This window comes from Somniosus microcephalus, chromosome 12 (genome assembly GCF_052327205.1).
Source record: "Somniosus microcephalus isolate GS21.2 chromosome 12, FLI_Smic_1.0, whole genome shotgun sequence".
Taxonomy (NCBI): Eukaryota; Metazoa; Chordata; class Chondrichthyes; order Squaliformes; family Somniosidae; genus Somniosus; species Somniosus microcephalus.
The window spans coordinates 204,775,796-204,847,884 of NC_140998.1; the positions used below are offsets into that span (position 1 = coordinate 204,775,796).

General features: G+C 48.5%; 1 protein-coding gene across 2 annotated transcripts; it reads right to left on the reverse strand.

Annotated features, from left to right (window-relative positions):
- Positions 1-467: 467 nt before the first annotated feature.
- On the reverse strand, positions 468-35,032 carry LOC147109955 (hepatic and glial cell adhesion molecule-like). 2 transcript variants are annotated; one of them, XM_086003951.1, is made up of 6 exons: positions 34,786-35,032; positions 23,176-23,520; positions 15,908-16,165; positions 5,284-5,405; positions 2,144-2,260; positions 468-876 (listed from the first exon to the last, which is right to left on the reverse strand). In XM_086003951.1, the coding sequence occupies exons 1-6, from the start codon at positions 34,835-34,837 to the stop codon at positions 856-858; spliced, it is 915 nt and encodes a 304-aa protein (XP_085860077.1). In that variant the 5' UTR covers positions 34,838-35,032; the 3' UTR covers positions 468-855. The 2 variants fall into 2 exon arrangements, with proteins under 2 accessions (XP_085860077.1, XP_085860076.1); XM_086003950.1 differs by having other exon boundaries at positions 468-2,260.
- Positions 35,033-72,089: the final 37,057 nt, after the last annotated feature.

The window sequence follows — 72,089 nt, forward strand, 5'->3', positions numbered from 1 at the left end:
GGGGTCACGCTCACTTCCTGACGGGGTCACGCTCACTTCCTGTCGCGGTCACGCTCACTTCCTGTCGGGGTCACGCTCTCTTCCTGCCGGGGTCACGCTCACTTCCTGCCGGGGTCACGCTCACTTCCTGTCGCCGTCAAACTCACTTCCCGTCGCAGTCACACTCACTTCCCGTCGCGGTCACACTCACTTCCCGTCGCGGTCACACTCACTTCCCGTCGCAGTCACACTTCCCGTCATGGTCACACTCACTTCCTGTAGCGGTCACACTCACTTCCGGTCATTGTCACACTCACGTCCTGTCATTTTCACACTCACGTCCTGTCATTTTCACACTCACGTCCTGTAGCGGCCGCACTCACTTCCTCTAGCTGTCACCCTCACTTCCTGTTACACGATCCTGGTCACGCTTTGCTGATAACGGCCCGACCATTATGAAATATGCTCTGACTGAGGATGAGCAATGCCACGCTATATTTGGAATTTATTGCTATATATTAAAATTCTGGTATAGATACACATACAATAACAACAATAAATAATCTAGAGGTTGCCATGTTCAGTGCCTGTATACATGAGAGATGCACGTATGCTGGTGCAGTGTTCAATTGCTCTCTCTATCATTTCGCATCTCCCTTCAATATATCCTCTCAAATGTATTCAGTTCCATTGCAGCAGACTCATTTCTCTCTTGTAGGTTCCTGTCGTACCATCGTTCCTTCTGCTGAGTCTGGAGGAGATACTGGACTGGGCGTAATGCTGTTTGATCTACCGAGGCTCATCAGACTTGAAGGTAGAAGCCCTATCCTCCAGCTGGGGCTCGTGCCGCCGCCATCCTTCCTGATGTTAAAGACCTCACGATGGGTCGGCCCGTATCTGCACAAGGGACAATGGAGGTTAGTCCATCTTTCAGTGATAAAATACTGCCCTATTGTAAATTCTGTTCATAAGAACATAAGAAATAGGAGCAGGAGTCAGCCATTCGGCCCCTCGAGCCTGCTCAGCCATTTAATAAGATCATGGCTGATCTGATCTTGGCCTCAACTCCACTTTCCCGCCCGCTCCCCATAACCCTTGACTCCCCTGTTTTTCAAATATCTGTCAATCTCCGCCTTGAATATATTTACTGACTCTGCCTCCACAGCTCTTTGGGGCAGAGAATTCCAAAGATTCACAGCCCTCTGAGAGAAGAAATTCCTCCTCATCTTCGTCTTAAATGGGCGCCCATTTATTCTGAAACTATGCCCCCTAGTTCTAGATTCCCCCACGAGGGGAAACATCCTCTCAGCATCTACCCTGTCGAGCCCCCTCAGAATCTTAATATGTTTCAATAAGATCACTTCTCATTCTTCTAAACTCCAATGAGTATCGGCTCAACCTGCTCAACCTTTCTTCATAAGTCAACCCCCTCATCTCAGGAATCAACCTAGTGAACCTTCTCTGAACAGCCTCCAATGCAAGTATATGCCAAGCGGGAGCCAAGCGCAGGCAGCGCAAGGAGCGCACGTCAACCCAAGCACCCCACCCACCCGCCCCTTCAACCACCGTCTGCCCCACCTGTGACAGAGGCTGTAGGTCCCGCATTGGACTCATCAGTCACCTGAGAACTCATTTTTAATGTGGAAGCAAGTCACCCTCGGCTCCGAGGGACTGCCTAAGAAGAGAAGATCCCTCCTTAGATAAGGAGACCAAAACTGCACGCAGTACTCCAGGTGTGGTCTCACCAACGCCCTGTACAGTTGTAGTAAGACTTCCCTGCTTTTATACTCCATCCCCCTTGCAATAAAAGCCAACATTCCATTTGCCTTCCTAATTACTTGCTGTATCTGCATGCTAACTTTTTGTGTTTCATGTACGAGGACACCCAGATCCCTCTGTACCGCAGTATTCTGTAGTCTCTCTCCAGCAGTTGCTGGTAATAATTCTGCTGTTGCCATTTACACCTCCTCTAGATGCATCTTTTGTTTCTCTACTTGCCCCACTACCATCTCCTTTCGCCTCGCGCCATCAACCCTTTTGTCATTTATTCTCTCCTGCCTTCCACCCCATCACAGACCTTCCCTTATGTTCTTTCCTCCCCTCCCCCCTTTCCCTGCCCCTGCACTTGCTTAAAAGCATCTCCACACCACGTTCCATCTCCAACCTTCTCCAGTTCTGACGAAGGGTCATTGGCCTGAAACGTTAACTCTGTTTCTCTCTCCACGGACACTACGTGACCTGTTGAGCGTTTCCAGCATTTTCCCTTTATCGGTCCAGGGATCTAGAACAAAGAATCATAGTCTTAGGATATGGGGTAGGACATTTAGGACAGAGATGAGGAGAAATTTCTTCACTCACAGGGTGGCGAACCTGTGGAATTCTCTACCACAGAAGGCTGTGGAGGCCAAGTCACTGAATATATTTAAGAAGAAGATAGATAGATTTTGCTAGACTCGAATTTTTGGAGCAAAACCAGACGGAGAGACGGAACTGCTGACAAAGTTAAAGTTTATTAGGAAATGGCCGGGAGGCCTTGTGCACAAAGGGAGAGAGGCTAGCTTCCTCAAACTCGCACCTAAAACTCTCAATGGAAAAGCAGCAATGCAAGCATGTTTATACCTTTCAGTAGGCAACGCCCACCAGTTACAAAATGTGGGCGTACACGTACAAACAGCGTCACTACAGTTACTCTCTTATTGGTTGATGTGGTTAGTCACTCAACTGTCAGGGCCCGCCTTGAGGTGTCTTTGACACTAAACATCTCACACTAGTTGTAGTTACTTCTTATCAGTAAGCGCATAGTTTTCAGGCATTGAGGGCTGGATTTTCATTAAGCTGTCAGGAAGGAGGCGGGACTACAACTTTCAGGTTTTAGTCCCGCCTCCATCAACATCTGGCCAATCGACGCGATTTTCCCTTGATTGACCTTGTTGAGCCCGCCCAGCGGGCTCAGCAGGCCAATTAAGGGCCACCCGGCAACAGGTGATGTCACAGACTGAAATTTCATCTGTCAAGAGTTTTTGACAGATGAAACATCAGTGTTTCACAGCTGTTTGAAGCTGTCAAACACTGACAGTCTGACTTCTAACCTGAGTCCTTCTACACAGACTCAGTTAGAAGTCTCACCGGCAATGAAAGCTGAAGGCTGTCACTTTTGACAGATCGCAGCCGTTCTGCTTTCTGTGCCGGCTGAATGATGGACTCCCAACGCCTAGAGGAAGAAAGGCTGTTAAGGCAAGTACAAGTAAGTAAAAGTTCTTTACACACTTTAGACACACCAAACACACTTACCTTTGCACTCATGCACCCATCACTCACCTGAACACCGACATCTCGACCCCTCCAAGTCTTTCAACCCAATGGCGACTCTTCTAACCTGGCGTGGTTTGGAGCAGTCGGGAATCCCACACGACACCCCTCAAAATAGGGATTAGGCTAAAAACTGCCTGTTAACTACCTGTTAACAGGCAGTTAATTGGCACTAATCCCTTCCCGCCTCGGGTCGACAGGTCCCAGTGCGGGGCGGGTACCCACCTCCCTTGAAACTTACGTGGAGGCGGGTTTTGGGCGGGATGGCGTTGGGACCCCCGAAATCGGGATTTTTGCCTCCCCGCATGCCTGAAAGCCCGTCTCATGGCACACTGAAAATCTGGCCCCGAGACTCCACAAAGTAGCTTTCAGCAAGGCCGCAACCATGCTCATCACCCCCTGCTGCTACTGTGCTAGCCCTGGAGATGCACGGTTACTTCATTAATCTCTCGAGAGAAGCTTGTTGGGATAAACAATGTCAGCTCAAGCTTTGAGCAAACATTCCAAAGGGAGATAAGGTGTTTGAAGCAAGGATTGTCTCAGAAATGGCCGATTCCTTTTAGTGTTTAACTTGATGGCCACAACTTGTTGTGGGGTTTTAGAGACTTCTCTTCTAAATGTTGTATAGCCCAAGTCTACAGCAGGAGCCAGTTGTCAGAAGGTTTGTAACTTCAAAGGGACATGTGTCTCCCCTAACCATCGAGCAAACAAACCACAAAGCCACATACTCTGTGGCTAGTTCTCCTTGTCTCTTAGAAGGGCATGCTATGTTGAACACTGCTTCTGTGAAGCTGATAATAACATTCCAAAATGTTTGGAGATACGTGGGGTGGCGGCCCGCAGTCTGGCGAATCTGCTTCAGTCAGCTATCCTACAGTACTAGTTAAAAAGAGTTAATTCAGGAAACTCTTTGGTATCCGGCACCGACGGGACTGGGATGCTGCTGGTTGATAAAAAATTCCGGATAACGGAGAGGTATATCTACCGAGGCTATTTTTAACAAACAAAAATTAAAAAATCAAGAAATGTGCAATATAATTGAGTACTCACCTACAGAATGTTGTGTTAAATGGATGGTGGAAGATGCTTGATTAAGTACCGTACTGCCAGTTGAGGGTAATCCATAACTCTTTAATTACTTAACAGTAAAACAAAACTTATAAACGACTGTATACTGTAGTTTTCGGAGTGAGAATTGTGCCGGTTATTAGAGCGTTCCAGATATTGAGGTGCCGGTTAAATGGTCAAGCATCCCATCATGCTTTGCAGCTATCTCAGTGCTACATGTAAGCTTTTAATATACATATATCTCAATAATGTGAAGCTAATCATCCTTTAAATATGATTTCTAGTATTACAGCCTAATGGTTTATGTATTAGAGACTGGCGGATTCAGGTTTCGGTTCACAGGCCTAATTTTGCAATCCAACAATTTCTAGACACAAAAGGCATCAAGGGGTATGGGGAGAGATGATGTGGAGATGCCGGTGTTGGACTGGGGTGGACAAATGTGAGAAGTCACACAACACCAGGTTATAGTCCAACAGCTCTATTTGAAATCACAAGCTTTCGGAGCGCTGCTCCTTCGTCAGGTGAAGTGAAGAGATGCATATAGGCACAGCATATATAGTCAGAGAACACTGCCAGATGATTACAGCGAATCTTTCTAACTGCTCTTTGTCCCACCTCGGCAGAGAGATAATCACAGCAATCAAAGGTGTGGATGGTGTCCAAACAGGTCAGTCAGGAAAACATGGGGAGAGAGGGGGAATATGGTATTGAGATAGAGGATCAGCCATGACCATATAGAATGGCGGAGCAGGCTCGAAGGGCCGAATGGCCGACTCCTGCTCCTATTTCTTATGTTCTTTATGTTCTCCCCAGGGCTCGCAAGATCGCGCCCAAAGCCTCAGAGGTTCGCTGACCTCAGAGTGACCCCATCTTTACAAAGATCATGATTTTCCTGTGTGCAATTTTCTGTATATAATTACTCACCTTCAGGAAAATACCGATGGCGAACAGCAAGGCAACAATTATCCCAATCGCTATAAAGCTCGTGTGAAAGGACCTTCGATTTGGATTGTGGTGCTCCTTACAAGGAAGGAGCCCATCGGACTCTGAAAAGATAGGAAGAGTCACACGTTTAGAATGCCTCTCCATGATGGGAATGGGAGTCCAAAACTGCAGGCCATCTATATAACATAGTCACCAATAAATCCAATCGGGAATTCAGAAGAAACTATCTTTAGTGGTTAGAATAAGGCCCCTGCCTTAGCTCGTCTGCCGCTGAAACCCTCATCCATGCCTTTAGTTTACTTCTAGACTTGACTATTCCAACACACTCCTGGCCGGCCTTCCTCGTACAACTCTCCATCAACTTGAGCTCATCCAAAACTCTGCTGCCCCGTGTCCTAACTCACACCAAGTCCCGTTCACCCATCACCCCTGTGCTCACTGCCCAGTGTCCTAACTCGCACCGAGTCCCGTTCACCCATCGCCCCATGTGCTCACTGCCCCGTGTCCTAACTCGCACCGAGTCCCATTCACCCATCGCCCCCTGTGCTCACTGCCCCGTGTCCTAACTCGCACCCGGTCCCCGTTCACCCATCACCCCCTGTGCTCACTGCCCCGTGTCCTAACTCGCACTGAGTCCCGTTCACCCATCGCCCCCTGTGCTCACTGCCCCGTGTCCTAACTCGCACCAAGCCCCGTTCACCCATCACCCCTGTGCTCGCTGACCTACGTTGGCGCCCGGTCCAGCAACGCCTCGATTTCAAAATTCTCATCCTCCTGTTCAAACCCCTCCATGGCCTCCTCGCCCCTCTCCCTATCTCCGTAATCTCCTCCAGCCCTACAAACCCCCCAAGATATCTGCGCTCCTCTAATTCTGCCCTCTTGAGCATCCACGATTATAATCGCTCCACCATTGGCGGCCGTGCCTTCAGCTGCCTGGGCCCCAAGCTCTGGAATTCCCTGCTTAAACCTCTCTCTGTCCTCCTTTAAGACGTTCCTTAAAACCTACCTCTTCGACCAAGATTCTGTCCACCTGTCCTAATATCTCCATGGCCCAGAAATTCGGGTCGAGGGCTTCCCGCGGGTGTAAGCCCCCGACCTGCACTTAGCTTGCGCGCCGGCAGTTGAGCTGTAGGGTCCCGTGGAATTCCGCTCTGGGGCCTGGTCCAGCTGCCGGCGCGCTGTGCTTGCTTGTCCCAGGGGCGTAGTTAGTTCGATGCATCCCCTGGGCCATGGGCAGCCAATCGGAGGAGTGAAAAGCCCATTGATAAGTAGTGACAGGAAGACCTGTCAAAACTTATAAATACTACGGCCCCAAAATAGCAGTAAACCTTCAAATAAATTTTTAAAAATCATCACACATTTTAAATAAACTATAAATTATTTTAAATAACTATTTTAAACAATAATTTAAATTAAAAAAAAAATGATTTTATATTCTAACAGGGCTAAAAATAAACTTAACTTGCTTTAACGTATTTAAAAATAATAAACCTGTGGAAAAAATGTTTTAATTTTAATTAATTCACCACTTACCTTGTAAAAAGCAGGCCTTACGTCTGGTTTTTACATTTTTAAAATCTAAAGACTCACCCTCACGGAAAAACCTGTAAAAAATACGTAAGTTCAAAGCGCACGCGTTCGACCTCTGAACCCCTGCGTTCAGAGGAACGGAAGTGCTGGTTTCCCACGCATGCGCAGTGCATGCAAGAAACTGGCACTTCCATCGGGCCCACGCGTGAGTACCCCGTGCGTACTCACCCGTGGAGACCCGAATTTCTGGGCCCTTATGTGGCTCGGTGTCAAATTTTGTTTGATAATCACTCCTGTGACGCGCCTTGGGACGTTTTACTACGTTAAAGGTGCTATGTGAATGCAGGTTGTTGTTATCATTGACACATTCTGTCTGAATGCATTTACAATACGGCTCTAAAGAGAGAGAGAGAGAGACACCAAGCAAATCTTCACCAATTGGTGGGTGGTACCATTTTCGGGTCCAAATTTCCAGCTTTGGTGCCGAGGATTATTCCTTCACCAAGGGTGAGTCAGTTTGGGCATGATTCCATCTGAGAACCAAATCTCCAACAATTGGGCCCATCTCCAGTTACGAAATGATTAGATAGAGGACTAATCCAAAATTAAAACAAAGTTCTATGGGCTAAAAATTGAGTAGTACCCCATTTTGGGGCACTAACTTCACCAGGGCGCTACTTTTAGCGCCCTGAAAAGTTAGCGCCCCCGCGCCAGAAATTCAGTGGTTACACCCCAAGAGGGCGGATGGTCGCAACTGGAAGCGCCCCGCCTCCTTCTTGGGGCGCTGCGGTGGAATATCGCGGCACGTTGTGCCGCAGTGTTGCAGGCCTTCCTCCCCTTCTTAAAGGTGAGGGGCCTTGTGCAGCACGACCCGGGGCCCAGCTGGGCCCCTGGGGATCGGGCGTGCCAGCAAAAGAGCCCGGCACTTGAGAAATGCCGGGATTGTGGAGCGCAGCCGGTAATCCGCGGGGGGGGGGGGGGGGGCGGGTGCGGGTCAGGAGGCAGGGAGACGGGAGCGCAGGTAACAACAGAATGGCCACCCCGCACTTCACCTTTAAATTGCGCCTCCCCGGCCGCAGGTAGGCCCTCCTGATGCCGTCGGACATAGCGTCCGGTGGCAAGTCAGGGGGCGCTCCCAAAGATCGCGGCCGGAGCACTGTGCACGGCGATGACGTCATCGCCGGTGGCACAGAGCCACGGGGCGCTATCGGTTACCGCCGCCGCTAACCTCCCGCTGAATTTCGTGGCAGGCGTGAGCGGCGCAAAGCACCAGGCGCTAATTGCTTTTGCACCACATTAGCGGGAGGCGCAAACCAACCCAATTTTACCCCTGCAATGTTCCTTGTGTGCTGCTGGTAACTCTTCAAGAAGTGACAGAAAATATCTGTTCCACTGGGAGCGGGAAAGGATCAACTTGGCTGCATCAATATTCAATTTCTGACGTAGGAACAGGAGGAGGCCGTTCAGCCCCTCGAGCCTGTTCCGCCATTCAATTAGATCGTGGCTGATCTGTGCTTCAGCTCCATTTGTCCCCCTTTTCTCCCTATCCCTTGGTACACTTTACCCGACAAAAATCTCTCCTAACTCGCACCAAGGCCCCTTCACCCATTACCAACGTTCCCTCTGAGCAGCATGGCCATGCAGCGCTCTGCCGGGACCGCGCATCCCAAAAAAAGTTAGTGGGAGCATTGTTCATCACCCCCAGCGCTCGCTGACCTACAATGGCTCCTGGGCCGGCAATGCCTCGATTTCAAAATTCTCGTCCTTGTGTTCAAATCCCTCCCCGGCCTCCTCACCCCTCCCTATCTCTGTAACCTCCTCCAGCCCCTACACCCTCCCTATCTCTGAAACCTCCTCCAGCCCCTACAACCCTCCCTATCTCTGTAACCTCCTCCAGCTCCACAACCCTCCCTATCTCTGTAACCCCCTCCAGCCCCTACAACCCTCCCTATCTCTGTAACCTCCTCCAGCACCTACACCCTCCCTATCTTTGTAACCTCCTCCAGCCCCCTACAACCCTCCCTATCTCTGTAACCTCCTCCAGCCCCTACAACTCTCCCTATCTCTGTAACCTCCTCCAGCCCCTACAAACCTCCCTATCTCTGTAACCTCCTCCAGCCCCCTACAACCCTCCCTATCTCTGTAACCTCCTCCAGCCCCTACAACCCTCCCTATCTCTGTAACATCCTCCAGCCCCTACAACCCTCCCTATCTCTGTAACCTCCTCCAGCCCCTACAAACCTCCCTATCTCTGTAACCTCCTCCAGCCCCTACAACCCTCCCTATCTCTGTAACCTCCTCCAGCCCCTACAAACCTCCCTATCTCTGTATCCTCCTCCAGCCCCAACAACCCTCCCTATCTCTCTAACCTCCTCCAGCCCCTACAACCCTCCCTAGCTCTGTAACCTTCTCCAGCCCCTCCAACCCTCCCTATCTCTGTAACCTCCTCCAGCCCCTACAACCCTCCCTATCTCTGTAACCTCCTCCAGCCCCTACAACCCTCCCTATCTCTGTAACCTCCTCCAGCCCCTACAACCCTCCCTATCTCTGTAACCTCCTCCAGCCCCTACAAACCTCCCTATCTCTGTAACCTCCTCCAGCCCCCTACAACCCTCCCTATCTCTGTAACCTCCTCCAGCCCCTACAACCCTCCCTATCTCTGTAACATCCTCCAGCCCCTACAACCCTCCCTATCTCTGTAACCTCCTCCAGCCCCTACAAACCTCCCTATCTCTGTAACCTCCTCCAGCCCCTACATCCCTCCCTATCTCTGTAACCTCCTCCAGCCCCTACAAACCTCCCTATCTCTGTATCCTCCTCCAGCCCCAACAACCCTCCCTATCTCTCTAACCTCCTCCAGCCCCTACAACCCTCCCTAGCTCTGTAACCTTCTCCAGCCCCTACAACCCTCCCTATCTCTGTAACCTCCTCCAGCCCCTACAACCCTCCCTATCTCTGTAACCTCCTCCAGCCCCTACAACCCTCCCTATCTCTGTAACCTCCTCCAGCCCCTACAACCCTCCCTATCTCTGTAACCTCCTCCAGCCCCTACAACCCTCCCTATCTCTGTAACCTCTTCCAGCCCCTACAACCCGCCCTATCTCTGTAACCTCCTCCAGCCACAACAACCCTCCCTATCTCTGTAACCTCCTCCAGCCCCTACAACCCTCCCTATCTCTGTAACCTCCTCCAGTCCCTACAACCCCCCTGAGATCTCTGCGCTCCTCCAATTCTGGCCTCTTGCGCATCCCCCCAATTTCCATCGCTCCACCATTGGTGGCCGTGCCTTCAGCCGCCTGAAGCCCCGAGCTCTGGAATTCCCTCCCTAAACCTCTCCGCCTCTCTCCTCCTTTAAAACCCTGAAAAGTGTGAGGTGATGCATTTTGGGAAGACTAACAAGGCAAGGGAATACACAAAGAATGGTAGGACCCTAGGAAGGACAGAGGATCAGAAGGACCTTGGTGTGCATGTACATAGATCCCTGAAGGCAGCAGGACAGGTAGATAAGGTGGTTAAAGGGCATATGGGATACTTGCCTTCATTAGCCGAGGCATAGAATATAAGAGCAGGGAGGTTATGATGGAGCTGTACAAAACACTGGTTGGACCACAGCTGGAATATTGTGTGCAGTTCTGGTCGCCACACTATAGGAAGGATGTGATTGCATTGGAGAGGGTGCAGAGGAGATTCACCAGGATGTTACCTGGGCTGGAGCGCTTCAGCTATGAAGAGAGACTGGACAGGCTGGGGTTGTTTTCCTTAGAGCAGAGAAGGCTGAGGGGGGACCTAATTGAGGTGTATAAAATTATGAGGGGCATAGATAGGGTAGATAGAAATGAACTTTTCCCCTTAGTAGAGGGGTCAATAACCAGAGGGGATAGTTTCAAGGTAAGGGGCAGGAGGTTTAGAGGGGATTTGAAGAAAAACCTTTTCACCCAGAGGGTGGTTGGAATCTGGAACTCACTGCCTGAAAGGGTGGTAGAGGCAGGAACCCTCACAACATTCAAGAAGCATTTAGATGAGCACTTGAAACGCCATAGCATACAAAGCTACGGACCAAGTGCTGGAAAATGGGATTAGAATAGACAGGGCCTGATGGCCGGCACAGACACGATGGGCCGAAGGGCCTCTTTCTGTGCTGTATAACTCTATGACTCTATGACCTCTTGTCACCTGTCCTAATATCTCCTTATGTGGCTCGGTGTCAATTATTTTTGATAGTACACCTGTGAAGCGACTTGGGACGTTACACTACATTAAAGGCGCTATATAAATACAAGTAGTTGTTGTTGATTCATCTCAGACTTGATAATGTTCCAATGACACTGCCCCCCCCACCCCATGACTCCCCGCATCCACAGCCTTTTAAGGGGGAGAGAGTTCCCGATTTCCACCACCCTTTGTGTGAAGAAGTGCTTCCTGACATCACCCCTGAACGGCCTGGCTCGAATTTGAAGGTTCTGCCCCCTTGTTCTGGACTCCCCCCACCAGAGGAAATAGTTTCTCTCTCTCAACCCTGTCGACTCCTTTAATCATTTTCAACACCTCAATTAGATCACACCTTAATCTTCTAAACTCGAGAGAACATAGGCCTAGTCTGCGCCAACCTGCCCTCGTAATTTAACCCTTTAGGCCCGGATATCATTCTGGTGAATCTACGCTGTGCCCCTTTTCAACCATGTGTCATTTTTGTCAGCATTTATAATCTAGTTAGCGAGACATGAGGACCTGTATTTGTAGTTAGAGGAACAATGGTTTTCCTTCTAATCCGCCACAACTGTCTGTGTGTGCAAGCCCACATTCGCTGCTATTGCAAAGAAAGAACTTGTATTTATATAGCGCCTTTAACTTAAATTAACTTTTATTTATATTGGTGTCAGCTGTGGCTCAGTTGGTAGCACTGCTCGCCTCCTGATTAGTTGTGGGTTCAAGTCCCACTCCAGAGACTTGTGCGCAAAAATCTAGGCTGACACTCCAGGGCACTACTGAGGGAGCGCCGAACTGTCGGAGGGGCACTACTGAGGGAGCGCCGCTCCAACAGTGCGGCGGTACTGAAGGAGCGCCGCACTGTCCGAGGGGCAGTACTGAGGGAACGCCGCACTGTCCGAGGGGCGGTACTGAGGGAGCGCCGCACTGTCGGAGGGGCAGTACTGAGGGAGTGCCGCTCTGTCGGAGGGGCAGTACTGAGGGAGTGCCGCACTGTCGGAGGGGCAGTACTGAGGGAGCACCGCAGTGTCGGAGGGGCAGTACTGAGGGAGCGCCGCTCTGTCGGAGGGGCAGTACTGAGGGAGCGTCACACTGTCGGAGGGGCAGTACTGAGGGAACGCCGCACTGTCGGAGGGGCAGTACTGAGGGAGCGCCGCAGTGTTGGAGGTGCTATCTTTCGGATGAGAGGTTAAACCGAGGCCCCGTCTGCCCTCTCAGCTGGACTTAAAAGATCCCATTGCACTATTTCGAAGAAGAGCAGGGGGAGTCATCCCCGGTGTCCTGGCCAATATTTATCCCTCAATCAACATCACTAACACAGATGATCTGGTCAATATGACATTGCGGTTTGTGGGAGCTTGCTGTGCGCAACTTGGATTCCGCATTTCCTGCAACAGTGACTCCACTTCAAAAGTACTTCATTGGCTGTAAGGCATCCTTGAGATGTTGCTGTATCAATGCAAATCTTTCTTCCTTTTTCAAGCCTCTCGAATGGTTCCAAACTGAAGCCCTTTGCAACTTTTGAAGCTTAGTCACTGTTGTAATATAGAGATCCTTTCATTGCAATGTCCCACCAGATAATCTTCCTCAGGATTCCATTGGACATACGGCCCAGGAAGAGGCCATTCGGCCCAACCAGTCCATGCTGGTGTTTGTGCTCCACTCGAGCCTCCTCTCGTCTTTCCTCATCTCAATCTATCAGCGTAACCCTCTATTCCCTTCTCCCTCATATACTTGTCCAGACTCCCCTTAAATGCATCTATATTATTCGCCTCGACCTCTCCCTGTGGTAGCGAGTTCCACATTCTCACCACTCTCTGGGTAAAGAAGTTTCTCCTGAATTCCCTATTGGATTTCTTGCTGACTATCTTCTATTGATGGCCTCTAGTTATGCTCTTCCCTACAAGTGGAAACATTCTCTCTGTATCCACTCTATCTAAACCTCTCATCATTTTAAAGACCTCTATTAGGTCACCCCTCAGCCTTCTCTTTTCAAGAGAAAAGAGACCCAGCCTGTTCATCCTTTCCTGATAGGTATAATTCCGCATTTCTGGGATCATCCTTGTAAATCTTCTCTGCACCCTCTCCAGTGTCTCTATATCCTTTTTATAATATGGCGACCAGAACTGTGCACAGTGCTCCAAGTGTGGTCTAACCAAGGTTCGATACAGGTTCAGCATAACTTCCCTACTTTTCAATTCTATCCCTCCAGAAATAAACCCTAGTGCTTGGTTTGCTTTTTTTATGGCCTTGCTACCCTGTGTCGCAACTTTTAGTGATTTGTGTATTTGTACTCCAATCTGTTTGCCTGATATTGGTTGAGGGATAAATATTGTCCGAGGACACTGGGGAGCGCGCCCCTGCTTTGAATGGTGGTCATGGGATCTTTTACATCCACCATGAGAGGGCGGATAGGACCTTCGGTTTAACATCCGAAAGACGGCACCTCCAACAGTGCAGCACTCCCCTCAGTTCTGGGCCTGGGAAGGCCAGCCTGGATTGTGTACACGAGTAGAGTGGGGCTTAGAGCCAACAGTCACATCGACATTGAGTGTGAGAGGTTGCACCCCCTGTTCCATTTTTTGAAGGGGCTGCTCCTCGATTTTTGGCTGCACTTCAGTCCCACGCTCCTGATCTACGGCTACCCGGTGCGGAGGGGAGAGGGCAGACCGGAGGACCTCCTCGTAGAACTGCTCCTGGGCCTGGCCAAAGTGGCCATTAATAGGTCCAGGCAGCGGGCAGTCGAGGGGGTCGTTCGGCCCGACTGCCTGCCTCTCTTCCGCGGCTATGTTCGCGCTCGGGTGGCCCTGGAGATGGAGCCGCAGTGTCCGTCGGCATACTTGAGGCCTTCCGAGACCGGTGGGCGCCGCGGGGACTGGAGTGCATCTTCACCCCAGCTGGGGTGATTTTAATTTAAATTGATAAGTCTTAAATATTAATCTAGGGTTTTCTAAGCTTTTTTTTTTTTACAGTCCACTTGTTCGGTCGGGAGAGCTAGAGGCTCCGCTCGGCAATGCAGAGAGCCCTGCAGCTGGAGAAGAATGTCAACCAGAGTCTGCCGGATCTGCACAAACCCTCCACTGGGAGCGCCGACCCTCATCTGTGTGAATTCCTGGAGGCCTGCTATCTGGATGAACAAGTGAAGATGACCAAGAAGCTTGTAGAGACTGGGACCCCTGCCGTGTAGGCATGAGGGCTTGTGACTTTGTACAAAGAGCTGAGACTTGAGCTCTGTAAATGTCATTTACTGTAAAATGTTCAATTTTAAAATTAAAAACAAAAAAAAGTCTCCTGATGCCAGATGCAAGTATCGCTAACCACTGAACCACAGCTGACAACTAGTAACATCCCGCAGCACTTTTGCTCGCCAGATAACATTGCGTGAGGCAGCATCGAAACTCAATTTTCTCCACCTTTCTTCTTCTTAGGCAGTCCCTTGGAACCGAGGATGACTTGCTTCCACATTAAACATGAGTTCTCAGGTGACTGATGAGTCCAATGCGGGACCTACAGTCTCTGTCACAGGTGGGGCAGACGGTGGTTGAAGGGGCGGGTGGGTGGGGTGCTTGGGTTGACGTGCGCTCCTTGCGCTGCCTGCGCTTGGCTTCCGCTTGCTCCTGGCGAAGAGACCCGAGGTGTTCGGCGTCTTCCCGGATGCTTCTCCTCCACTTTGTGCGGTCTTGGGCCAGGGATTCCCAGGTGTCGGTGGGGATGTTGCACTTTTTCAAGGAGGCTTTGAGGGTGTCCTTGAAGCGTTTCCTCTGCCCACCTGGGGCTCTCTTGCCGTGTAGGAGCTCCGAGTAGAGCGCTTGTTTTGGGAGTCGTGTATCGGGCATGCGGACGATGTGGCCCGTCCATCGGAGCTGATCGAGCGTGGTCAGAGCTTCGATGCTGGGGATGTTGGCCTGAGCGAGAACACTGACGTTGGTGCACCTATCCTGCCAATGGATTTGCAGGATCTTGCGGAGGCAGCATTGGTGGTACCTCTCCAGTGCTTTGAGGTGCCTGCTGTACATGGTCCATGTCTCTGATGCATACAGCAGGGCGGGTATCACTGCTGCTCTGTAGACCATGAGCTTGGTGCTGCGTTTGAGGTCCTGGTCTTCAAACACTCTTTTCCTGAGGCGAGCAAAAAGTTTGTCACCATCCTCCGCCTGCTTCACGACAACAAGCAATGATCCTGACCAACGGTTCCACCACCGCCCCAATTCTCCTAATTTATCTCTTATTCCTCCACCTGACTCAGGTCATTCTATAATCAGCCAGGCCTGACATTGGGATGGCAGGAATGACGTATGAGGAGAGATTGGGTCGATTGGGCTTATACTCGCTGGAGTTTAGAAGAATGAGAGGGGATCTCAATGAAACTTATAAAATTCTAACAGGACTGGACAGACTAGATGCAGGAAGGATGTTCCCAATGGTCGGGGAGTCCAGAACCAGGGGTCACAGTCTAAGGATAAAGGGTAAGCCATTTAGGACAGAAATGAGGAGGAATTTCTTCACCCAGAGAGTGGTGAACCTGTGGAATTCTCTACCACAGAAGGCAGTAGAGGCCAATTCATTAACTATATTCAAGAAGGAGTTAGATATATTTCTTAAGGCTAAAGGGATCAAGGGATATGGGGAGAAAGCAGGGACAGGGTACTGAATTTGGATGATCAGCCATGATCTCATTGAATGGCGGAGCAGGCTCGAGGGGCCGAATGGCCTACTCCTGCTCCTATCTTCTATGTTTCTATGTTTTAAACCCTCTCGATAGATCACTCCTACAGATTTCAGTAGGGACAGTCTACAATAATGGAAAACACTGTTAAAAGATTGTGACCATTCACGATAATCAACACTAGGAAAGAACGCTCCTCACCCGATATCGACTGGTTCACGGAGTCTTGGTTGAGTTGGTTTTTCACTAAACAAGTATAATCTCCACACAATGCTGTTCCCTGTGACAGAAGGGTGAGATCCCGACCGTCCTTCGACACCACGGTCTGATTTGTTCCAACGAGCTTCACCCCGTCCTTTAACCAGTGATAACTTGGCTCAGTCCCATTCCTCGCTGAGCAGCGCAAAGTTACATTGACGGGGCTTTGAAATACTGCGATAACAGGCCTCGAGATCTGCTCTGGCGAATAAAAAAGGGGGTGAAAATTTACAGCTGTTACTGCCTATTGGGAAAACAGGGCGCAGCAGTACTGAAACATCCCCCAAAACTCTGCTGCCCCGTGTCCTAACTCGCACCAAGTCCCGTTCGCCCATCGCCCCCTGTTGCTCGCTGACGTACATTGGCTCCCGGTCCGGCAACGCCTCGATTTCAAAATTCTCATCCTCGTGTTCAAATCCCACCATGGCCTCCTCGCCCCCTCACCCCCGCCCTGTCCCTATCTCTGTGATCTCCTCCAGCCCCGCAACCCTCCGAGATCTCAGCGCGCCTCCAATTCTGGCCTCTTGCATCCAGTTCTGGTCACATAGAAACATGTAAGATAGGAGCAGGAGTAGGCCATTCGGTCCATCGAGCCTGCTCCGCCATTCAGTGCGATCATGGCTGATCATCAAATTCAGTACCCGGTCCCTGCCTTCTCCCCATACCCCTTGATCCCTTAAGCCTTAAGAAATATATCTAACTCCTTCTTGAATATATTTAATGTATTGGCCTCTACTGCCTTCTGTGGTAGAGAATTCCACAGGTTCACCACTCTCTGGGTGAAGAAATTCCTCCTCATCTCTGTCCTAAATGGCTTACCCCTTATCCTTAGACTGTGACCCCTGTTTCTGGACTCCCCCGTTATCGGGAACATCCTTTCTGCATCTAGTCTGTCTAGTCCTGTTAGAATTTTATAAGTTTCAATGAGATCCCCTCTCATTCTTCTAAACTCTAGCAATTTCCAAAATTATCATCCTCATGTTCAAATCCCTCAATGGCCTCCTCGCCCCCTCCCCCCCACCCCGTCCCTATCTCTGTGACCTCCTCCAGCCCCGCAACCCTCCAAGATCTCAGCGCTCCTCCAATTCTGGCCTCTTGCATCCAGTTCTGGTCACCACACTTTAGGAAGGATGTGAAGGCCCGTGAGAGGGTGCAGAGGAGATTTACCAGAATGGTTCCGGGGATGGGGAATCTTAGCTTCAAGGACAGGTTGGAGAAGCTGGATTTGTTTTCATTAGAGCAAAGGAGGTTGAGGGGTGATTTGATCGAGGTGTCCAAGATTATGACGGGTTTGGGATAGGTTAGACGGCGAAAGGCTGTTCCCACTAGTTGATGGTACAAGGACTAGGGGACACAGATTTAAGGATTTGGGCAAGAGATACAGGGGGGGTGTGAGGAAAAACTTTTTTACACAGCGAGTGGTGAGGAATTCTCTACTACAGAAGGCAGTTGAGGCCAATTCATTAAATATATTCAAGAAGGAGTTAGATATATTTCTTAAGGCTAAAGGGATCAAGGGATATGGGGAGAAGGCAGGGACAGGGTACTGAATTTGGATGATCAGCCATGATCGCATTGAATGGCGGAACAGGCTCGAGGGGCCGAATGGCCTACTCCTGCTCCTATCTTCTATGTATCTATGACCTGGAACTCGCTGCCGACGGAAGTGTTGGAGGCGGAGACTCACAATGTTTTCATGGGGAGACTGGATAGGCACTAGAGGGAGATAAACTTGCAGGGCTACGGGGATAGAGCGGGGGAATGGGACTGACTGGATTGCTCTACAGAGAGCCGGCACGGACTCAATGGGCCGAATAGCCTTCTTCTGTGCCGCTATGACTCTATGACTCTGCGCTCTTCCAATTCTGGCCTCTTGCGCATCCCCGATTTCCATCGCTCCACCATTGGCGGCCATGCCTTCAGCTGCCTGGGCCCCGAGCTCTGGAATTCCCTCCCTAAACCTCTCCGCCTCTCTCTCCTAAATGGGGTAGAAGAGCAAAGGAATCTAGGGCAACAGATCAATAAAAGTAGCGACGTAGGTTAATAAGACCATAATAAAAACGCACCAAGCACGGGGGTTCATTTCTAGAGGGATGGAGTTGAAAAGTAGTGAAGTTATGCTAAACATGTATCAAACCTTGGTTAGACCACACTTGGAGCACTGTGCACAGTTCTGGTCTCCATATACCTTGGTTAGACCACACTTGGAGCACTGCGTACAGTTCTGGTCTCCATATACCTTGGTTAGACCACACTTGGAGCACTGTGAGCAGTTCTGGTCTCCATATACCTTGGTTAGACCACACTTGGAGCACTGTACACAGTTCTGGTCTCCATATACCTTGGTTAGACCACACTTGGAGCACGGTGCACAGTCCTGGTCTCCATATACCTTGGTCAGACCACACTTGGAGCACTGTGAACAGTTCTGGTCTCCATATTCCTTGGTTAGACCACACTTGGAGCACTGTGCACAGTTCTGGTCTCCATATACCTTGGTTAGACCACACTTGGAGCACGATGAACAGTTCTGGTCTCCATATACCTTGGTTGGACCACACTTGGAACACTGTGCACAGTTCTGGTCTCCATATACCTTGGTTGGACCACATTTGGAGCACTGTGCACAGTTCTGGTCTCCATATACCTTGGTTAGACCATACTTGGAGCACTGCGAACAGTTCTGGTCTCCATATACCTTGGTTAGACCGCACTTGGAGCACTGTGCACAGTTCTGGTCTCCATATACCTTGGTTAGACCACACTTGGAGCACTGTGCACAGTCTGGTCTCCATATACCTTGGTTAGACCACACTTGGAGCACTGTGCACAGTCTGGTCTCCATATACCTTGGTTAGACCACACTTGGAGCACTGTGCACAGTCTGGTCTCTGTATTATAAAAAGGATACAGAGGCACTGGAGAAAGTGCAAAAAATATTTACAATGATGGTACCAGAACGGAGAGGTTATACATTTCAGGGAGGGTTGAACAAACTGGGACTCTTTTCTCTAGAAAAGAGAAGGCTGAGGGGTGACCTGATAGAGGTCTTTAAGATCATGAAAGTGTTTGATAAGGCAGACGTGGAGAAGAATAGCAAGGGAGTTATTCCCAGTATCCTGGGCCAATAGTTACCCCTCAATCAGAAAAATAGAATATTTTTAAATGGTGAGATACTTTCAAATGTTAGTGCTCAGGGAGATTTGGGTGTCCTCGTGCAAGAAACACAGATAGATAGCATGCAGGTACAGCAAGCAATAAGGATGGCAAATGGCATGTTGGCCTTTATTGCCAAGGGGGTTGGAGTATAAGAGTAAAGAAGTCTTGCTACAGTTGTACAGGGTCATGGTGAGACCACACCTGGAGTACTGGGCACAGTTTTGGTCTCCTTATCTAAGGAAGGATATACTTGCCTTGGAGGCGGTGCAACGAAGGTTCACTAGATTGATTCCTGGGATGAGAGAGCTGTCCTATGAGGAGAGATTGTGTAGAATGGGCCGATACTCTCAAGAGTTTAGAAGAATGAGAGGTGATCTCATTGAAACATATAAGATTCTGAGGGGGATTGACAGGGTAGATGCTGGGAGGTTGTTTCCCCTGGCTGGGGAGTCTAGACCTAGGGGGCATAGCCTCAGGATAAGGAGTCGGCCATTTAAGACTGAGATGAGGAGGAATTTCTTCACTCAGAGGGTGGTGAATCTTTGGAATTCTCTGCCCCAGAGGGCTGTGGAGGCTCAGTCGTTGAGTATATTCAAGGCTGAGATCGATAGGTTTTTGGACTCTAGGGGAATCAAGGGATATGGAGATCGGGCGGGAAAGTGGAGTTGAGGTCGATGATCAGCCGTGATTATATTGAATGGCGGAGCAGCCTCGAGGGGCCGAATGGCCGACTCCTGCTCCTACTTCTTACGTTATGTAACCAACATCACCGAAAACGGATGATCTGGTCATTATCCCGTTGCTGTTTGTGGGAGCTTGCTGTGCGCAAATTGGCTGCTGTGCTGCCCACATTACAACAGTGAACACACTCCAAAGTACCTCATTGGCTGTAAAGCTTTGGGACGTCCAGTGGTCGTGAACTGCGCTGTAGAAATGCTTTCTATACAACGACACCGTGTCAAACCAGTATGTAGGAAAGCAGCAACTCAGGATTAAACCACTAGATGGCGAGCAGCACCAGTCAATGAGTCAGTCCTGGCCTGTCGGCAAGGCAGTCAGCTCGCATTACACAGATACCAGAGGAAAATGGCCCAGAACTTCGGGTCTCCACGGGTGAGTACGCATGGGGTACTCACACGTAGGCCCAATGGAAGTGCCGGTTTCCTGCATGCACTGCGCATGCGCGGGAAACCGGCACTTCCATTCCCCTGAAAGCAAGGGTTCAGAGGTCGAACGCGTGCGCGGGGGAGGTAGCGCGTGCGCATCGAACTTACGTTTTTTTTGCAGGTTTTCCCGGGAGGGTAAGACTTTAGAATTTAGACATTTAAAAAGCAGGCATAAGGCCTGCTTTTTACAAGGTAAGTGGTCAATTATTAAAATTTAAACATTTTTTCCAGAGGTTTATTATTTTTAAATACTTTAAAGAAAGGTAAGTTTATTTTTAGCCCCGTTAGAATATAAATTACTTTTTTCAAAAATTTAAATTGTTTAAAATAGTTATTTAATGTAATTTATAGTTTATTTTAAAAATGTGATTTTTTCTTAAATTTATTTGAAAGTTTAGTGCTATTTTGGGGCCGTAGTATTTATAAGTCTTGACAGGTCTTCCTATCAATCTTATGAATGAAGCATTCCCTGCTCCGATTGGCTGCCCATGGCCCACGTGATCCCAGGGGACGCATCGAACTAACTGCGCCCCTGGGATACGCAAGCACTGCGCGCCGGCAGTTGGAGGAGGCCCAGGATCGGAATCCCACGCGGGCCCACAGCTCAACGGCTGGCGGGCTAGGTAAGTGCAGGTCGGGGGCTTGCACCCGTGGGAAGCCCCCGACCCGAATTTCTGGGCCAATATCTTCTTAGGCAGTCCCTCGGAACCGAGGATGACTTGCTTCCACACTAAAAATTAGTTCTCAGGTGACTGATGAGTCCAATGCAGGACCTACAGTCTCTGTCACAGGTGGGGCAGACGGTGGTTGAAGGCGCGGGTGGGTGGGGGACTTGGGTTGACGTGCGCTCCTTGCGCTTGACTTCCGCTTGCTCCCGGCGAAGAGACTCGAGGTGTTCGGTGCCTTCCCGGATGCTTCTCCTCCACTTTGTGCGGTCTGGGGGCCAGGGATTCCCAGGTGTCGGTGAGGATGTTACACTTTTTCAAGGGGACTTTGAGGTTTCCTTGAAGCGTTTCCTCTGCCCACCTGGGGCTCTTTTGCCATGCCGGAGCTCCGAGTAGAGCGCTTGTTTTGGAAGTCTCGTATCTGGCATGCGGACGATGTGACCCGTCCATCGGAGCTGATCGAGTGTGGTCAAAGCTTCGATGCTGGGGATGTTGGCCTGAGCGAGAACACTGACGTTGGTGCGCCTATCCTGCCAATGGATTTGCAGGATCTTGCAGAGGCAGCGTTGGTGGTACCTCTCCAGTGCTTTGAGGTGCCTGCTGTACATGGTCCATGTCTCTGAGGCATACAGCAGGGTGGGTATCACTATTGCTCTGTAGACCATGAGCTTAGTGCCGGGGTTGAGGTCCTGGTCTTCAAACACTCTCTTCCTCAGGCGACCGAAGGCTGCACTGGCACACTGAAGGCGGTGTTGGACTTCGTCATCGACGTCTGCCCTTGTTGACAGTAGACTCCCGAGGTATGGAAAGTGCTTGGAATATACACGCCCCCCTGATAATTTAAATGCCCATTGCCCAATTCTCCATCTTTCGATTAGGCACTTTACAGCCTTCTGGACTCAACACAGAGTTCAGCAATTTCAGATCATAACCTCGGCCCCTATCATATATATATTTTTTTCCACACTTTGTTTGTGTCTTCTGTTCTTCTCTCCCATATGGCAGCTGTCTTTCATTCTGCCAGCGCAATTCACACTTCATCTAGCGCCATCTCTAGAGAGATTGGGTCGATTGAGCATTTACTCGCTGGAGTTTAGAAGAATGAGCTGGGATCTCATTGAAACTTATAAAATTCTAACAGGACTGGACAGACTAGATGCAGGAAGGATGTTCCCGATGGTCGTGGAGTCCAGAACCAGGGGTCACAGTCTAAGGATAAGGGGTAAGCCATTTAGGACAGAGATGAGGGGGAATTTCTTCACCCAGAGAGTGGTGAACCTGTGGAATTCTCTACCACAGAGGGCGGTGGAGGCCAATTCATTAAATATATTCAAGAAGGATTTGGATATATTTCTTGAGGCTAAAGGGATCAAGGGATATGGGGGGAAGGCAGGGACAGGGTACTGAATTTGGATGATCAGCCATGATCTCATTGAATGGCGGAGCAGGCTCGAGGGGCCGAATGGCCTACTCCTGCTCCTATCTTCTATGTCTCTATGTTTCTATCCTTTGTTTCTTAACCTGTCCCATTACCATCTCCTCTTGCCTTGAATATCTCCTAATGTCTCTTAACCTCTCCTGCCTTCTATCCTATCTCACACCTTCCCCTTTGTTCTTTCATCCCCTCCCACCTTTCCCAGCCCCTGTACCTGCTTAAAAATCTGTTCCATTTCCTGCTTTTTCCAGTTCTGACAGAAGGTCATCGACCTGAAACGTTAACTCTGTCTCTCTCTTCACAGATGCTGCCTGACCGGCTGAGTGACATGAATCAGTCATTCATGAAAGAAAGACGTGTGAAATAATACTGAGCGGCCTGCGGGTGGCGCTGTCCAGGGAGAGTATAAATACTCGGGCACGGGCCCAGCTTGCTCAGGACATTCTTAACAGGAACTAGTGAAGGACACAACTAGACCTCCATGTTGTAAAACAGTTGATTAAAGCTTTGTTTAATGCTTAGACCAAGTGCCTAGTAGTTTTCTTACATCACAGAGTATCTCCAGCATTTTCTGTTTTTATTTCAGATTTCCAGCATCTGCAGTATTTTCTTTTTGTATTGTTGCCCAGTTAAGTGATCGCGTGCACAGGCACAGGGCGAAAATGACAGCCAGTGAGAGGCCATGGATCGAGGAGGACACACAAACCGAGAACGGGAAAAAAAGAACAGGGCAACAGACTGTGTGAGGAAAGCACCACAAACAGGCACAGCAAGATCCAAACTCACCATACACCTTGACCTGGGCGGAGGCGGACTGTTCGGCGCCCTCGGTGTCAGTCACGGTGACGCGATACGTCCCCTTATCCCTTGCGGTAAAATTCAACAGGACCAAGGAGCCGCTCTCGCGGTCGAATCGCACCCTTTGCTCGTAAGCGGGCGACAGATACATTTTGCCCATCTCCATCACGTACTGGAACATTCGGAGCGAGGGAGCCCTCTGCCGCTTCCAGGTCACGCTGTGGATGTCACGCCAAGTGCCCTCGGTGTACTGAGCCTCAAACTGTAGCGGCCGCCCAACGATCCCATAGAGCTCCTTCAGTTTCAGTTCGACCTGCACGCCCCTGGCTATACCTGGAGGGACAAGTGGAACAACACGTTGTTCAAGATAGAAACAGTAAGATCTTAACCATCTCTGAGTTGTTGGGCAAGACACCAACAGGCAGCAGCCAGTATGTTTGAGCAATAGATCAAGATTTATTAAGCATACAGCGTAATATACTTAATAATAGGCGATTGTTTTAACGAGTAGCTCGCAGCCCGAGATCTCTGGAACCTCTCAGACACAGATGACGTCGTCTTAAGCCTGTTCGTTTGTTCTCACAGTGCGTCTGTGTGAAGTTGTTCTTTGAGTATCGAGATTATAACCCTTTTCTTATCAACAGTTCATTTGGCCAGTGTCCCTACATGGTCTTTAACAAAATCACCTTTTTTAATTGTTTCTAATGATTAAAATACCATTGTCCCTCAGACTAAGGTAGCATCCCACCTTTATAGTATTTTTCCACCAACTTTGCCATGTTCAGTGTTATCTTGTTTATAATTTTTCACCCCATTGGTATTTACTTCATCTCTTTCATTTCTAACTTCCCTGGTACAAGGCCTTTATACCAAAGGCCCATATCAGCGCTGTTGCACTAGTCTTGAAGTATCCAAGCTATCTCACTTTAATCGACCAGACAAATACTTTATCTCCATGATCTCTCATTTTATGTCCTTATCCTAATTATTTTTAAAATATTGTTGCAATTCGTTTTGGTAAGCGAATTCTAAGTTCTATACAGCATTATACTATATTGGCCCAGAAATTCGGGTCAGGGGCTTCCCGCGGGTGCAAGCCCCCGACCTGCACTTACCCAGCGCGCCGGCCGTTGAGCTGTGGGCCCGTGTGGGATTCCGATCCTGGGCCTCCTCCAACTGCCGGCGCACAGTGCTTGTGTATCCCAGGGGCGCAGTTAGTTCGATGCGTCCCCTGGGATCACGTGGGCCATGGAGAGCCAATGGTAGCAGGGAATGCTTCATTCATAAATTTGACAGGAAGAGCTCTCAAACCTATAAATACTATGAGCACCAAAACATCACTAAATCTTCAAATAAATTTTAAAAAAACATCACATTTTTAAAATAAACTATAAATTACATGAAATAACTATTTTAAACAATAATTTAAATGTTTGAAAAAAATAATTACATTTTCTAACGGGGCTAAAAATAAACTTACCTTTCTTTAAAGTATTTAAAAATAATAAACCTGTGGAAAAAAAGTTTTAATTTTAATTAATTCACCACTTACCTTGTTAAAAGCAGGCCTTGCACCTGCTTTTTAAAAGTGTAACTGCTGGAGACTTACCCTCCCGGAGAAACCTGCAAAAACAAATTAAGTTCGATGCGCACGCGCTGCCTCTCCCGCGCACGCGTTCGAACTCTGAACCCTTTCTTTCAGGGGAACGGAAGTGCCGGTTTCCCGTGCATGCGCAGTGCATGCAAGAAAGCGGCAATTTCGTTGGGCTTATGGGTGAGTACCCCGTGCGTACTCACCCGCGGAGACCCGAATTTCTGGGCGAACGTTATTTAATGATTTAACCTTCACTCGCCGTCTGTGGCTGTTTGTTCGCAAAACTTAGTCAAACTGCTTTTGAATGTCTTTGCAGCTGCATTATGAACAAGTCTTAGCTTTTTAGCTACCCAGGAGTAATTATAGGTAGTACGAAAGCAAAACACCGCGGATGTTGGAAATCTGAAGTAACAACAGAAAACGCTGGAGAAACTCAGCAGGTCAGGCAGCATCCGTGGAGAGAGAAACAGAGTTAACGTTTCAGGTCAAAGACCTTTCATCAGAACTGGGAAAATGCAGGAAATGGAATAGATTTTAAAGCAAATGGGGGCTGGGAAAAGGAGGAGGGGATAAATGAACAAAGGGGAAGGTCAGAGATAGGATAGAAAGCAGGAGAGATTGAGAGACATTGAGAGATATTCAAGGAACAAAGGATGGCGCTAGACGAAGTGTGAATGGCCCTGGCAGAATGAAGGACAGCTGCCACGTGGGAGGGAAGAAAAAAGCCCAGACGGAAGTGTGGTTTAAAAAGAGAAAATATATATATATGTGTGATAGGGGCCGAGGTTATGATCTGAAATTGTTGAATTCTATGTTGAGTCCAGAGGGCTGTAGAGTGCCTAATCGGAAGATGAGGTGCTGTTCCTCGATTATGGGTAACATTATTTGGTCAATGGCTACACTTGAAATTACACATATATGATTCTCGTCTACTAAATAAGAACATAAGAACATAAGAAGTAGGAGCAGGAGTAGGCCATACGGCCCCTCGGGCCTGCTCCACCATTCAATAGGATCATGGCTGATCCGAATCTAGACTCACGTCCACTTCCCTGCCCTCTCCCCGTGACCCCTAATTCCCTTATCTGCTAGGAAACTGTCTATCTCCGATTTAAATTTATTTAATGTTGCAGCTTCCACAGCTCTCTGGGGTAGCAAATTCCATAGATTTACTACCCTCTGAGTGAAGAAGTTTCTCCTCATCTCAGTTTTGAAAGGGCAGCCCCTTATTCTTAGATTATGCCCCCTAGTTCTAGTCTCACCCATCAGTGGAAACATCCTCACCGCATCCACCCGATCAAGCCCCCTCACAATCTTATATGTTTCGATAAGATCGCCTCTCATTCTTCTGAACTCCAATGAGTAGAGTCCCAACCTACTCAACTTTTCCTCATACGTCAACCCCCTCATCTCCGGAATCAACCGAGTGAACCTTCTCTGGACCGCCTCGAGAGCAAGTATATCTTTTCTTAAATATGGAAACCAAAACTGCACGCAGTATTCTGGATGTGGCCTCACCAATACCCTGTATAACTGCAGCAAGACTTCCCTGTTTTTATACTCCATCCCCCTTGCAATAAAAGCCAAGATTCCATTGGCCTTCCTGATCACCTGCTGCACCTGCATACTAACTTTTTGTGTTTCCTGCACCAGGACCCCCAGATCCCTTTGTACTGTAGCACTTTGCAGTTTCTCTCCATTTAGATAATAACTTGCTCTTTGATTTTTTCTGCCAAAGTGCATAACCTCACACTTTCCAATATTATATTCCATCTGCCAAATCTCTGCCCACTCACTTAGCCTGTCTATGTCCTTTTGCAGGTTATTTATGTCCTCCTCACTCACTGCTTTCCCTCCCATCTTTGTATCATCGGCAAACTTGGATATGTTGCACTTGGTCCCCTCCTCCAAATTGTTAATATAGATTGTAAAGAGTTGGGGTCCCAGCACTGACCCCTGCGGAACACCACTAGTTACTGATTGCCAGTCCGAGAACGAACCATTTATCCCAACTCCTAGTTTTCTGTTAGATAGCCAATCTTCCACCCATGCCAGTATATTACCCCCAATCCCGTGATTTTTTATCTTGATCAGTAATCTTTTGTGTGGAACCTTGTCAAATGCCTTTTGGAAGTCCAAATACACTACATCCACTGGTTCCCCTTTATCCACCCTGTATGTTACGTCCTCAAAGAATTCGAGCAAATTTGTCAAACATGACTTCCCCTTCATAAAACCATGCTGACTCTGTCCTATTAAATTATGTTTATCCAAATGCTCTGTTACTGTTTCCTTAATAATGGACTCCAACATTTTGCCAACCACAGATGTTAGGCTAACTGGTCTATAGTTTCCAGCTTTTTGTCTACTTCCCTTCTTAAATAAGGGTGCTACATTAGCAGTTTTCCAATCTGCTGGGACCTTTCCGGAGTCCAGGGAGTTTTGGAAAATAATCACCAATGCATCCACAATCCCTACCGCCACTTCTCTCAAGACCCTAGGATGTAGGCCATCAGGTCCGGGGGATTTATCCGCCTTAAGTCCCATTATTTTACCGAGTACCATCTCCTTAGTGATTTTAATCGTGTTTAGCTCCTCCCCCCCCCCCCCCTCATTGCCCCCTGTTTGTCCAGTGTTGGGATATTTTTAGTGTCCTCTACTGTAAAGACTGATACAAAATATTTGTTCAGCGTCTTTGCCATCTCCATGTTACCCACCACTAGTTTCCCGGTCCCATCCTCTAAGGGACCGACATTCACTTTAGCCACCCTTTTTCTTTTTATATAGCTGTAGAAACTCTTGCTATCTGTTTTTATATTTTTTGCTAGTTTACTTTCATAATCTATCTTCCCTTTCTTAATTAATCTTTTAGTTATTGTTTGCTGGCTTTTAAATGCTTACCAATCTTCTATCCTCCCACTAGATTTGGCTACTTTATATGCCCTTGTTTTCAGTCGGATACTATCTCTAAATAGCAGCCTTTCGTACAAAGCTGATGGAAATAGTCAGCCTCTGTGGAGAGAAAAATATGGTTAATGTTTCAGGTCGCTAGCCTTTCGTCAGGACTGGAAGACATGCATTTATGTAGCGCCTTTCACGACCTCAGGACGTCCCAAAGTGCTTTACAGCCAATGAAGAACTTCTGAAGTGTAGTCACTGTTGTAAGGTAGGAAACTCAGCAGCCTAATTTGCGCACAGCAAGCTCCCACATTCAGCAATGTGATAATGACCAGATAATCTGTTTTTAGAAATGTTGATTGAAGGAGAAATATTGGTGCAGCAAGCAGTTAGGAAGGTAAATGGTATGTTGGCCTTCATTGCAAGAGGATTTGAGTACAGGAGCAAGGATGTCTTACTACAGTTATACAGGACCTTGGTGAGACCACACCTGGAGTACTGTGTGCAGTTTTGGTCTCCTTACCTAAGAAAGAATATACTTACCATAGAGGGAGTGCAGCGAAGGTTCACCAGACTGATTCCTGGGATGGCAGGACCGTCGTATGAGGAGAGATTGGGTCGACTCGGCCTGTATTCACTGGAGTTTAGAAGAATGAGAGGGGATCTCATTGAAATGTATACAATTCTGACAGGGCTAGACAGACTGGATGCAGGGAGGATGTTTCCCCTGGCTGGGGGGTCTAGAACGAGGGGTCACAGTCTCAGGATACGGGGTAGGACATTTAGGACTGAGATGAGGAGAAATTTCTTCACTCAGAGGGTGGTGAACCTGTGGAATTCTCTACCACAGAAGGCTGTGGAGGCCAGTTCATTAAATATATTTAAGAAGGAGATAGATAGATTTCTAGACACAAAAGGCATCAAGGGGTATGGGGAGAGAGCGGGAATATGGTATTGAGATAGAGGATCAGCCATGATCTCATTGAATGGCGGAGCAGGCTCGAAGGGCCGAATGGCCGACTCCTGCTCCTATTTTTCTATGTTTCTATATTGACTAGTCCACCAGAGAGATCTTCACTGTTCTTCTTCGAAATATTGCCATGGGATCTCTTGCGTCCACCTGAGAGGGCAGACGGGGCCTCAGTTTAATGTCTCATCCAAAAGACGGCACCTCTGACAGTGCAGCACTCCCTCAGCACTGCACTGGAGTGTCAGCTAAGATTCCAGTCTCGGGAGTGGGACTTGAACTGACAGCCTTCTTGACTCAGTGTGGAAGAGTGCTACCCACTGAGCCACAGCTGACAGGAACTGAGCAGGAAAAAATTGGAGAAGTAATATATACAGGGCACAATCTCAAAATTTGCAGATGACAAAAAACTCGGAAGTATAGTGAACAGTGAGGAGCAGAGTGATAGACTTCAAGAGGACACAGACAGGCTGGTGGAATGAAATTTAATGCAGAAAAGTGCGAAGTGATACATTTTGGTAGGAAGAACGAGGAGAGGCAATATAAACTAAAGGGTACAATTCTAAAGGGGGTGCAGGAACAGAGAGACCTGGAGGTATATGTGCACAAATCATTGAAGGTGGCAGGGCAGGTTGAGAAAGCGGTTAGAAAAGCACACGGGATCCTGGGCTTCATAAATGGAGGCACAGAGTACAAAAGCAAAGAAGTTATCATGAATCTTTATAAAACACTGGTTCGGCCTCAACTGGAGTACTGTGTCCAACTCTGGGCACCGCACTTTAGGAAGGATGTGGAGGCCTTAGAGAGGGTGCAGAAAAGCTTTACTAGAATGGTACCAGGGATGAGGGACTTCAGTTACGTGGAGAGACTGGAGAAGCTGGGGTTGTTCTCCTTGGAGCAGAGAAGGTTGAGAGGAGATTTGATGGAGGTGTTCACAATCATGAGGGGTCTGGACAGAGTAGAGAGAGAGAAACTGTTCCCATTGGCGGAAGGGTCGAGAACCAGAGGACACAGATTTAAGGTGATTGGCAGAAGAACCAAAGGCGACATGAGGGAAATCTTTTTTACGCAGCGAGTGGTCAGGGTCTGAGTATAAGAGTAAAGACATCTTACTAGTTATACAAGGCCTTGGTGAGACCACACCTGGAGTATTGTGTACAGTTCTGGTCTCCTTACCTAATGAAGGATATACTTGCCATAGAGGGAGTGCAACGAAGGTTCACCAGACTGGTTCCTGGGATGGGGGGATTGTCCTATGAGGAGAGATTGAGTAGACTAGGCCTATATTCTCTAGAGTTTAGAAGAGTGAGAGGCGATCTCATTGAAACATACAAAATTCTTACTTGGCTTGACAGGGTAGATGCAGGGAGGATGTTTCCCCTGGCTGGGGAGTCTAGAACCAGGGGTCACAGTCTCAGAATAAGGGGTCGGCCATTTAGGACTGAGATGAGGAGGAATTTCTTCACTCAGAGGGCGGTGAATCTTTGGAATTCTCTACCCCAGAGGGCTGTGGAGGCTCAGTCGTTGAGTATATTCAAGACAGAGATCGATAGGTTTTTGGATATTAAGGGAATCCAGGGATATGCAGATCGGGCGGGAAAGTGGAGATGAGGTAAAAGATCAGCCATGATCTCATTGAACGGCTCGAGGGGCCGAATGGCCGACTCCTGCTCCTATTTCTTATGTTTTTATCTGGAATGCACTGCCTGATAGGGTGGTGGAGGCAGACTCAATCGTGGCTTTCAAAAGGGAATTGGATAAGTACCGGAAGGAAAAAGAAAATTGCAGGGCTACAGGGAAAGGGCGGGGGAGTGGGACTAGCTGAAGTGCTCTTGCAGAGAGCTGGCACGGGCTCGATGGGCCGAATGGCCTCTTTCTGTGCTTTAATCATTCTATGATTCTATATGATTCTAACGGGTTTTAAGCAAGCACAGGGGCAGGGATAGGAAGGAGGGGAGGAAAGAACGAGAGGGAAGGTCTGTGATAGGGTAGAAGGCAGGAGAGATTAAAGGGGCGATGGTGCGAGGCGAAAGGGGGTGGTAATGGAACAAGGAAAGAGACAAAAGATGGGTCTTAATGAGCTGAAAATGACGAAAGCAGAATCATTACCAGCACCTGTTGTCCAAAAATATAGGGGCCGAGGTTATGATCTGAAATTGTTGAACTCTACGTTGAGTCCGGAAGGCTGTAAAGTGCCTAATTGAAAGATGAGGTGCTGTTCCTCGAGTTTACGCTGAGCTTCATTGGAACAATGCAAGAGGCCGAGGACAGAGAGGTCAGAGTGGGACTGGGGCGGAGAATTAAAGTGACAGGCGACCGGAAGCTCGGGGTCACCCTTACGGACTGAACGGAGGTGTTCCGCAAAGCGGTCACCCAATCTGCGTTTGGCCTCCCCAATGTAGAGGAGACCGCATCGTGAGCAGCGAATACAGTCTACTAGATTGCAAGAAGAACATGTTCTTTCCTCCCCTCCTCTTTCCCTCCCACTGCACTTGCTGAAAACCTGTTACATCTCCAACATTTTTCCAGTTCTGACGAAGGGTCATCGACCTGAAACGTTAACTCTGTTTCTATCTCCACGGATGCTGCCTGACCTGCTGAGTATTTCCAGCATTTTCTGTTTTTATTTCAGATTTCCAGCATCCGCAGTTTTTATTCATTCCTGGGATGTGGGCGTCGCTGGCAAGGCCCGGCATTTATTGCCCATCTCTAGTTGCCCCTTGAGAAGATGGAGGTGAACCGCCTTCTTGAACCGCTGCAGTCCGTATGGTGAAGGTGCTCCCACAGTGCTGTTAGGGAGGGAGTTCCAGGATTCTGACCCAGCAACGATGAAGGAACAGCCGATATATTTCCAAGTCAGGATGGTGTGTGACTTGGAGGGGAATTTGGAGGTGGTGGTGTTCCCATGCGCCTGCTGCCCTTGTCTTTCAAGGTGGAAGAGGTCGCGGGTTTGTGAGGTGCTGCCGAAGAAGCCTTGGTGAGTTGCTGCAGTGCATCTTGTAGATGGTACACACTGCAGCCACGGTGCGCCGGTGGTGGAGGGAGTGAATGTTTAAGGTGGTGGTTGGGGTGCCGATCAAGCGGGCTGCTTTGTCCTGGATGGTGTCGAGCTTAATGATTGCGTTGCTTTTGACGTAATTAAAGAGACAGCTGGGTCGTTGAAACTTTTTTTTATTTTAAAATATGTTTTTTGGGATGAGCGGGAAAGCAGCAAGTAATCATTGATGCCCATCCCTGGTCTCCCTGAGAGCATTAACCGATGACCAGCACTGACAAGTTGGGCCGAATGGCCTGTTTCCGTGCTGTATATGTTCTAAATAAAAATTCCTTTCGGGTTACAGCATAGAAAGGACGATGGCGAATCGAACGCTCATTTTACACTCCGCCTGGCATTCCACTCAATTGACTTCAAACAGGTAGGTTCTACGATGCCTCCATAGTCAAATTTCACCCCAGTAATGTCACCCACAGTGAGAGGGGCTGGTGTTGGAGGGGGGAAAATTCACCTCGATGTGGGTGTAATAGGGCCGTAGGGGATCAGCCTCCTCCATAAACTCCATCTACTGATCTATGCCGTGGCACAGTGTGTAGCACTCTCTCTCGCCTCTAGGTCAGAAGGTTGTGGGTTCGAGTCCCACTCCAGGGACTTGAGCACAAAATGCGGGCCGACACTCCAGCGCAGTTCTGAGGGAGTGCCGCAATGTCGGAGGGGCAGTACTGAGGGAGCGATGCACTGTTGGAGGGGCTGTTCTTCAGGAGGGCCGCACTGTTGGAGGGGTAGGACTGAGGGAGCGCTGCATTGTCGGAGGGGTGGTACTGAGGGAGCACCGCACTGTCAGAGGAACAGTACTGAGGGAGTGCAGCACTGTTGGAGGGGCAGTACTGAGGGAGTGCCGCACTGTCGGAGGGACAGTACTGAGGGAGCGCCGCACTGTCGGAGGGGCAGTACTGAGGGAGCGCCGCACTGTCGGAGGGGCAGTACTGAGGGAGCGCCGCACTGTTGGAGGGGCAGTACTGAGGGAGCATTGCACTGTCGGAGGGGCAGTACTGAGGGAGCATTGCACTGTCGGAGGGGCAGTACTGAGGGAGCGTCACACTGTCGGAGTGGGCCTTGAAACCACAACCTTCAGACTCAGAGGCGAGGGTGCGACCCACTGAGTCACAGCTGATACTGACGGTTGGCTGCTGCCGCATTTCCTGCATTACAACAGTGACTACACTTCAAAAGTATTTTGTTGGCTGTTAAGTGCTTTGGGATATCCTGAGGTTGTGACCGGCAGTACAGAAAGGCCAATTCTTTCTTTCTATGTCAGACATGTGGCATCAAGTTACTGTCTCCAGGGGGTAAGTCGTTCCTGCACAACCTCCCTTTGATTTGACAAATAAAATCAGCAACAACATCTTGTGTTTATACCGCGCCTTTAACACAGTAAAACACCCCAAGGGGCTGCACATGAAAACCGAGCCACATCAGGAGACATCAGGACAGCTGACCAAAAACTTGAGCTCATCCAAAACTCTGCTGCCCCCTGTCCCAACTCGCACCAAGTCCCGTTCACCCATCACCCCCTGTGCCCACTGCCCCGTGTCCTAACTCGCACCGAGTCCCGTTCACCCATCACCCCCTGTGCTCACTGCCCCGTGTCCCAACTCGCAGAGAGTCCCGTTCACCCATCGCCCCCTGTGCTCACTGCCCCGTGTCCCAACTCGCAGAGAGTCCCGTTCACCCATCGCCCCCTGTGCTCACTGCCCCGTGTCCCAACTCGCACCAAGTCCCGTTCACCCATCGCCCCCTGTGCTCACTGCCCCGTGTCCCAACTCGCACCAAGTCCCGTTCACCCATCGCCCCCCTGTGCTCACTGCCCCGTGTCCTAACTCACACCGAGTCCCGTTCACCCATCGCCCCCTGTGCTCACTGCCCCGTGTCCTAACTCACACCGAGTCCCATTCACCCATCGCCCCCTGTGCTCACTGCCCCGTGTCCTAACTCGCACCGAGTCCCGTTCACCCATCGCCCCCTGTGCTCACTGCCCCGTGTCCTAACTCGCACCGAGTCCCGTTCACCCATCGCCCCCTGTGCTCACTGCCCCGTGTCCCAACTCGCACCGAGTCCCGTTCACCCATCGCCCCCTGTGCTCACTGACCTACATTGGCTTCCGGTCCGGCAATGCCTCGATTTCAAAATTCTCATCCTTGTGTTCAAATCCCTCCATGGTCTCGCCCCTCTCCCTATCTCTATAATCTCCTCCAGCCCCACAACCCTCCCAGATCTCTGCGCTCCTCCAATTCTGGCCTCTTGCACATCCCCCGATTTCCATCGCTCCACCATTGGCGGCCGTGCCTTCAGCCGCCTAGGCCCCGAGCTCTGGAATTCCCTCCCTAAACCTCTCCACCTCTCTCTCCTCCTTTAAGACACTCCTTAAAAACGACTTCTTTGACCGAGCTTTTGGTCACCCGTCCTAATATCCCTTATGTGGCTCAGTGTCAAATTTTGTTTGATAATCGCTCCTGTGAAGCACCTTGGGACGTTTTACTACATTAAAAGGTGCTATATAAATGCAAATTGTTGTTGTTGAAGTTGTCTTTGTGTCCCATCACCAGATCCATCTCCGCAGATATATTATCCCTAATCTAAACGACCACTAAATACACCCCCACACTCACTCACTCACACACACTCTCACACACACACACACACTCTCACACACTCTCACACACACTCTCACACACACACACACTCTCACACACACACTCTCTCACACACTCTCACACACACACTCTCACACACTCTCTCACACACACACACTTTCACACACACACACTTTCACACACAAACACACTCATTCACACTCACTCACATACACACTCACACTGACACGCACACACACTCTCACTCACTCACTCACTAACAGACGCACACTCACACACACACACACTCTCTCTCACACACACACTCACTCTCACACAAACACTCTCACATACATAAAGTTGTCGAATTAAACAGGGGAAAAGAAATTAAATTAAATTACAACTTTGCAGCCCAGGTCGATCTGACAGAAGCACGAGCCAGAGCATGGGGACATTTATAACTTCTCCTCTCCCCCATAAAACCTGTCCATTTCCAAGACCCAGAATTTACCTGCCAACATGAGGAGCCCGGCCACCGTCATTTGAAGTCGTCTGTGTAGCATGGCGGAGTTGATGAATCACTTAAAAATCCCACCAAAGTAACTCTTCGACTTTAGAGTGTCACTATGGAAACAGTCCTGGAAACATCGATCCCTCTGTCACCCCACAAGTGTTGCAGACTGAGAGACTGCACTGTGTAACTTGGAAACGAGTTGGAAGCAATAACCAATACATTTCGAGGAGTTAATTAACTGTTGCACAAGTCTGCAACAGTCACTCTGCATATTCAAGCTGGAATGTCATTGTGTCATAGATTAAACAAAGGGCAGTGCTTCAATCCTTGCCCCAATCCAGACTAATCAAATCTCTCACCCAATTTTCAAAGTGGTTTCAATGGGACTTCGTGTGAAGGAGGTGATCAAATGCCTCTTGTGGTTTTTAATACCAGGATTGGATTTGGAAAAACGCTTTATCTTTCAATGATTTGATTTCCCCATCCCTTTCCTTGCGCCTGGGTTTCAATAGCAAGGTCCCTATTCTAAGCAGTCTTTACCCACCTAGTGACCAACCCCAGCCAACTATTGCCTCACCCCGAGTTTCTTTGTACTTGAGAATGCAATACATTTCAACAATTCACTTCACCGTCCAACTCTCACAGGTTGTGTGAGGTTTGAATTTATCTAGAATTTACGTAGGATTACATCGGATATACGTCACAGACACAGGCCATTCGGCCCAACCAGTCCAGTCGAGCCTCCTCCCGTCTTTCCTCCTCTAAATCTATCAGTGTAACCCTCTATTCCCTTCTCCCTCATACGCTTGTCCAGCCTCCCCTTAAATGCATCTATAATATTCGCCTTGACCTCTCCCTGTGGTAGCGAGTTCCACATTCTCACCACTCTCTGGGTAAAGAAGTTTCTTCTGAATTCCCTATTGGATTTCTTGCTGACTATCTTCTATTGATGGCCTCTAGTTATGCTCTTCCCCACAAGTGGAAACATTCTCTCTGTATCCACTCTATCAAAACCTCTCATCATTTTAAAGACCTCTATTAGGTCACCCCTCAGCCTTCTCTTTTCAAGAGAAAAGAGACCCAGCCTGTTCATCCTTTCCTGATAGGTATACCCTCGCATTTCTGGTATCATCCTTGTAAATCTTCTCTGCACCCTCTCCAGTGCCTCTATATCCTTTTTATAATATGGTGACCAGAACTGTACGCAGTGCTCCAAGTGTGGTCTAACCAAGGTTCAATACAGGTTTAGCATAACTTCCCTACTTTTCAATTCTATCTCTCTAGAAATAAACCCTAGTGCTTGGTTTGCTTTTTTTATGGCCTTGTTTAACTTGTAGTGCAACTTTTAGTGATTTGTGCATTTGTACTCCCAGCTCCTCTACCCCATTTAGATTCTTAGGGCTGGATTTTGCCCGCCTTGGGGAGGCGGGTTTGGAGGCAGGACTGCCGGGAAAGTGGCAGAATTTGAGGGCGGGTGCCCATCCCGTTCCCAACCCGCCTCTGTGCCACCTTGCCAGGAGGCGGGTAACCGTCCCGTGCTGGGTCCCGTCTCCTTGGAAGGAGATTACAGCCACTTAACTGCCTGTTAACGGGTAGTTAACAGGCAGATAAGAGGATTATCCCCATTTTGCCCACACAAGTGCAGGCTTCCAGAAGGCTCCGAACCCCGCCAGGGTCACCGAGGCGAGCAGTGGTTCTGCGGGGGTCGAAGGGGTCCAAAAGTGTGCTGTGGAGGTGAGTGATGGGTGCAAGTGTGGAGAGGTGAGTATCTGAGGCAAGTGCAAAGTGTTAGAAAAAGTTTACTTACCTTTGTTTCTCCCTGCAGGCTTCAGTTGGTGGGTATGTGGAGAGTCTCAGATCTCTGCGGTAGAGATAACAGATGGCCATTGCATTCTCCAATGCAGCAACCATCTCGTTTCTGTAAAAGAAAGAGGTTTGATGAGTCTTGAATTCAGAACTCATCAAACTACAGAGAATGTCCATGTTTGACAGCTTCACAGAGCTGTCAAACGATGATAATTCACCTGTTGACGTGCTCTGCAACTAGCTTCCCCTTAATTGGCCTGCTAAGCCCGTTGGGCGGGCTCAACAAGGTCAATCAAGGGTAAATAGCGTGGGTTGGCCAGAAGTTGATGGAGGCGGGGCTGAAACCCGACAAGTGGGAGTCCCGCCTCCAAAAGCTCCCCATTGGCGAAATCACCCCCAAAGTGTTACACTGAGTGGGTGTTATATTGAGGGCATGTTATACTGAGGGTCCTACACTGAGGGGTGCTATACAAAGTGTTACACTGAGGGGGTGTTATATTGAGGGCATGTTATACTGGGGGTCCTACACTGAGGGGTGCTATACAAAGTGTTACACTGAGGGGTGTTATATTGAGGGCATGTTATACTGGGGGTCCTACACTGAGGGGTGCTATACAAAGTGTTACACTGAGGGGTGTTATATTAAGGGCATGTTATACTGAGGGTCCTACACTGAGTGGTGCTATACAAAGTGTTACACCGAGGGGTGTTATACTGAGGGCATGTTATACTGGGGGTCCTACACTGAGGGGTGCTATACAAAGTGTTACACTGAGGGGTGTTATATTGAGGGCATGTTATACTGGGGGTCCTACGCTGAGGGGTTCTGTTTTATTTTTTTCGCTTATGGGATGTGGGCGTTGCTGACAAGGCCAGCATTTATTGCCCATCCCTAATTGCCCTTGAGAAGGTGGTGGTGAGCCGCCTTCTTCAACTGCTGCAGTCCCGTGTGGTGATGGTACTCCCACAGTGCTGTTAGGGAGGGGATTCCCAGATTTTGACCCAGCGACGATAAAGGATCAGCTGATATACTTCTAAGTCAGGATGGTGTGTGACTTGGTGGGGAACTTGGAGGTGGTGGTGTTCCCCTGCACCTGCTGCCCTTGTCCTTCTAGGTGGACGAGGTCGCGGGTTTGGGAGGTGCTGCCGAAGAAGCCTTGGCGAGTTGCTGCAGTGCATCTTGTAGATGGTGCACACTGCAGTCATGGTGTGCCGGTCGGTGGTGGAGGGAGTGAATGTTTAAGGTAGTGTTATACAAAGTGTTACACTGAGGGGTGTTATATTGAGGGCATGTTATACTGGGGGTCCTACATGAGGGTGCTTTACAAAGTGTTACACTGAGGGACGTTATATTGAGGGCATCTTATACTGAGGGTCTTACACTGAGGGACTCTGTTATACAAAGTGTTACACTGAGAGGTGTGTTCAGGGGATGTTATTCAGAGAGTGTCACAATAAAGGTGTGTTATGCCCTGCATTATATATGGTTTCTGTATTATTGTATCCAGGGTGAGTTGCAGAGAAGGAACGTGAGTTGGTTTTCAACACTTATATGGAGGGTGTGGTAGAGAAACTGTTGATAAAGTTTGTTGTCGACACTGTAAACAAAGTGCATCTAAATCACAGGTTAAAGTATCAGTGATTTTCAAAGTGGTTTCAATGGGACTTCGTGTGAAGGAGGTGATCAAATGCCTCTTGTGGTTTTTAATACCAGGATTGGATTTGGAAAAACGCTTTATCTTTCAATGATTTGATTTCCCCATCCCTTTCCTTGCGCCTGGGTTTCAATAGCAAGGTCCCTATTCTAAGCAGCCTTTACCCACCTAGTGACTAACCCCAGCCAACTATTGCCTCACCCCGAGTTTCTTTGTACTTGAGAATGCAATACATTTCAACAATTCACTTCATTGTCCAACTCTCACAGGTTGTGTGAGGTTTGAATTTATCTAGAATTTACGTAGGATTACATAGAATATACATCACAGAAACAGGCCATTCGGCCCAACCAGTCCATGCCGGTGTTTATGCTCCACTCGAGCCTCCTCCCGTCTTTCCTCATCTCAATCTATCAGCGTAACCCTCGATTCCCTTCTCCCTCCCGTGCTTGTCCAGCCTCCCCTTAAATGCATCTATATTATTCGCCTTGACCTCTCCCTGTGGTAGCGAGTTCCACGTTCTCACCACGCTCTGGGTAAAGAAGTTTCTCCTGAATTCCCTATTGGATTTCTTGGTGAATATCTTCTATTGATGGCCTCTAGTTATGCTCTTCCCCACAAGTGGAAACATTCTCTGTATCCACTCTATCAAAACATTTAATAATTTTAAAGACCTCTATTGGGTCACCCCTCAGCCTTCTTTTTTCAAGAGTAAAGAGACCCGGCCTGTTCATCATTTCCTGATATGTATACCCTCGCATTTCTGGTATCATCCTTGTAAATCTTCTCTGCACACTCTCCAGTGCCACTATATCCTTTTTATAATATGGTGACCAGAACTGTACGCAGTGCTCCAAGTGAGGTCTAACCAAGGTTCGATACAGGTTTAGCATAACTTCCCTACTTTCCAATTCTATCCTGCTAGAAATAAACCCTAGTGCTTGGTTTGCTTTCTTTATGGCCTTGCTACCCTGTGTCGCAACTTTTCGTGATTCGTGCATTTGTACTCCCAGCTCCTCCACCCCATTTAGATTCTTAGGGCTGGATCTTGCCAGCCCTGGGGAGGCGGGTTTGCAGGCGGGACTGCCTGGAGAATGGCAGAATCTGGGTGCGGGTGCCCATCCCGCCCCCAACCCACCTCCCAGGAGGCGGGTAACCGTCCCGCGCCGGATCCCGTCTCCTTGGAGGCGGGAAGGAGATTACAGCCACTTAACTGCCTGTTAACAGGTAGTTAACGGGCAGATAAGAGGATTACCCCTATTTTACCCTCACATGTGCGGGCACCCCGAAGTCTCCGAACCCCGCTAGGGACACCGAGGTGAGCAGTGGCTCTGCGGGGGTCGGAGGGGTCCAAAAGTGTGCTGTGGAGGTGAGTGATGTGTGCAAGTGTGGAGAGGTGAGTATCTGAGGTAAGTGAAAAGTGTTACAAAAAGTGCACTTACCTTTGTTTCTTCCTGCAGGCTTCAGTCAGTGGGGAGGCGGAGAGTCTCGGATTCCGCGGTAGAGATGACAGATGGCCGCTGCATTCTCCAATTCAACAACCATCTAATTTCTGCAGAAGTAAGAAGTTTGATGAGGTCTTGAATTCACACGTCATCAAACGACAGAGAATGTCCATGTTTGACAGCTTCACAGAGCTTTCAAACGATGAAAATTCACGTGTCAAAAATTTTTGACAGATGAAACGTGATACGTTGATGTGGTCTGTAACCGGCTTTCCCTTAATTGGCCTGCTGAGCCCGCTGGGCGGGCCTAACAAGGTCAATCAAGGGAAAATAGCGTGGGTTGGCGAGAAGTCGATGAAGGCGGGACTGAAACCCGACAAGTGGGGGTCCCGCCTCCAAAAGCTCCCCATTGGCAAAATCACCCCCAAAGTGTTACACTGAGGGGGTGTTATACTGGGGGCATGTTATACTGAGGGTCCTACACTGAGGGGTGTTATACAAAGTGTTACACTGAGGGGGTGTTATATTGGGGGCATGTTATACTGAGGGTCCTACACTGAGGGGTGTTATATTGGGGGCATGTTATACTGAGGATCCTACACTGAGGGGTGTTATACAAAGTGTTACACTGAGGGGATGTTATATTGAGGGCATGTTATACTGGGGGTCCTACACTGAGCGGTGATATATTGAGGGCATGTTATACTGGGGGTCCTACACTGAGGGGTGATATATTGAGGGCATGTTATACTGGGGGTCCTACACTGAGGGGTGATATACAAAGTGTTACACTGAGGGGGTGTTATATTGGGGGCATGTTATTTTGCGGGTCCTACACTGAGGGGTGCTCATAGAGTCATAGAGTCATAGAGTTTTACAGCACAGAAAGAGGCCCTTCGGCCCATCGTGTCTGCGCCGCCCATCCATCCCTGTCCAGTCTAATCCCATTTTCCAGCATTTGGTCCATAGCCTTGTATGCAATGGCATTTCAAGTGCTCATCCAAATGCTTCTTGAATGTTGTGAGGGTTCCTGCCTCTACCACCCTTTCAGGCATTGAGTTCCACATTCCAACCACCCTCTGGGTGAAAAAGTTCCTCCTCAAATCCCCTCTAAACCTCCTGCCCCTTACCCAGAATCTATGCCCCCTTATTATTGACCCCCCTACTAAGGGGAAAAGTTCCTCTTTATCTACCCTATCTATGCCCCTCATCATTTTGTACACCTCAATCAGGTCCCCCCTCAGCCTTCTTTGCTCCAAGGAAAACAACCCCAGCCTGTCCAGCCTCTCTTCATAGCTGAGGCGCTCCATCCCAGGTAACATCCTGGTGAATCTTCTCTGCACCCTCTCCAAAGCAATCACATCCTTCCTATAGTGAGGCGACCAGAACTGCACACAGTACTCCAGCTGTGGCCTCACCAGCGTTTTGTACAGCTCCATCATAACCTCCCTGCTCTTATATTCTATGCCTCGGCTAATGAAGGCAAGTATCCCATATGCCTTTTTAACCACCTTATCTACCTGTTCCGCTGCCTTCAGGGATCTATGTACATGTACACCAAGGTCCCTCTGACCCTCTGTACTTCCTAGGGTCCTACCACTCATTGTGTATTCCCTTGCCTTATTTGTCCGTCCAAAATGCATCACCTCGCACTTTTCAGGGCTAATTTCCATTTGCCACTTTTCCGCCCATCTGACCAACCCGTTTATATCGTCCTGTAGCCTGAGGCTTTCCTCCTCACAATTTACCACCCCACCAATTTTCGTGTCATCTGCGAACTTACTGATCATACCTTTTACATTCTCATCCAAATCATTTATGTAGATCACAAACAACAAGGGACCCAGCACCGATCCCTGAGGTACCCCACTGGACACAGGCTTCCAGTCACAAAAGCAACCTTCGACCATCACCCTCTGCCTCCTGCCACTCAGCCAGTTTAGGATCCAATGCGCCAAGGCACCCTGGATCCCATGGGCTCTTACCTTCTTGACCAGTCTCCTATGCGGGACTTTGTCAAAAGCTTTACTGAAGTCCATGTAAACCACATCCACAGCATTTCCCTCATCCACCACCCTAGTCACCCCCTCGAAAAATTCAATCAGATTTGTCAGACATGATTTACCCTTGACAAAGCCATGCTGACTATCCCCGATTAACCCTTGCCTCTCCAAGTGGAGACTAATTTTGTCCCCCAGAATTTTTTCCAATAATTTCCCTACCACAGATGTTAGGCTCACTGGCCTGTAATTCCCTGGTTTATCCCTGCTACCCTTCTTGAATAAAGGTACTACGTTAGCTGTTCTCCAGTCCTCTGGTACATCCCCTGTGGCCAGAGAGGTTCTGAAAATTTGTGTCAGAACCCCTGCAATCTCCTCCTTTGCCTCCCACAGCAGCCTGGGATACATCTCGTCCGGGCCTGGGGATTTATCCACTTTTTGGCCTGCTAAAACCGCTAGCACCTCCTCCCTCTCGATGCTAATATGTTCAAGTATGTCACAGCCCCCTTGCCCGATTTCTATGTCTGCATCGTCTTTCTCCATAGTGAACACAGATGCAAAAAATTCATTTAAAACCCCGCCTACATCATCTGGCTCTACACACAGATTGCCACTTTGGTCCCTAATGGGCCCTACCCTTTCCCTGGTTATCCTCTTGCCCTTAATATACTTATAAAACATCTTAGGATTTTCCTTTATTTTGCTCGCCAGTGTTATTTCATGGCCCCTCCTCGCCCTCCTAATTTCTTTTTTAAGTATGCCCCTGCATTTTTTATACTCCTCTAGGGCTTCTTCCGTCTTTAGTCTTTTGTAACTGCCAAAAGCCCCCCTTTTATTTCTAATGCATTTTTGTATATCCCTTGTCATCCAAGGTTCCCTTTGCTTGTTGGTCCCACCCTTGACCTTTACAGGAACATGTTGGCGTTGTACTCTCTCTATTTCCCTTCTGAAAGTCTCCCACTGTTTTGATGCGGATTTTCCTAGAAGTAGCTGCTCCCAGTCCAATTTGGCCAGATCCTGCCTTATCATATTAAAATCGGCCTTCCCCCAATTTAGAACCCTTATTTCCGGGCCGTCTTTATCTTTTTCCATGACCACCTTAAATCTCACTGAGTGGTCACTGTCGCCAAAATGCTCTCCTACTGACACTTCCACCACTTGCCCGGCTACATTCCCCAGAATTAGGTCCAGTACCGCCCCCTCTCTTGTAGGACTTTCTACATGTTGGCTCAAAAAGCTCTCCTGGATGCACTTTAAGAATTCTGCACCCTCTAAGCCTTTCACACTCTGACTATCCCAATTTATATTGGGGAAGTTGAAATCCCCCACGATTATTACCCTATTATTTTCGCACTTTTCTGAGATTTGCCTACATATCTGTTCCTCTATCTCCCCCTGACTGTTTGGGGGCCTATAGTACACTCCCAGCAAAGTGCTTGCCCCCTTTTTGTTTTTAAGTTCTACCCATATGGCCTCATTAGAGGAACCCGCTAATATATCATCCCTCCTTACAGCAGTAATTGACTCCTTAATTAATATTGCAACACCCCCTCCCCTTTTACACCCCCCTCTGTCTCGCCTGAAGGTTCTATACCCCGGAATATTGAGCTGCCAGTCCTGACCCTCCCTCAACCATGTCTCCGTGATAGCAACAATATCATACTCCCATGTGTTCAACAACAACTTCAGTTCATCCACCTTATTTGCAAGACTCCTTGCATTAAAATAAATGCCTTCCAGCCCTACCATATTCTCTTTTGCCTTCACATATTTGCTTTGCCTTCCCAGCTGACTTGTTTATCCCTCTGTATTTGGCTGTAAATCACCCCCTACTATAGCTCCACTCTGTACCCCATCCCCCTGCCAAGTTAGTTTAAACCCCCCCCAGCAGTGCTAGCAAACCTCCCCGCAAGGATATTGGTTCCCCTCTGGTTCAGGTGTAAACCGTCCGACTTGTACAAGTCCCACCTTTCCCAGAAGCAGACCCAGTGATCCAGGAAACTAAAGCCCTCCCCCCTGCACCATCCCTTTAGCCACGCATTCATCTGTTCTATCTTCCTATTCCTATACTTACTAGCACGTGGCACCGGGAGTAATCCAGAGATTACAACCCTTGAGGTCCTGCTCTTTAATCCTTCACCTAGCTCCCTAAATTCTTGCTGCAGGACCTCATCCCTCTTTTTACCTATGTCGTTGGTACCAATGTGGACCACGACCACTGGCTGTTCACCCTCCCCCTCCAGAATGCCCTGCAGCCGCTCAGTGACATCCTTGACCCTGGCACCAGGGAGGCAACAAACCATCCTGGATTCACGTCTACGGCCACAGAAACGCCTATCTGTTCCCCTTACTATAGAATCCCCTACCACTATTGCTCTCCCACTCTTTTTCCCCCCTTCCTGGGCAGCAGGAGCACCGCCAGTGCCAGGAAGTTGGCTGCTGCTGCCTTCCCCTGGTGAGTCATCCCCCTCAACAGTATCAAAAGCGGTATACTTGTTTGAAAGGGGGATGTCCGCAGGGGGTCCCTGCACTACCTGCCTACCTTTGTTGCTCCGCCTGATGGTCACCCCCTGTGCTGCCCTACCCTGAGGCGTGAACAACTCGCTAAACGTGCTATCCATGAGCCTCTCAGCATCGCGTATGCTCCAAAATTCATCCACCCGCAGCTCGAGCGCCACAATGCGGTCTACAAGTAGCTGCAGCTGGATGCATTTCCCGCACACATGGTCGCCAGGGACACTGGCAGCGTCCCTGATTTCCCACATAGAGCAGGAGGAGCAGAACACGGGTCTGAGCTCTCCTGCCATGACTTACTCCTTTAATTAATCTAAAAAATTTATTCAATACCCCAGTTACAGGTATACTCTCGGGCGCTTTATTTAGCAACTGTCCTCACCACAACAGAGCCCCTAGAAATTTAACACCACAGAAGTCAAGCTTGTAATGAAAAGAGAGAAATACTCACCAACCAATCACTTACCTGCTCCCTGGTGACGTCACACCCCGATTACTTTTTACCTCTCTGCAACTACCGAGCTCGCAGACTGGAGTTTGGTAGGCCTCTCCTGGCCCCGCCACCGCCGCCGAGTCTCCCACAGGTCCCGCATCTCGCTGCCTGCCGCCGCTGCTCTGAGGCCTCTCCTGGCCTCGCTGCCGCTTTTTATCGCCGCCGAGTCTCCCTCAGGTCCTGCCTCTCGCTGCCTGCCGCCGCTGCTCTGAGGCCTCTCCTGGCCTCGCTGCCGCTTTTTATCGCCGCCGAGTCTCCCTCAGGTCCCGCCTCTCGCTGCCTGCCGCCGCTGCTCTGAGGCCTCTCCTGGCCTCGCTGCCGCTTTTTATTGCCGCCGAGTCTCCCTCAGGTCCCGCCTCTCGCTGCCTGCCGCCACTGCTCTGAGGCCTCTCCTGGCCTCGCTGCCGCTTTTTATCGCCGCCGAGTCTCCCTCAGGTCCCGCCTCTCGCTGCCTGCCGCCGCTGCTCTGAGGCCTCTCCTGGCCTCGCTGCCGCTTTTTATCGCCGCCGAGTCTCCCTCAGGTCCCGCCTCTCGCTGCCTGCCGCCGCTGCTCTGAGGCCTCTCCTGGCCTCGCTGCCGCTTTTTATCGCCGCCGAGTCTCCCTCAGGTCCCGCCTCTCGCTGCCTGCCGCCGCTGCTCTGAGGCCTCTCCTGGCCTCGCTGCCGCTTTTTATCGCCACCGAGTCTCCCTCAGGTCCCGCCTCTCGCTGCCTGCCACCGCTGCTCTACAAAGTGTTACACAGATTGGGTGTTATATTGAGGATGTGTTATTCTGAGGGTCCTACACTGAGGGGTGCTATACAAAGTGTTACACCGAGGGGTGTTATATTGAGGGCATTTTATACTCAGGGTCCTACACTGAGGGGTGCTATACAAAGTGTTACACTGAGGGGTGTTATATTGAGAGCATGTTGTACTGGGGGTCCTACACTGAGGGGTTCTACACAAAGTGTTACACTTAGGGGGTGTTATATAGAGGGCATGTTATACAGAGGGTCCTACACTGAGGGGTGTTATATTGAGGGCATGTTATACTGGGGGTCCTACACTGAGGGGTGCTATACAAAGTGTTACACTAAGGGCTGTTATATTGAGGGCATGTTATACTGAGGGTCCTACACTGAGGGGTGCTATATAAAGTGCTACACCGAGGGGTGTTATATTGAGGGCATGTTATACTGGGGGTCCTACACTGAGGGATGCTATACAAAGTGTGACACTGAGGGGAGTTATATTGAGGGCATGTTATACTGGGGGTCCTACACTGAGGGGTGCTTTACAAAATGTTAAACTGAAGTGTGTTATATTGAGGGAATGTTATACTGGGTGTCCTACACTGAGGGGTGTTATGCAAAGTGTTGCACTGAGGGGTGTTATATTGAGGGCATGTTATACTGGGGGTCCTAAACTGAGGTGTGCTATAAAAAGTGTTAAACTGAGGGGTGTTATTTTGGGGGCATGTTATACTGGGGGTCCTACACTGAGGGGTGCTATACAATGGGTTACACTGAGGGGTGTTATATTGAGGGCATGTTATACTGGGGGCCCTTCACTGAGGGGTGCTATACAAAGTGTTATACTGAGGGGTGTTATATTGAGGGCATGTTATACTGGGGGTCCTACACTGAGGGGTGCTTTACAAAGTGTTTCACTGCGGGGTGTTACATTGAGGGCATTTTATTCTGAGTGTCCTACACTGAGGGGTGCTATACAAAGTGTTACTCTGAGGGGTGTTATATTGAGGGCATGTTATACTGGGTGTCCTACACTGAGGGGTGCTATACAAAGTGTTACCATTAGGGTGTTATATTGAGGGCATGTTATACTGGGGGTCCTACACTGAGGGGTGCTTTACAAAATGTTAAACTGAGAGGTGTTATATTGGGGGCATGTTATACTGAGGGTCCTAAACTGAGCGGTGCTATACAAAGTGTTACACTGAGGGGAGTTATACTGAGGGCATGTTATACTGGGCGTCCTACACTGAGGGGTGCTATACAAAGTGTTACACTGAGGGGGTTGTAAAGTCTGTAGGTATTATGGCGAATTAATACACAGACTACAAGAGTAACTTTAACAGGACTTTACTATTCGAAGGTCAGGGCGAATCTGCCCAATAAATCCTGACACAGCACTTATATACCGGTGTGGTCACCGTCGGTATTACAGTATACAGCAACCAAGATCAAATAGTGCCACACCTAAAATAGTTCTCTTAAAGGGGGACGGTTACATACACTACAATCCTCCCTTTTTAGCTTACAAAATACTTATTCCCCATTAAACATAACATATATTCACTTCATGTAAAAACAGTTCACAGATATAGTCTCTGCGGAAAACAGTTCACAGATATAGTCTCTGCGGAAAACAGTTCACAGATTTAGTCTCTGCGGAAAACAGTTCACAGATTCAGTCTCTGCGGGAAACAGTTCACAGATTCAGTCTCTGTGGAGGCGTCTCCTGTGCTTCTTGACTCGGTCCGGACAACACCTCCGTGGTGTAGCAGTTCCTTGTGGTGTAGTCGGTTCACGTTGCTGGAGTGACTCATCCAATAGTCCTTCCCTAACTTAACAGCTTGAACTTCCGTCACTTCTGAACCAGCATTGTTGACTTTTACAAACAGCTAGATTGCCTTGGGAAGTTTCTCTACTTCCCAACTGATTTGGCTCCGTTCGGATGGACCACGTGCGTGATCTGGTAGAGGTGATAATGGTTCAGATGGTCATCGTCTTCTGCTTCGTCTTTTCCTTTTCTGCTTCCTGGAGACTCTCTGGGCTCCACTGTCAGCTGCCAGTAGGAGCGCCACCTTCTCCCGACGTTCCTTAGACTTTAGGTGATTCATCATGGTTTCGGCACTTTGGGAGTTTTCAGCACAAGCTGGGCAGACCAGGTCATCGTAATATTCAGTGTCGCTCAACAGGTCATGGTAATATTCGGTGTCGTCCTGAGCTAGACCAGCGAGAGGGTCTTCTATTTCCTCCTTACCCAGCTGGACGTTAGCCAACTTTTGTTCCAAATCCAGACATCTTTCCTGAAGAGACTTCTTCATGCGTTCAGCTTCATCCCGCTTTTCCTGGGCTTCCTGCAAGTCTTTTACTAATGACCTCATTTGTGATTTCAATACTTCAACTTCATTCGGAGATTGATTGATCGGACTATTCAATCCTTCTACTGACGTAGCTGTTTCAGCATTACGTTGTTCTACATTGACGCGAGTCAGCGTACTTTTGGCATCCAAGGGCTGCTCTGCTGCAGTCTTCTCAGTCTGTGTTGCCACCTCAGCTATTTCAATAACTTTTGAGAGCTCCGAACCCCTTTTCTTTGAAGATTGAGGCTCGTGTTCAAGTTTTTTCCATTTTAGAGTCTTGTCCCTCAGCATATGAAGGAGTTGGCTGACTGTTAATTCTTCTGCCATCATCCGTTTCCCATTAGCTGCAGGGCTGTTTATAACCTTGCCCTGGGGCTCCTTTGCTGTTTCTACTTCGCCATCATCCGCAGCCTCCACCATTCGTATTTCCACAATTGAATCATCCGGTGATGCTGCACCCAACTTCAGTAGGAGCTCGGAAGTCATGTCGACCAACTCAGCCTTTTCTGCCTGCAACCTGCTAACAAGTGCCTTCAGTTGCTGAACATCATGTTCCACCAGATTAGAGCACACACCTTCAGAACCCAAATCAGCTTTGATTCGTTTGGCCTCCTCGCGCAGACGGTTTGTGTGCTCCTGCTCCCTTTTCTCCCTCAGCTGCTTCTGTTGTCTTTCCAGATTCTCCCATTCGGTGTCCAAGAACTTTTGCATTGCTTTCATCTCTTGCTCGAGACGGCAACTCAATTGTTCTAATTGCTGTCGTAATTTGCAATGGAGTTGAGTTCGAGCTCGGTGTTCCTCAGTAATGTATATGTCTGTAACCTGGACAGACTCAGAATTCGCTGTCAAACTATGTTGTTGTTGTTCAGTGGAATTCTGTTCTGCAACTTTGTTCTCCTCTGGAGCATAAGCATTTATGCATGCCTTCGTTTTTCCAACCTTAGTCAGCAAGTCCATTTTAGACTTGTCTTTCGTACTTGGGCTGGTCTTATCGTCATCCGTTTCAGAGTCTGAGCTGATTGTCTGCACCGAGTCCTCACTCGTTATTGCTTTTAGGTAGTGCCATTCCATGTTTATTTTCTTGATCCACTCCCGTCCTAGAAGTGGTGGTCCTCCCTCAGGTAGTACATATAAATCCATTCCTGGGTGTTCTTTGCCCCTGTCTCTCACCTTGACTCTTATCTTTCCCATGGGGTATACTTTATGCCCCGTGTATGTCTGCAATACAAACTTAGTATCTCTCAAGGGTATATGTGAGAATAGCCGGTTGTAATCCTTTCGATTTATGACTGATAGGGCTGATCCTGTGTCCAATTCCATTTTCACTCGGACGCCGGCTATTTTTAGCATGACCCATATAGTTTGTAGGTCGGTTTCTTTACTCACATTGTGAATTCTCAGACTACCCAGTTCCTGGCCGCTTGGGTCTGAATCCGAATTCTGTTCATCTGAACTCTTCTCAGCCACCTTGTGTACCTTGTTGTACTTTTCCTGCGGTGACTTTTTTTTGTTGTTGTTGGTCTTCTTCCCTGACCGGCATACCTTAGCTATGTGACCAAGCTTGCCACATTTTCTACATTCCTGGTTTTTAAACCAGCATTGGTTCTGGTCGTGTGTTGTCTTCCCACAACGATAACATTTCGATGTACCCGAAGTAATTTGATCCACACTGAGTACCGCTGCCTTCAGCTGCTTTTCCACTGTGCCTCTCGCTGCGGCTTCATGCGATGCTGCAATAAGGACAGCCTTATCAAGTGTGAGATCGTTCTCTTCTAGCAGACGCTTTTGTGTTCCTTCCTTCGACAACCCGCACACGAACTTCTCTCTCAATGCCTCTGTCAGATTTTCCCCAAACTGGCAGTATTTTGCTAGTCTACGCAGTTCGACCAAGTATTCCGCGTTGCTTTCCTCTTTCCGGTGCGTTCTCGCATAGAATTTGAATCGTTCCGCCAACATCAGTGGTGTGGGGTTCAAATGATCCTTCAGGACAGCAACAATATTAGCGAAAGTCTGATCCGCCGGTTTAGCTGGTGATAGAAGATGCTTCAATAGCCCGTATGTCTTTGCCCCCATTGCGTTTAATAAGGTGAGAGCTTTATCATCATCTGCTATCTTATTGGCCTCACAATATATCTCGATACGTTCTACGTACGTGGCCCAATCTTCCACCTCGGAATCGAAGTTGTTGATGTTACCATGCTTAGGCATCTTCACTATCTCTCACTATCTTTCTGCGAAACAAACACAAAATTTTTCTTTAACATTTTTTTTCAAAATGGCGGTTTCCCGCGCTTGTCTTCTCCCCCCGCCCACTTTCAAAATGGCGGTTTCCCGCTTCTGTCATCTTCCCCGCCTACTGGCGGCTTCCCGCGTTTCTTCCCCTGGCGGGAGGGGTAAGCTTTTCCCTCGGGCGACGACCACTGGCTTTCGGGGTTCGCAGCCTGCGCGTCAGCTTCAGTGCGTTCCTTGTTCCCTTTTCTCGGCAGGGCAACCGGCGCTGGGTACAACCCGTTGACGGCGAACAGTTTCAGCCGCTGGGCTGGATCTCGCTCAGTCTCCCTCGCTCGGGCTCTTTTGTTCCCTTTTCTCGGCAGGGCAACCGGCGCTGGGTACAACCCGTTGACGGCGAACAGTTTCAGCCGCTGGCTGGATCTCGCTCAGTCTCCCTCGCTCGGGCTCTGTCTCTCCCGCTCGCTCGGGCTCTGTCTCTCCCTCAGCGGCTTCCAATCGCGCCTCCCAGCCCTCTCGCAGTCCGGTGCTTTCCTCCCCGGCTGCGGCTGAGTTCTCCGTGATTTATTTACTTTTATATCTTCCCGCGCCTTATGATCCCGGTCGCAGCGCTTCGTGGCCTCGGTCGCTGCCCGGCCTTTTTCACTCCAATCGCGCCTCCCAGCCCTCTCGCAGTCCGGTGTTTTCCTCCCCGGCTGCGGCTGAGTTCACCGCGGGTTATTTATTTTTATATCTCCCCGCGCCTTACGATCCCGGTCGCAGCGCCTCGTGGCCTCGGTAGCTGCCCGGCCTTTTTCGCCGGTCGCGGTCTAGCTGTCTCACGACGCCGTTGCGTCTCCCAGCCAGCTTGTACCGCGGCTTCCGTGCTCCACGCTGCCCCAGTCTCAGCGCCACTGGGCCCGACTTCTGTCCGGCTCCTTTCCCCCCGACCGTGGTCGAGTTCACCGCCCTTATCCTCCGTTTATTTTATTTATTTTCCCTTTACTCACAGTCACCGTGGCCGACTTGCTTCTCGTGCTGATCGGCTCACTCACCACCGTGGCAGAAGGGACAATCAGTGCCTGTTGCTGATGGAAGGCTTCGTGTCTGAATTCTTCCTTCTTCCTTGCTCTGCAGACTCGAGTTTTCTCTCAGCAGAACGACGAGGGCGGGTGCCTCTTCTCGACGCTCGTTAACTGCTTCGGAAGTATTGTTGCCGCAGGGTAAGATCGAACTCGTCGCCACTGTAAAGTCTGCAGGTATTATGGCGAATTAATACACAGACTACAAGAGTAACTTTAACAGGACTTTACTATTCGAAGGTCAGGGCGAATCTGCCCAATAAATCCTGACACAGCACTTATATACCGGTGTGGTCACCGTCGGCATTACAGTATACAGCAGCCAAGATCAAATAGTGCCACACCTAAAATAGTTCTTTTAAAGGGGGACGGTTACATACAATAGTTCTCTTAAAGGTAGAACAGTTACATACACTACCGGGGTGTTATATTGAGGGCATGTTATACTGGGGGTCCTACACTGAGGGGTGCTGGACAACGTGTTACACTGAGGGGTGTTATATTGAGGGCATGTTATACTGGGGGTCATAAACTGAAGGGTGCTATACAAATTGTTACACTGAGGGGGTGTTCTATTTCGGCCATGTTATGCTGAGAGTCCTACACTGAGGTGTGCTATACAAAGTGTTAAACTGAGGGGTGTTATTTTGGGGGCATGTTATACTGGGGGTCCTACACTGAGGGGTGCTATACAAAGGGTTACACTGAGGGGTGTTATACCGAGGGCATGTTATACTGGGGGTCCTACACTGAGGGGTGCTATACAAAGTGTTACACTGAGGGGTGTTATATTGAGGGCATGTTATACTGAGGGCCCTACACTGAGGGGTGCTATACAAAGTGTTACACTGAGGGGTGTTATATTGGGGGCATATTATCCTGGTGGTCGTAAACTGAGGGGTGTTGTACAAAGTGTTACACTGAGGGGGTGTTATATTGAGGGCATGTTATACTGGGGGTCCTATACTGAGGGGTGCTATACAAAGTGTTACACTGAGGGGTGTTATATTGAGGGCATGTTATACTGAGCGTCCTACACTGAGGGGTGCTATACAAAGTGTTACACTCTGGGGTGTTATGTTGAGGGCATGTTATGCTGAGGGTCCTGCACTGATTTGTGCTGTTCAAAGTGTTACACTGTGGGGTGTTATATTGACGGCATGTTATACTGGGTGTCCGACACTGAGGGGTGCTATACAAAGTGTTACACTGTGGGGTGGAATATTGAGGGCATGTTATACTGGGGATCCTACACTGAGGGGTGCTATACAAAGTGTTACACTGAGGGGTGTTATATTGAGGGCATGTTATACTGGGGGTCCTACACTGAGGGGTGCTATACAAAGTGTTACACTGAGGGGTGTTATATTGAGGGCATGTTATACTGGGGATCCTACACTGAGGGGGGTATACAAAGTGTTACACTGAGGGTATGTTATATTGAGGGCATCTTATACTGAGGGTCCTACACTGAGGGGTGCTATACAAAGTGTTACACTGAGGGGTGTTATATTGAGGGCATGTTATACTGAGGGTCCTACACTGATTTGTGCTATACAAAGTGTTACACTGAGGGGTGTTATACTGAGGGCATGTTATACTGGGGGTCCTACACTGAGGGGTGCTATACAAAGTGTTACACTGAGGGTGTTGTAAAGTCTGTAGGTATTATGGCGAATTAATACACAGACTACAAGACTAACTTTAACAGGACTTTACTATTCGAAGGTCAGGGCGAATCTGCCCAATAAATCCCGACACAGCACTTATATACCGGTGCGGTCACCGTCGGTATTACAGTATACAGCAGCCAAGATCAAATAGTGCCACACCTAAAATAGTTCTCTTAAAGGGGGACGGTTACATACACTACAATCCTCCCTTTTTAGCTTACAACATACTTATTCCCCATTAAACATAACATATATTCTCTTCATGTAAAAACAGTTCACAGATATAGTCTCTGCGGAAAACAGTTCACAGATTTAGTCTCTGCGGAAAACAGTTCACAGATTCAGTCTCTGCGGGAAACAGTTCACAGATTCAGTCTCTGTGGAGGCGTCTCCTGTGCTTCTTGACTCGGTCCGGTCAACGCCTCCGTGGTGTAGCAGTTCCTTGTGGTGTAGTCGGTTCACGTTGCTGGAGTGACTCATCCAATAGTCCTTCCCTAACTTAACAGCTTGAACTTCCGTCACTTCTGAACCAGCATTGTTGACTTTTACAAACAGCTAGATTGCCTTGGGAAGTTTCTCTACTTCCCAACTGATTTGGCTCCGTTCGGAGGGACCACGTGCGTGATCTGGTAGAGGTGATAATGGTTCAGATGGTCATCGTCTTCTGCTTCGTCTTTTCCTTTTCTGCTTCCTGGAGACTCTCTGGGCTCCACTGTCAGCTGCCAGTAGGAGCGCCACCTTCTCCCGACGTTCCTTAGACTTTAGGTGATTCATCATGGTTTCGGCACTTTGGGAGTTTTCAGCACAAGCTGGGCAGACCAGGTCATCGTAATATTCAGTGTCGCTCAACAGGTCATGGTAATATTCGGTGTCGTCCTGAGCTAGACCAGCGAGAGGGTCTTCTATTTCCTCCTTACCCAGCTGGACGTTAGCCAACTTTTGTTCCAAATCCAGACATCTTTCCTGAAGAGACTTCTTCATGCGTTCAGCTTCATCCCGCTTTTCCTGGGCTTCCTGCAAGTCTTTTACTAATGACCTCATTTGTGATTTCAATACTTCAACTTCATTCGGAGATTGATTGATCGGACTATTCAATCCTTCTACTGACGTAGCTGTTTCAGCATTACGTTGTTCTACATTGACGCGAGTCAGCGTACTTTTGGCATCCAAGGGCTGCTCTGCTGCAGTCTTCTCAGTCTGTGTTGCCACCTCAGCTATTTCAATAACTTTTGAGAGCTCCGAACCCCTTTTCTTTGAAGATTGAGGCTCGTGTTCAAGTTTTTTCCATTTTAGAGTCTTGTCCCTCAGCATATGAAGGAGTTGGCTGACTGTTAATTCTTCTGCCATCATCCGTTTCCCATTAGCTGCAGGGCTGTTTATAACCTTGCCCTGGGGCTCCTTTGCTGTTTCTACTTCGCCATCATCCGCAGCCTCCACCATTCGTATTTCCACAATTGAATCATCCGGTGATGCTGCACCCAACTTCAGTAGGAGCTCGGAAGTCATGTCGACCAACTCAGCCTTTTCTGCCTGCAACCTGCTAACAAGTGCCTTCAGTTGCTGAACATCATGTTCCACCAGATTAGAGCACACACCTTCAGAACCCAAATCAGCTTTGATTCGTTTGGCCTCCTCGCGCAGACGGTTTGTGTGCTCCTGCTCCCTTTTCTCCCTCAGCTGCTTCTGTTGTCTTTCCAGATTCTCCCATTCGGTGTCCAAGAACTTTTGCATTGCTTTCATCTCTTGCTCGAGACGGCAACTCAATTGTTCTAATTGCTGTCGTAATTTGCAATGGAGTTGAGTTCGAGCTCGGTGTTCCTCAGTAATGTATATGTCTGTAACCTGGACAGACTCAGAATTCGCTGTCAAACTATGTTGTTGTTGTTCAGTGGAATTCTGTTCTGCAACTTTGTTCTCCTCTGGAGCATAAGCATTTATGCATGCCTTCGTTTTTCCAACCTTAGTCAGCAAGTCCATTTTAGACTTGTCTTTCGTACTTGGGCTGGTCTTATCGTCATCCGTTTCAGAGTCTGAGCTGATTGTCTGCACCGAGTCCTCACTCGTTATTGCTTTTAGGTAGTGCCATTCCATGTTTATTTTCTTGATCCACTCCCGTCCTAGAAGTGGTGGTCCTCCCTCAGGTAGTACATATAAATCCATTCCTGGGTGTTCTTTGCCCCTGTCTCTCACCTTGACTCTTATCTTTCCCATGGGGTATACTTTATGCCCCGTGTATGTCTGCAATACAAACTTAGTATCTCTCAAGGGTATATGTGAGAATAGCCGGTTGTAATCCTTTCGATTTATGACTGATAGGGCTGATCCTGTGTCCAATTCCATTTTCACTCGGACTCCGGCTATTTTTAGCATGACCCATATAGTTTGTAGGTCGGTTTCTTTACTCACATTGTGAATTCTCAGACTACCCAGTTCCTGGCCGCTTGGGTCTGAATCCGAATTCTGTTCATCTGAACTCTTCTCAGCCACCTTGTGTACCTTGTTGTACTTTTCCTGCGGTGACTTTTTTTTGTTGTTGTTGGTCTTCTTCCCTGACCGGCATACCTTAGCTATGTGACCAAGCTTGCCACATTTTCTACATTCCTGGTTTTTAAACCAGCATTGGTTCTGGTCGTGTGTTGTCTTCCCACAACGATAACATTTCGATGTACCCGAAATAATTTGATCCACACTGAGTACCGCTGCCTTCAGCTGCTTTTCCGCTGTGCCTCTCGCTGCGGCTTCATGCGATGCTGCAATAAGGACAGCCTTATCAAGTGTGAGATCGTTCTCTTCTAGCAGACGCTTTTGTGTTCCTTCCTTCGACAACCCGCACACGAACTTGTCTCTCAATGCCTCTGTCAGATTTTCCCCAAACTGGCAGTATTTCGCTAGTCTACGCAGTTCGACCAAGTATTCCGCGTTGCTTTCCTCTTTCCGTTGCGTTCTCGCATAGAATTTGAATCGTTCCGCCAACATCAGTGGTGTGGGGTTCAAATGATCCTTCAGGACAGGAGCAATATTAGCGAAAGTCTGATCCGTCGGTTTAGCTGGTGATAGAAGATGCTTCAATAGCCCGTATGTCTTTGCCCCCATTGCGTTTAATAAGGTGAGAGCTTTATCATCATCTGCTATCTTATTGGCCTCACAATATATCTCGATACGTTCTACGTACGTGGCCCAATCTTCCACCTCGGAATCGAAGTTGTTGATGTTACCATGCTTAGGCATCTTCACTATCTCTCACTATCTTTCTGCGAAACAAACACGAAATTTTCCTTTAACTTTTTTTTTCAAAATGGCGGTTTCCCGCGCTTGTCTTCTTCCCCCGCCCACTTTCAAAATGGCGGTTTCCCGCTTCTGTCATCTTCCCCGCCTACTGGCGGCTTCCCGCGTTTCTTCCCCTGGCGGGAGGGGTAAGCTTTTCCCTCGGGCGACGACCGCTGGCTTTCGGGGTTCGCAGCCTGCGCGTCAGCTTCAGTGCGTTCCTTGTTCCCTTTTCTCGGCAGGGCAACCGGCGCTGGGTACAACCCATTGACGGCGAACAGTTTCAGCTGCTGGGCTGGATCTCGCTCAGTCTCCCTCGCTCGGGCTCTGTTGTTCCCTTTTCTCGGCAGGGCAACCGGCGCTGGGTACAACCCGTTGACGGCGAACAGTTTCAGCCGCTGGCTGGATCTCGCTCAGTCTCCCTCGCTCGGGCTCTGTCTCTCCCGCTCGCTCGGGCTCTGTCTCTCCCTCAGCGGCTTCCAATCGCGCCTCCCAGCCCTCTCGCAGTCCGGTGCTTTCCTCCCCGGCTGCGGCTGAGTTCTCCGTGATTTATTTATTTTTATATCTTCCCGCGCCTTACGATCCCGGTCGCAGCGCTTCGTGGCCTCGGTCGCTGCCCGGCCTTTTCCACTCCAATCGCGCCTCCCAGCCCTCTCGCAGTCCGGTGCTTTCCTCCCCGGCTGCGGCTGAGTTCACCGCGAGTTATTTATTTTTATATCTCCCCACGCCTTATGATCCCGGTCGCAGCGCCTCGTGGCCTCGGTAGGGGCCCGGCCTTTTTCGCTGGTCGCGGTCTAGCTGTCTCACGACGCCGTTGCGTCTCCCAGCCCGCTTGTACCGCGGCTTCCGTGCTCCACGCTGCCCCAGTCTCAGCGCCTCTGGGCCCGACTTCTGTCCGGCTCCTTTCCCCCCGACCGTGGTCGAGATCACCGCCCTTATCCTCCGTTTAGTTTTTTTATTTTCCCTTTACTCACAGTCACCGTGGCCGACTTGCTTCTCGTGCTGATCGGCTCACTCACCACCGTGGCAGAAGGGACAATCAGTGCCTGTTGCTGATGGAAGGCTTCGTGTCTGAATTCTTCCTTCTTCCTTGCTCTGCAGACTCGAGTTTTCTCTCAGCAGAACGACGAGGGCGGGTGCCTCTTCTCGACGCTCGTTAACTGCTTCGGAAGTATTGTTGCCGCAGGGTAAGATCGAACTCATCGCCACTGTAAAGTCTGTAGGTATTATGGCGAATTAATACACAGACGACAAGAGTAACTTTAACAGGACTTTACTATTCGAAGGTCAGGGCGAATCTGCCCAATAAATCCTGACACAGCACTTATATACCGGTGTGGTCACCGTCGGCATTACAGTATACAGCAGCCAAGATCAAATAGTGCCACACCTAAAATAGTTCTCCTAAAGGGGGACGGTTACATACAATAGTTCTCTTAAAGGTAGAACAGTTACATACACTACAGGGGTGTTATATTGAGGGCATGTTATACTGGAGGTCCTACACTAAGGGGTGCTGTACAACGTGTTACACTGAGGGGTGTTATATTGAGGGCATGTTATACTGATTGTCCTGCACTGAGGGGTGCTATACAAATTGTTACACTGAGGGGTGTTATATTGAGGGCATGTTATACTGGGGGTCATAAACTGAAGGGTGCTATACAAATTGTTACACTGAGGGGGTGTTCTATTTCGGCCATGTTATGCTGAGAGTCCTGCAATGAGGTGTGCTATACAAAGTGTTAAACTGAGGGGTGTTATTTTGGGGGCATGTTATACTGGGGGTCCTACACTGAGGGGTGCAATACAAAGGGTTACACTGAGAGGTGTTAAAACGAGGACATGTTATACTGGGGGTCCTACACTAAGGGGTGCTATACAAAGTGTTACACTGAGTGGTGTTATATTGAGGGCATGTTATACTGGGGCTCCTACACTGTGGGGTGCTATACAAAGTGTTACACTGAGGGGGTGTTATATTGAGGGTATGTTATACTGAGGGTCCTAAACTGAGGGGTGCTATACAAAGTGTTACACTGAGGGGTGTTATATTGAGCGCATGTTATACTGAGGGTCCTACACTGAGGGGTGCTATGCAAAGTGTTACACTGAGGGGTGTTATATTGGGGGCATGTTATCCTGGTGGTCGTAAACTGAGGGGTGTTATACAAAGTGTTACACTGAGGGATGTTATATTGAGGTCATGTTATTGTGGGGATCCTACACTGAGGGGTGCTATACAAAGTGTTACACTGAGGAGTGTTATACAAAGTGTTACACTGAGGGGTGTTATACAAAGTGTTACACTGAGGGGTGTTATACAAAGTGTTACACTGAGGGGTGTTATACAAAGTGTTACACTGAGGGGTGTTATACAAAGTGTTACACTGAGGGGTGTTATATTGGGGGCATGTTATACTGGGGGTCCTACACTGAGGGGTGCTATACAAAGTGTTACACTGAGGGGTGTTATACAAAGTGTTACACTGAGGGGTGTTATATTGAGGGCATGTTATACTGGGCGTCCTACACTGAGGGGTGCCATACAAAGTGTTACACTGAGGGGTGTTATATTGGGGGCATGTTATACTGGGGGTCCTACACTGAGGGGTGTTATACAAAGTGTTACACTGAGGGGTGTTATATTGGGGGCATGTTATACTGGGGGTCCTACACTGAGGGGTGTTATACAAAGTGTTACACTGAGGGGTGTTATACAAAGTGTTACACTGAGGGGTGTTATATTGAGGGCATGTTATACTGGGCGTCCTACACTGAGGGGTGCCATACAAAGTGTTACACTGAGGGGTGTTATATTGGGGGCATGTTATACTGAGGGTCCTACACTGAGGGGTGCTATACAAAGTGTTACACTGAGGGGCGTTATATTGAGGGCATGTTATACTGGGGGTCCTACACTGAGGGGTTCTATACAAAGTGTTACACTGAGGGGTGTTATATTGAGGGCATGTTATACTGGGGGTCCTACACTGAGGGGTGCTATACAAAGTGTTACACTGAGGGGCGTTATATTGAGGGCATGTTATACTGGGGGTCCTACACTGAGGGGTTCTATACAAAGTGTTACACTGAGGGATGTTATATTGAGGGCATGTTATACTGAGGGTCCTACACTGAGGGGTGCTATAGAAAGTGTTACACTGAGGGGTGTTATATTGAGGGCATGTTATCCTGAGTGTCCTATACTGAGGGGTGCCATACAAAGTGTTACACTGAGGGGGTGTTATATTGAGGGCATGTTATACTGAGGGTCCTGCACTGAGGGGTGCTATACAAAGTGTTACACTGTGGGGGTGTTATATTGAGGGCATGTTATACTGGGGGTCCTACACTGAGGGGTGCTATACAAAGTGTTACACTGAGGGGGTGTTATATTGAGGGCATGTTATACTGAGGGTCCTGCACTGAGGGGTGCTATACAAAGTGTTACACTGAGGGGTGTTATATTGAGGGCATGTTATACTGAGGGTCCTGCACTGAGGGGTGCTATACAAAGTGTTACACTGTGGGGGTGTTATATTGAGGGCATGTTATACTGGGGGTCCTACACTGAGGGGTGCTACACAAAGTGTTACACTGAGGGATGTTATATTTAGGGCATGTTATACTGGGGGTCCTACACTGAGGGGTGCTATACAAAGTGTTACACTGAGGGATGTTATATTTAGGGCATGTTATACTGAGGGTCCTACACTGAGGGGTGCTATACAAAGTGTTACACTGAGGAGTGTTATATTGAGGGCATGTTATACTGAGGGTCCTACACTGAGGGGTGCTATACAAAGTGTTACACTGAGGAGTGTTATATTGAGGGCATGTTATACTGAGGGTCCTACACTGAGGGGTGCTATACAAAGTGTTACACTGAGGGGATGTTATATTGAGGGCATGTTATACTGAGGGTCCTTCACTGTGGGGCGCTATACAAAGTGTTACACTGAGGGATGTTATATTGAGGGCATGTTATACTGAGGGTCCTACACTGAGGGGTGCTATACAAAGTGATACACTGAGGGGTGTTATATTGAGGGCATGTTATACTGGGGGTCCTAAACTGAGGGGTGCTATAGAAAGTGTTACACTGTGGGGTGTTATATTGACAGCATGTTATACTGGGGGTCCGACACTGAGGGGTACTACACAAAGTGTTGCACTGAGGGGTGTTATATTGGGGGCATGTTATCCTGGTGGTCATAAACTGAGGGGTGTTATACAAAGTGTTACACTGAGGGGTGTTATATTGAGGGCATGTTATACTGGGGGTCCTACACTGAGGGGTACTACACAAAGTGTTACACTGAGAAGTGTTATATTGAGGGCATGTTATACTGGGGGCCCTACACTGAGTGGTGCTCTACAAAGTGTTACATTGAGGGGTGATATATTGAGGGCATGTTATACTGGGGGTCCTACACTGATTTGTGCTATACAAAGTGTTGCACTGAGGGGTGTTATATTGAGGGCATGTTATACTGAGCGTCCTACACTGAGGGGTGCTACACAAAGTGTTACACTCTGGGGTGTTATGTTGAGGGCATGTTATACTGAGGGTCCTACACTGAGGGGTGCTATACAAAGTGTTACACTCTGGGGTGTTATGTTGAGGGCATGTTATACTGGGGATCCTATACTGAGGGGTGCTATACAAAGTCTTACATTGAGGGGTGTTACATTGAGGGCATGTTATACTGGGGGTCCTATACTGAGTGGTGCTATACAAAGTGTTACACTGAGGGGTGTTATATTGAGGGCATGTTATACTGAGGGTCCTACACTGAGGGGTGCTACACAAAGTGCTACACTGTGGGGGTGTTATATTGAGGGCATGTTATACTGGGGGTCCTACACTGAGGGATGCTACACAAAGTGTTACACTGAGGGTTGTTATATTGAGGGCGTGTTATACTGGGGGTCCTACCCTGTGTGGTGCTATACAAAGTGTTACACTGAGGGATGTTATATTGAGGGCATGTTATACTGAGGGTCCTACACTGAGGGATGCTACACAAAGTGTTACACTGAGGGTTGTTATATTGAGGGCGTGTTATACTGGGGGTCCTACCCTGTGTGGTGCTATACAAAGTGTTACACTGAGGGATGTTATATTGAGGGCATGTTATACTGGGGGTCCTACACTGAGGGGTGTTATACAAAGTGTTACACTGAGGGGTGTTTCTTGAGGGCATATTATACTGAAGGTCCTAGACTGAGGGGTGCTATACAAAGTGTTACACTCTGGGGTGTTATATTGAGGGCATGTTATACTGAGGGTCCTACACTGATTTGTGCTATACAAAGTGCTACACTGTGGGGAGTTATATTGATGGCATGTTACACAGGGGGTCCTACACTCAGGGGTGCTATACAAAGTGTGACACTAAGGGGTTATATTGAGGCCATGTTATACTGGGGGTCCTACACTGAGGGGTGCTATACAAAATGTTACACAGAGGGGTGTTATATTGAGGGCATGTTATACTGGGGCTCCTACACTGAGGGGTGCTATACAAAGTGTTACACTGAGGGCTGTTATATTGAGGGCATGTTATACTGGGGGTCCTACACTGAGGGGTGCTATACAAAGTGTTACACTGAGGGGGTGTAAAATTGAGGGTATGTTATACTGAGGGTCCTGCACTGAGGGGTGCTATACAAAGTGTTACACTGAGGGGTGTTATATTGAGCGCATGTTATACTGAGGGTCCTACACTGAGGGGTTCTATACAAAGTGTTACACTGTGGGGTATTATATTGAGGTCATGTTATACTGGGGATCCTACACTGAGGGGTGCGATACAAAGTGTTACACTGAGGGGTGTTATATTGAGGGCATGTTATAGTGGGGGTCCTACACTGAGGGGGGTATACAAAGTGTTACACTGAGGGGTGTTATAATGAGGGCATGTTATACTGGGGGTCCTATACTGAGGGGTGTTATACAAAGTGTTACAATGAGGGATGTTATATTGAGGGCATGTTATACTGAGGGTCCTACACTGAGGGGTGCTATACAAAGTGTTACACTGTGGGGATGTTATATTTAGGGCATGTTATACTGAGGGTCCTACACTGAGGGGTGCTACACAAAGTGTTACACTGAGGGTTGTTATATTGAGGGCATGTTATACTGGGGGTCCTACACTGAGTGGTGCAAAACAAAGTGTTACACTGAGGGGTGTTATATTGAGGGCATGTTATACTGGGGGTCCTACACTGAGTGGTGCAAAACAAAGTGTTACACTGAGTGGTGTTATATTGAGGGCATGTTATACTGGGGGTCCTACACTGAGGGGTGCTATACTAAGTGTTACACTAAGGGGTTATATTGAGGCCATGTTATACTGGGGGTCCTACACTGAGGGGTGCTATACAAAGTGTTACACTGAGGGGATGTTATATTGAGGGCATGTTATACTGAGGGTCCTTCACTGAGGGGCGCTATACAAGGTGTTACACTGAGGGATGTTATATTGAGGGCATGTTATACTGAGGGTCCTACACTGAGGGGTGCTATACAAAGTGATACACTGAGGGGTGTTATATTGAGGGCATGTTATACTGGGGGTCCTAAACTGAGGGGTGCTATAGAAAGTGTTACACTGTGGGGGTGTTATATTGAGGGCATGTTATAATGGGGATCCTACACTGAGGGGGGTTATAGAAAGTGTTACACTGTGGGGGTGTTATATTGAGGGCATGTTATAATGGGGATCCTACACTGAGGGGGGTTATAGAAAGTGTTACACTGAGGGGGTGTTATATTGAGGGCATGTTATACTGAGGGTCCTACACCGAGGGGTGCTATACAAAGTGTTACACTGAGGGGTGTTATATTGAGGGCATGTTATACTGAGGGTCCTACACTGAGGGGTGCTATACAAAGTGTTGCACTCTGGGGTGTTATATTGAGGGCATGTTATACTGAGGGTCCTACACCGAGGGGTGCTATACAAAGTGTTACACTGAGGGGTGTTATATTGAGGGCATGTTATACTGGGGGTCCTACACTGAGGGGTGCTATACAAAGTGTTACACTGAGTGGTGATATAATGAGGGCATGTTATACTGAAGGTCCTACACTGAGGGGTGCTATACAAAGTGTTACAATGAGGGGTGTTATATTGAGGGCATGTTATACTGAGGGTCCTACACTGATTTGTGCTATACAAAGTGTTACACTGTGGGGTGTTATATTGACGGCATGTTATACAGGGGGTCCTATACTGAGGGGTGCTATACAGAGTGTTACACTGAGGGGTGTTATATTGAGGGCATGTTATACTGGGGGTCCTACACTGAGGGGTGCTATGCAAAGTGTTACACTAAGGGGTTATATTGAGGCCATGTTATACTGGGGGTCCTACACTGAGGGGTGCTATACAAAGTGTTACACTGAGGAGTGTTATATTAAGGGCATGTTATACTGGGGGTCCTACACTGAGGGGCGCTATACAAAGTGTTACACTGAAGGGTGTTATATTGGGGGCATGTTATACTGAGGGTCCTACACTGAGGGGTGCTATACAAAGTGATACACTGAGGGGTGTTATATTGAGGGCATGTTATACTGGGGGTCCTAAACTGAGGGGTGCTATAGAAAGTGTTACACTGTGGGGGTGTTATATTGAGGGCATGTTATACTGGGGATCCTACACTGAGGGGTGCTATACAAAGTGTTACACTGAGGGGTGTTATATTGAGGGCATGTTATACTGAGGGTCCTACACTGAGGGGTGCTATACAAAGTGTTACACTGAGCGGTGTTATATTGAGGGCATGTTATACTGGGGGTCTTACACTGAGGGGGGTATACAAAGTGTTACACTGAGGTGTGTTATATTGAGGGCATGTTATACTGAGGGTCCTACACTGAGGGGTGCTATACAAAGTGTTACACTGTGGGGTGTTATATTGACGGCATGTTATACTGGGGATCCTATACTGAGGGGTGCTATACAAAGTGTTACACTGAGGGGTGTTATATTGAGGGCATGTTATACTGAGTGTCCTACACTGAGGGGTGTTATACAAAGTGTTACAATGAGGGGTGTTATATTGAGGGCATGTTATACTGGGTGTCCTACATTGAAGGGTGCTATACAAAGTGTTACACTGAGGGGTGTTATATTGAGGGCATGTTATACTGAGGGTCCTGCACTGAGGGGCGCTATACAATGTGTTACACTGAGGGGTGTTATATTAAGGGCACGTTATACTGAGGGTCCTACACTGAGGGGTGCAACACAAAGTGTTACACTGAGGGTTGTTATATTGAGGGCGTGTTATACTGGGGGTCCTACACTGAGGGATGTTATACAAAGTGTTACAATGAGGGGTGTTATATTGAGGGCGTGATATACTGGGGGTCCTACACTGAGGGGTGCTATACAATGTGTTACACAGAGGGGTGTTATATTGACGGCATGTTATACTGGGGATCCTACACTGAGGGGTGTTATACAAAGTGTTACAATGAGGGGTGTTATATTGAGGGCATGTTATACTGGGTGTCCTACATTGAAGGGTGCTATACAAAGTGTTACACTGAGGGGTGTTATGTTGAGGACATTTTATACTGGGTGTCCTACTCTGAGGGGTGCTATACAAAGTGTTACACTGAGGGGTGTTATATTGAGGGCATGTTGTACTGAAGGTCCTAGACTGAGGGGTGCTATACAAAGTGTTACACTCTGGGGTGTTATATTGAGGGCATGTTGTACTGAAGGTCCTAGACTGAGGGGTGCTATACAAAGTGTTACACTCTGGGGTGTTATATTGAGGGCATGTTATACTGAGGGTCCTACACTGATTTGTGCTACACAAAGTGTTACACTGTGGGGTGTTATATTGACGGCATGTTATACAGGGGGTCCTACACCGAGGGATGCTATACAAAGTGTTACACTGAGGGGTGTTATATTGAGGGCATGTTATACTGAGGGTCCTACCCTGAGGGATGCCAAACAAAGTGTTACACTGAGGGGTGTTATGTTGAGGACATGTTATACTGGGGGTCCTGCACTGAGGGGTGCTATAGAAAGTGTTACACTGAGGGGTGTGTGATAAAAATGATAACTTCCGGGAAGTTATGTCATCACTTCCTGTGAACTATGAACTATGAACTGTGTACATCCCTCACTTCCTGTCATTAGTCACTTCCTGTTAGACTGGTATAAATACTGGTCTGTTCAGTATTGTAAGAGGTTTGTACCAGAGGCATAGTAAAGACCTCTCTTGTGTATATAGTGAGTTTATAAGTTACTTAAAGCTTACTTTAAAGTTACTTGATGGTAAGTCTCCTTTTTCTTACATCAGGGTTTTATATTGAGGGCATGTTATACTGAGGGTCCTACACTGAGGGGTGCTATACAAAGTGTTACACTGAGGGGGTGTTATATTGAGGGCATGTTATACTGAGGGTCCTTCACTGAGGGGTGCTATACAAAGTGTTACACTGAGGGGTGTTATATTGAGGGCACGTTATACTGAGGGTCTTGCACTGAGGGGTGCTATACAAAGTGTTATACTGTGGGGTTTTATACTGAGTTCATGTTATACTGGGGATCCTACACTGAGCGGGGTATACAAAGTGTTACAATGACGGGTATTATATTGAGGGCATGTTATACTGAGGGTCCTACACTGAGGGGTGCGATACAAAGTGTTACAATGAGGGGTGTTATATAGAGGGCATGTTATACTGAAGGTCCTACACTGAGGGGTGCTATGTGAAGTGTTACACTGAGGGGGTGTTATATTGACGGCATGTTATACTGGGGGTCCTACACTGAGGGGTGCTATACAAAGTGTTACACTGAGGGGTGTTATATTGATGGCATGTTATACTGGGATTCCTACACTTAGGGGTGCTATAAAAAGTCTTGCACTGAGGGGTGTTACATTGAGGGCATGTTATACTGGGGGTCCTACACTGAGGGATGCTATTATAACTGTTACACTGAGGGGTGTTATATTGAGGGCATGTTATACTGGGGGTCCTACACTGAGGGGTGCTATACAAAGTGTTACACTGAGGTGTGTTATATTGAGGCATGTTATACTGGGGGTCCTACACTGAGGGGTGCTATACAAAGTGTTACACTCAGAGATGTTATATTGAGGGCATATTATACTGGGGGTCCTTCACTGAGGGGTGCTATACAAAGTGTTACACTGGGGTGTGTTATATTGAGGCATGTTATACTGGGGGTCCTACACTAAGGGGTGCTATACAATGTGTTACACTGAGGGGTGTTACATTGAGGGCATGATATACTGGGGGTCCTACACTGAGGGGTGCTATACAAAGTGTTACACTGAGGGGTGTTATATTGAGGGCATGTTGTACTGAGTGTCCTACACTGAGGGGTGCTATACACAGTGTTACACTGAGGGGTGTTATATTGAGGGCATGTTGTACTGAGTGTCCTACACTGAGGGTGCTATACAAAGTCTTCCACTGAGTGGGTGTTATATTGAGGGCATGTTATACTGAGGGTCCTACACTGAGGGGTGTTATATTGAGGGCATGTTGTACTGAGTGTCCTACACTGAGGGTGCTATACAAAGTCTTCCACTGAGTGGGTGTTATATTGAGGGTATGTTATACTGAGGGTCCTGCACTGAGGGGTGCTATACAAAGTGTTACACTGAGGGGTGTTATATTGAGGGCATGTTATACTGAGTGTCCTACACTGAGGGGTGCTATACAAAGTGTTACACTGAGGGGTGTTATATTGAGGGCATGTTATACTGAGGGTCCTACACTGAGGGGCACTAAACTAAGTGTTACACCGAGGGGTGTTATATTGTTGGCATTTTATACTGAGAGTCCTACACTGAGGGGTGCTATACAAAGTGTTACACTGAGGGGTTGTTCTATTGAGGGCATGTTATACTGGGGGTCCTACACTGAGGGGTGCTATAGAAAGTGTTACAATGAGCGGTGTTATATTAGGGGCATGTTATACTGAGTGTCCTAAAATCAGGGGTGCTATACAAAGTGTTACACTGAAGGGTGTTATATTGAGGGCATGTTATACTGGGGGTCCTACACTGAGGGGTGCTATACAAAGTGTTACACTGAGGGGCTGTTATATTGAGGGCATGTTATACTGGGGGTCCTACACTGAGGGGTGCTATACAAAGCGTTACACTAAGGGGTGTTATATTGGGGGCATGTTATACTGGGGGTCCTACACTGAGGGGTGCTATACAAAGTGTTACTCTGGGGGTGTGTTATATTGATGGCTTGTTATACTGGGCGTCCTACACTGAGGGGTGCTATACAAAGTGTTACACTGAGGGGTGTTATATTGAGGGCATGTTATACTGGGGGTCCTACACTGAGGGGTGCTATACAAAGTGTTACACTGAGAGATGTTATTTTGTGGGCATTGTTGTGTATGTACCTTTAAGGGAATAACTGGTCTCAGACTGCAGTACCGGCAGTGACCACCCCTGTATAAAAGGCCCTAGCAGGCTTCTCTAGTTTCAGTTTCCAGGTTGTCTCCATTCAGTAAAGACTTGTTATAATCAACTCCTGCAGTCCGTGTCTCAATTATACACGGACATAATACTGGTGACGAGTAAGAAACGAACTTACCTGCAACTCGGCAGCACCTCAGACGACATTATTGAAGGTCGATGCCAGAAGAAAGAAAAAAAAAATAATCCAAAGAAACTCGAGAAACGGGCATCGACCGTGGGGAACCGCCCTCCAAATCATCGAATTGAAAAGTGCAGGAGAGACTGTCGAGAGCCAGGCTTTGTTCTCCAGTCTGTGTTTGCCCAGCTAATCGGGCTGGTGGCAGGTAGTGCACTGATCCTTCCTGGGCTGCGGCGGGCTAGAGCTCGATCGGGTGGCTCTGCAACGGGGCCGGGCAGCGAGTCGGGGAGCAAAGAGAGAGAGAGAGGGTGGAGCACACAGGGCGCGGCCGGTGCTTCGAAGCCGGGCAGCGTTCGGACCTAAGAAGAGGGAGGGAAGTGTCCCAGAGGGTCCGCTCCACGACGGGAACAGTTCTTCAATTAACGGAGCAAATATTGAAGCACGATAGAAAAATAAAAGTACCGCGGAGAGCGGCGTTGGCAGCAGCGATCGGGGAGGCGCGAAGACCATAGGGCGTCGCCATTACAGGATTGTAAAATAAATATAATCGCCAGCAACAGCGTTGACAGCAGCGGCAGCAGCGGGAAAGCGCGGGAGGCGCAATCTTAACTCTGCAGGGAAGAAGGAAAAGCACGGGAGGCGCCATTTTGATCCATCGGGGACGAAGGCAAAGCGCGGGAGGCGCCATCTTAGATTTTCAAGATGCCAAAGACTGGCGATATCACTGCCTTCGATAATGCAATAGAAGACTGGACCACGTATGTGGAAAGAGTCGAGGTATATTGCGAGGCAAACGAAATAGCCGATGAGAAAAAGGCATCGGTATTGCTAAATATAATGGGCGCAAGAACGTACGGCCTATTGCGGGACCTGATTACTCCAGCCAAACCGAAGGCGAAGAGTTTTAACAAAATTGTTGCTATCCTACAGGAACACCTAAATCCTACACCGCTGCTGATAGCAGAAAGATTTAAATTCCACAGGAGAAATCAGCATAAAAATGAGAGCAATGCTGATTACCTTACGGAACTACGCAAGCTATCAAAGCAATGCCAGTTCGGAGCAGGACTGGCAGATGCCTTACAGGACAAATTTGTCTGTGGACTCCTGAGTGAAGGAACCCAGAAGAGGTTACTCTCAGAGAAAGAGCTGACGCTAGATAAGGCTTTCAGCGTGGCAGTAGCGTACGAAGCAGCAGCAAGGGGAGCTGCGGAAATACAACAAAAGCCACAGGAATATGGCACTCACGAAATGACACGGGGATTTGCAAAATTTTATCGCTGCGGCAGAACAAACCATGACCAGAATTCTGCTGGTCCAATGACAAAATATGCAGGCAATGCGGAAAGATGGGACACATTGCACGAGTTTGCAGGTCTAGGAAGAAGACCAACGACAACAAAAAGGCTACTAAGGAACCGTACAGGAAAGTACAAAAGATGACGGACAGTAGTTCCGAAGACCAGATGAGCGGTAGTGAATCCGGGAACAAGAGACTAAGCTGTCTCAAACTTCACAACGTAATCGTAAAAGAGGATCACCGAACCATTTGGGTCACCCTCACGATAGCAGGGTCCCAAGTCAAAATGGAATTGGATACAGGATCAGCTCTAACCATCATGAATCAACGAGACTACGAGCGGCTATTCTCACACATACCCTTGAGAGAGACATCCATCATCTTGAGGATGTATACGGGGCAAAAAGTATACCCCAGAGGAAAAATAAGGGTGCCTGTTGAATACAACGGCAAGAAAATACGGAAATTGTATCTCTACATACTGCAAGATGGTGGACCACCGTTATTGGGACGTGAATGGATCAGAAAGATAAGTTTAGACTGGCACTCCATTCAGGCACTGACGGTGGCTGGTAAAAAGGATGACGACGTCACTCCTGGACGATTGTCAACAATCTTAGCTGACGCCAAAGAGGTATTTCAACAAGAATTGGGCATTCTTAAAGGCGTAACCGCCTTGATAAAAATAGAGGAGAATGCAATTCCCAAGTTTTTCAAAGCAAGACCGGTACCATATGCAATTCGCCCAGCCATCGAGGCAGAGCTGGAGAATCTGAAGAGTGCAGGCGTGTTATCTAAGGTAGACTGGAGCGAGTGGGCGACACCCATCGTTCCTGTCATGAAGAAAACGTTAAACAATAAGTCTGAGGAGCCAAGGATGGTTCGCATCTGTGGGGACTTCAAGGTGACGGTGAACCCAGTCCTTCACACAGTACAATATCCTCTTCCAAGGATAGAAGATATCTTCGCCTCACTATCTGGAGGGAAGCGTTTGACAAAAATTGACCTAGCACAAGCATATTTGCAGATGGAGGTTGAAGAATCCTCTAGGAAGTATCTCGCGATAAACACTCACAAAGGCCTTTACCTGTATAATCGACTGGTATTCGGAGTAGCATCAGCTCCGGCGATATGGCAAAGAGCGATGGAACAAGTCCTGCAAGGGATTCCGGGGACTCAGTGTTACTTGGATGACATCCTCGTGACAGGTGAAGATGACAGTGAACACCTTGCCAACCTAGAGCAGGTGCTCACTAGACTACATGAACATGGGCTATGAGCCAATCGCCCCAAGTGCGAGTTTTTTAAGAAACAGATATCGTATTGTGGCCACGTGATTGATGAAGAGGGGTTGCATAAGTCCCCTGACAAAATTCAAGCGGTAGTTAAGGCTCCAGCGCCTGAAAATGTGTCGCAACTGAGGTCATTCCTCGGATTGGTGAATTACTACCATAAGTTTTTGCCAAATTTGTCCACAATTCTGCATTCACTGAACGCCCTACTACGAACGGGAGTAGCATGGAAATGGAGCAATGAACGTAAGCGGGCCTTTCAGAAGAGTAAGGACCTAATCACTTCAAGAGAAGTATTGGCTCAGTACAACCCATCACTACCGATAAGACTCGCGTGTGATGCGTCTCCCTACGGCATTGGGGCGGTTCTGTCACATAAATTCCTTGATAGTTCAGAGAGGCTTTTGCGTCACGCTCATTAACTTCAGCCGAGCGTAACTACGCCCAGATTGACAGAGGCCCTCAGCCTGGTGTGGGGGGTGAAGAAGTTCAATCACTACCTGCACGGTCACAAATTTACTCTACTAACTGATCATCAACCTCTCGTCTCCATTTTCAACCCTCAGAAGGGCGTACCGATAATGACGGCACAACGGCTACAGAGGTGGTCCCTTTTCCTAGGGGCACACCAATATGACATCGAGTACAAAGGAACTAAACAGCATGGGAATGCTGATGGGTTGTCGCGCCTACCGTTGCCGACGGTGGAAGAGGAACTGGCAGTGGATCCAGTGGAGTTATTCCACTCGACTATAGTCGAATGTCTCCCTGTGACGAATGCAAACATAGAAAAGGAAACACGGAATGACCCGACACTCTCCTGGGTCTATGATTTAACGGTGAAGGGATGGCCAGCACATGGTGAACCACTGCTGCCAGCATTCTCGCCGAGAAGAGAACAGCTGTCAGTGTGCAGAGGAACCTTGATGTATGGATCCAGAGTAGTAATTCCATCCAAATTGAAGGATAGAGTGCTCAATGAGCTTCATGAGGGTCATCTGGGAGGGGTAAAAATGAAGAAATTAGCCAGAGCGTTTGTGTGGTGGCCGGGAATCGATAGAGAAATCGAAGAGATGACCAAGAGCTGTACAGGATGCCAGAAGGTCCAAAACGCCCCACCACAAGCCCCTCTACATCCATGGGAGTGGCCCTCATCTCCATGGCAAAGGGTGCACATTGATTTTGCTGGTCCCTTTATGGACTCGATGTTTTTAATTGCGGTGGATGCACATTCAAAGTGGCCAGAGGTAATAAAAATGTCCTCAACCACCACAGAAAAAACTATCACAGTCTTACGAACCATATTCGCCAGGAATGGGCTGCCTGAACAGATTTGCTCTGACAATGGACCACAGTTTGTGTCTGAAGAGTTCCGGAGGTTCTTAAAGAACAATGGTGTTAAGCATTACACATCCGCCCCATATCATCCAGCCACTAATGGATTGGCCGAGAGGTTTGTTCAAACATTCAAGAAGGCTATCAAGGCAATGTGTAATGAAGATATTCCCCTACAACACAAGGTGGATAACTTCTTGTTTGCCTACCGGAATGCGACACATGCGGTTACCAACCAAACTCCAGCCATGATGTTCTTCAATCAAAGACTACGATGCCGCTTGGATTTGGTTAAGCCAAATGTCAGAAGAGATGTGGCGAACAGGCAGTTTCAGAATATGAATGAAAGGCCGACCAGGAGTTTTAAGATAGGGCAACCAGTTTTGGCCCGGGACTACCGCACTGAGAAATGGCAGCCAGGAACGATCTGTACACGGCAAGGACCTCTAATGTATACTGTGGACGTTGGAGAGAGCATTGTAAGACGCCATGCTGACCAGATTCTAGAGTCA

Bases quoted from the DNA above. Each gene is read 5' to 3' on its own strand.
- LOC147109955 (XM_086003950.1), bottom strand. From the start codon at position 34,837: ATGCTACACAGACGACTTCAAATGACGGTGGCCGGGCTCCTCATGTTG. The intron at 5,406-15,907 runs GTGAGGAGCGTT...CTATCTTTTCAG, and splicing joins CGTGAACCAGTCGATATCGG to AGTCCGATGGGCTCCTTCCT. The intron at 2,261-5,283 runs GTGAGTAATTAT...TCTTTGTTCTAG, and splicing joins CCATCGGTATTTTCCTGAAG to ATCCCTGGACCGATAAAGGG.